The 70399-nt window shown below is 43.8% G+C and overlaps 4 protein-coding genes across 13 annotated transcripts in view; 3 read left to right on the forward strand and 1 right to left on the reverse strand.

Annotated features, from left to right (window-relative positions):
- Positions 1–1697: 1697 nt before the first annotated feature.
- CCNE1 (cyclin E1) lies at positions 1698–19236 on the reverse strand. Its single transcript, XM_083451933.1, has 12 exons — positions 19094–19236; positions 18229–18271; positions 17646–17736; positions 14941–15009; positions 9647–9792; positions 9417–9552; positions 7524–7670; positions 6221–6316; positions 4313–4447; positions 4115–4226; positions 3863–4020; positions 1698–2292 (listed from the first exon to the last, which is right to left on the reverse strand). Exons 2-12 carry the CDS (start codon positions 18240–18242, stop codon positions 2170–2172), a joined length of 1227 nt encoding a protein of 408 aa, XP_083308059.1. The 5' UTR covers positions 18243–18271; positions 19094–19236; the 3' UTR covers positions 1698–2169.
- Positions 19237–19355: 119 nt separating this feature from the next.
- Positions 19356–44694, forward strand: LOC310682759 (uncharacterized protein F13E9.13, mitochondrial-like). Of its 8 annotated transcripts, XM_083451972.1 has the most exons (8): positions 19871–20565; positions 21308–21383; positions 21831–21892; positions 22506–22588; positions 29037–29217; positions 36671–36821; positions 37521–37648; positions 43038–44694. In XM_083451972.1, exons 1-8 carry the CDS (start codon positions 20532–20534, stop codon positions 43226–43228), a joined length of 906 nt encoding a protein of 301 aa, XP_083308098.1. In that variant the 5' UTR covers positions 19871–20531; the 3' UTR covers positions 43229–44694. The 8 variants fall into 8 exon arrangements, with proteins under 8 accessions (XP_083308094.1, XP_083308093.1, XP_083308096.1 ...); XM_083451968.1 differs by lacking the exons at positions 19871–20565; positions 21831–21892 and adding an exon at positions 19356–19456; XM_083451967.1 differs by lacking the exons at positions 19871–20565; positions 21831–21892 and adding an exon at positions 19552–19654.
- Positions 44695–60684: 15990 nt separating this feature from the next.
- LOC310682773 (protein C19orf12 homolog) lies at positions 60685–65114 on the forward strand. The gene is made up of 3 exons (XM_083451991.1): positions 60685–61151; positions 61983–62158; positions 62845–65114. The coding sequence occupies exons 2-3, from the start codon at positions 61999–62001 to the stop codon at positions 63108–63110; spliced, it is 426 nt and encodes a 141-aa protein (XP_083308117.1). The 5' UTR covers positions 60685–61151; positions 61983–61998; the 3' UTR covers positions 63111–65114.
- Positions 65115–65839: 725 nt separating this feature from the next.
- LOC310682771 (protein C19orf12 homolog) overlaps positions 65840–70399 on the forward strand; it is a 5811-nt gene continuing 1251 nt past the window's right edge. Inside the window, exons 1-3 of one of the 3 annotated variants that reach the window (XM_083451988.1) lie at positions 65840–66141; positions 66585–66662; positions 67695–67870. In XM_083451988.1, coding sequence (XP_083308114.1) covers positions 67708–67870 — 163 coding nt within the window. In that variant the 5' untranslated portion in view covers positions 65840–66141; positions 66585–66662; positions 67695–67707. Of the gene's footprint in view, positions 67871–70399 lie in introns of all 3 variants that reach the window. The other 2 variants (XM_083451987.1, XM_083451989.1) reach the window with 2 other exon arrangements.

The following is a 70399-nucleotide window of genomic DNA, read 5'->3' on the forward strand; positions in this document are numbered from 1 at the left end:
TGGCGATGGAAACTGGCCAAAATAGGCATAGCGGGACCCACTTCTCTCTCGCTTATTTTTATTTGCCATCTCAAAATTATTTGTAAATCAAAAACCAGTTAATTTGTTGGCTTACTAAAGTTTGGTTGGAGGACTTCTTCATTCACACCATGCCTAAGTGGCATCCTGTCCTACCCAGTGTAGGATATTAGGCCAGGCTTGTTAAAAGTCCAAAAGGTTTAAGGGCTGTTTAGTGGAGATTGGAGGGGAGGGGATCCACTTGGTGGCGAGAAGGAAAAAGCAAGAGTTGGTGTGGCTCGTTTGCTTTCATCTCTCTCTCATGGTGCAAGCTACAGCCCCTGCTTTCACAACTGCCTGCCACCAGCATCTTTCCTACTCTGCCAAATCAAGCCAGGCTGTATAAGTTATTTTGTGGGGAGAGGTGGCTAGAGATGCTTTTCTCACATTTATCCAGTGGGAAGCATGGGTTTAGCCAGGGGGGTGCAGCTGGCCCCCATAAAGTAAAAAATAATAATTGTAACCAACTGACCCACCCCAACATAAAGCCAGCCCCCTCCAATAAATCCTGGCCATGCCCATGGTGGGAATTCTACTCTTGCATATTAAGTGAAGAATAGTAGGAACTATGCTCAGACCAGGGTGCTGGTTGGGGCTATGAGGCTGCCTTCTTTGGAGAGGAAGATACCAAATCAACTATTAAATCAGTTTTCCATAGGATCATAGAGTTGGAAGGGACCCCATGGGTTATCTAGTCCAAGGCCTTGCCTACAGCCGTCCCTGGGTGGGCTCAAACCACCAACCTTCGGGTTAACGGCCAGACACAACCCATTGTTTTAAATAGTTGTTTTAAACGACAACATTATGATATTATTCTTTTTGTCAACCACTTTCGTTTTGTCTTTTTCACACTCAATCGGTATACATTTTATGACATAAATAAATATTACTGTCCAATAAAATTTGAAGGGCGAGTGGCCTGTTTCTGGAGCACCAAGAAGTAATTCAATGCCTTGGAGTCATTTGAGTTAAATTAGGGATGTGTAAACACCTCCCCCTGCCCTTCCCAAAAAGAAGCCACTGTCAATTATGGCAGCATCTTCTGCACTACAGCCTAATAGATTTGAATCTAATCAGATATGAATCCAAGGATAATGCAAGACCAGTCTTTCGAATGCATAGCTGCTACTAATCTATAACAAAACAATCAAGCTGTCAGCTTTACACCATCAAAGTTGATATTTACACTCATTCTGTTACTGTCCAATTTACAGCCGACTTCTGAAAGTCTGATATTCGTAAGACACAAACAGGATAGACCTTCTACTGTTTCAAAAAGCTGTCTGAATTAGGAAAACGCATGTTTTCTTCATCATAACCTCCAGGGCATCACCAAAACACAGATTGCCAAAAGATATCTGAGATTAAAAAAAATAGGCCAGGCCCCCAACCAATATGGATGGGGGCAGTGTGTTGCAGGGAGAGTCTAATTCTCCATCACAGCCCTGATCCAAACATTCCCCTCCCCTAGAGCTGCTATTTAGCTGTGAATGGGAGAAACCTACAACCTTCTTGAATTCTGTACGGAAGTACGTACAATGACAGCACCCAGTATTTTCCTTAACTGTAATTGGAAATAAAAGTTTTAGCTGTCTTTCACCTTCCAGAGTTATGACATATAAAACCACGACTGCATAGGACGCAGCTGATAGCATTTTATTTAAAAATTAAGACACATAAGACCATTTATACAAAGTGTTTAGTTAAAAAAGGATCAAGTTGTAAACTAGGAAGGTCTGAGAAGGAGCTTGCCATCCACAGCTAGCAAAATCCAGAGTATGGTTAATGCCCCAGAAGTGCAGAAGGCAGAACCCCTTTTTCTCTTCCCACCCCCTTTTCGAGTCAGCACAACGAGTATCGCCCTCCTTAGCAGCAATCCAAGCAAATGCTTGTTGTTTTTGGGTGGCTGGCGTACCCCATCAGTTCATTTAAAAATCAAAGTGTCCAATAAAAATAATGCAGGTTTCCTCCATCATAAAAAAGTGAAGACTTTCCTCTTTAGAATACATAAGACATTTGGGTAAGTCATTGGCAGCATCTCACAGTAAAGAATCAAGAATTATAAAGGCATTTTGGCCAAGAGGTCTTCAGGTTGAGTAGCTTGTGAAAAGGTTACAGCTGTTTGGGTGTCAGAGACAATTTCTTACTGCTCTGAGGTGGGGTGAGGACACCCAGGGGTAGAGGAGAACTCCTCCTCTTCTTGGCCAACGCAGCTTGTTTTTCTTGAACTTTGTCCTAGAAAAGAAGAACGCTGAGAGTGAATGATCGACTGCTCATTCATGTGTCCAGAATCCTTGTGTTGTTTTTAGGTTTCAAGAGCAAACTCATGACACATACTCAGAGAGGAAAATATACAGAAAGCTGCATCTGGACACAGAGACCTAGTCTATGTGTTTGTGTACTTACAACTTTAAAATACATGAGAAGGACCCCAAACATACATATATATGTGGTGGGCATTCCAGCACAAAACTGAGAATTAGTTATGAAAAGTCAAATCTGTATGTGAGCAGGCTTAAGAATTCAACATTACAATGAGGGAATATTACTCCCTGTTGCTACAGCTCAAACATTATTTCCAGAAATCACTAACATTTGCTGCATCGGGAATGCGATTTAAGTTGCAAAACTGGCAAGCGTGCTTTACAACCCTTTCCCGTTAACCGGAAAGGCAAGTCATTAGGTTCTAAGTTACATAGGCTAATGGGACAGGATTGCAAAGCTTCCTGCATCTGCACAGGCTCTGAATGGTTTTTATATATTAAATTGTTTTTATTGTTGATGTTACTGCTTATCGCTTTGAGACGATTCAGAGAGATTCAAAAATGGAATTAAATTTTAAATATGCTCTCCTGATCTAATCACTAAATCACACAGATCAAGTCTGTTTTCAAAGTCAGTCTCTCAGGTTTAAGTCCAACACTTCAGACCAGGAGTGGGGGACCTTTGGCCCTCCAGATATTGCTGAACAACAGCTCCCATATGCCCTAGCAAGCATGGCCAATGGCCAGGAATGTTGGCAGCTGTAGTTCACCAAGAGGGGCTAAAGGTTCCTCACACCTGATGTAGACAAACAGGGAGAGATGAAGTGATGAGACTTTCCAGGCCTCACTTCATCACAGCCCAGCTGTATATGCTTGAGGGCTAGGGGTTGGGAAGGTACCCACCATGCCACACTGCTGTCCTCTTGCATTTAACACTTTTGAGGGAGTTTCTGAACATTCAGTGTTGCATTCAACTAACTTTTACTCATGAGTTACACCCAGTGAAATTAATCGCCGGGACTAATTTGGGTCTATTAATTTCACTGGGCCGACTCAAAAATTAGTTGAATTAGTTGAATACAACCTTCTCTCTCTCACACACACAAATTTCACCTTTTATTCTCATGGTCTACGAAAGCAAAGTGTGCCGCTGTGGTCTAAACCACTGAGCCTAGGACTTGCCGATCAGAAGGTCAGCAGTTTGAATCCCCGCGACGGGGTGAGCTCCCGTTGCTCGGTCCCAGCTCCTGCCAACATAGCAGTTCGAAAGCACGTCAAAGTGCAAGTAGATAAATAGGTTCCGCTCCAGTGGGAAGGTAAACGGCATTTCCGTGCACTGCTCTGGTTCACCAGAAGTGGCTTAGTCGTGGTGGCCACATGACCCGGAAGCTGTACGCCGGCTCCCTCGGCCAGTAAAGCGAGATGAACGCCGCAACCCGAGTCATCTGCGACTGGACTTAACAGTCAGGGGTCCCTTTACCATTACCTTACAAAAGCAAGGAGGCCTTTGGCCACTAAGATGTATCTATGAGAACACTTACCAGCAAGTTAAAGGTGTTAATGTGCATCTGTATATTGTGCAAATCTTCCAAAGGAACGCCTCTGAAGTGTTTGAGCGGCGAGCTCCCCACTTCCTTGATGGCCACAGCAAAGGGAACCATCCACTTCACACAGTCCTGTATTTCCCATAATTGATAACCTAGAAAATCAAGAAGACACCCGCCTTTGTAAGTCATGCCTCTGCTTGACTTAGAACCGCTGGATTTCTCCTCTTTCGTTAAAACGCAGCTTACCCGAAACCTTCTGCATCAGCTCACAAGAGGAGAAGTGATATAATGCAGAAGCAGCTAAAGCGCCATAGGAGTAGTCCAAACAGCCAACATCCAGCACGCAGAGATCCAAAAGCTGGAGAGAGGGGACAGAGAGCTTGAAAGGAAACGTTTCTAACGAATGTGGCGGGTGAAATGTTTAAGGGCAGAATTCGTCCTTACCTCAGCTATCTGCACAAATATCTCCTGGGGGTATTGCGGTAGCAGCATCTCACAGATTTCATTTAGATAAGCGACCTGCATGTATATGTTTAGCCAGGACACAACCGTGAGGGGACTCAGATTCCAATTGAGCGCCTAGAAGAGAGCATGCATGTCAGGAGGCAAAGTCAGTTTCCTTAGCACCCACAGGGTGTTTGCCTGCTCTTCTTTGCAAATACAACTGAATGTGGTCACGGACTGACAACAGTCGTCAACTTTTGTAACAGCTTTGATACAAAACCGCAATGGGGCTCATCACAGCAAGCCTAGAAAGCTCTCTCCTTCGTGGGTACCGACATGGAGACTAAATAAATAACCTATGGGGCAAGAGTCTATGCCAAACATGTAACAGAGGAGCAGATCAGGCCTTGATTCCACATACTAATGGTAGTACGCACAAGAGACACATATGCATTCATTCCAATGCACTGATGCTACAATTATGCTTAGCATAGAATCACAGTCAGAAGGGATTCCCAAGTCCAACCCCCTGCAATGTAGAGAGCCAGTGCGGTGTAGTGGTTAAGAGTGGTAGACTCGTAATCTGGTGAACCGGGTTCACGTCTCTGCTCCTCCACATGCAGCTGCTGGGTGACCTTGGGCTAGTCACACTTCTCTGAAGTCTCTCAGCCCCACTCACCTCACAGAGTGTTTGTTGTGGGGGAGGAAGGGAAAGGAGAATGTGAGCCGCTTTGAGACTCCTTCGGGTAGTGATAAAGCGGGATATCAAATCCAAACTCTTCTATCCGACATTCACTTTTACATCAGAGTGCAGAGGCAGAGCATCTCTGGAGTACTTCTTCACACAACATATAGTTAAACCCACTTGGGCAGATATGAATTAAGAGTCTTGTTGCACTTGAGTCCTGCTTGCGGGCTTCCTTTGGGAACCTGATGACCAGTGTGAGAATACTGGACCTTTGGCCTAATCCAGAATGTACACGTGGCAAGTGCAATCCTGCTGCCACGCTGCACATTCATATACAGTGGTACCTCAGTTAAAGATAGTCCTGTTTACGAACAATTCGATTTACGAACTCTGCAAAACCGGAAGTAGTGTCCTGGTTTGCGAACTTTACTTCGGTCTAAGAATGGAATCCAAACGGTGGAAGGGCACCAGCGGCGGGAGGCCTCATTAGGGAAAGCGCGCCTCGGTTTAAGAACGGTTTTGATTTAAGAACAGACTTCCGGAACGGATTAAGTTTGTAAACCGAGGTACCACTGTACACACTTATAAAAAAATAAATACGAGAGCCAGTGTGCTGTAGGATAGGGTCTTTGCCCAAGGCGACTGGAGTTAAAATCCCTACTCAACTATGAACTTTCCCAGGTGACTTTGTGCCAGGCACTCTTGGATTAACCTTACACTGGGCTGTTACAATGATTAGAGAGAGGGCTGGGTTAGAAAGAGAAAGAAATCCCATGCATTATTACCCTGAGGTTGCACTTACATCTACTTGTAAGTACTACTACTACTAACAAGAACATATTGCAAGTTACTTAGTACACAGATGGAATTTGGGTCACTTTCACCATGGACTTACAAAATGTACTACTCTATGTCAAAATGCACCAGCAGTCTTTCATGCTGAGCCAAGCTGTTTCAGATGTCTCAAAATGGACAGGAGATTTCTATCTACACAGCTATAAAAGAATCACTGATAATGGAAGATAAAGAACTGAAAGACAGACATGCCACTGATTAACATGCTTTCAGCAACAAAAAATGCTGCCTTTCACCATGGCTGATTGCACTGAGTGACTTGGGAAAGGCTTTGCTCAAGGTACCGAGGCTGCGACTTTAAAAAAAGCAGAATGCAATTTTCCCTACAATCCATTCCAAACACACACAGAGAGAATCACATTTACCTTCATAATGATGAGTTCCATACTAAGAATTTCTTCTTCAGTACAAGCCCCATCTGTAACATATGCAAACTGCTGCAACTTTGGAGGATAGATTTCCTGAAACATGGAAGACATTGTCAATGCATTGTCAACAGTGGTAAATGGCAAAGCCAGATGGTTCCATACACTGACAGCTATCAATGCCTAATTTTGGGGGGTAACAGCACTATTCTGATGTACAGGGATACTTCCTGAGCTCAGATCAATTAGGCCCAGCAGCAAATGTAATAGCAACTTTATAGCTGCTGTTAAGAGCACAAGATCTATCAAGGATCATAGCCTCTTCAATCAAAATGGCCAAGGCGGCAGGTGACAGAGCCTTTTACTTTGAAATGTGTGTGAAAACACAGCCGTGCTCTCTTCCTGCAGTTTGCAGCCCCATATCTGTTCATTTCTATGATATTACAAGCTACAGCGGGGAAGGAAATACAAAGAAGGACTTTGAGGAACCAGGATTTGTACACAAGAGTTGGTGTTCTTATCAAATTTACAAAGATGTCTTCTACAAAAAAAGTGCTTAAGGCTTATCACACATCTGCCAGTATGTCAATGTCACTGGTGTGTGTCTGATTCATCTTAAAACAGTGAGGCAAGTGAAAGGTAACTTCAATTTGGTTTTATTGAACTTTAATGATGAACACGCGCACACACACACACACCCATTTTAGTTATTAATGTTAAATAGTAGCTTGGGTGCTTTCAGGCAGAGAGGCAACCTACAAGTACCATAAAACGTAAATAATTCTTGGAAGAGTAAAAATGTTTAAATGTGGCATTTCACTATAGGATTTAGACCAGAGATCAGGACTGGACTGGAAGGAGGCAGAATGTACTACTGATAACATGGATTGTTACTAAAGTAACCCATGCTTTAAAACAGATGTGTTAACCTCTTAAGGCAGCTTTCCCCAGCTGTTTCAATCAGAAGGTTTTGTGCTCCAACTTCCATCAGCCCCAGCCAACATCACCAAGGATGATGGGAATAGTACTCCAACATCTGCAGACTACCAATGATTCCTCCAAGCTTAAAGATTATGTTTGATATAAAAATAGTATTGTAGGAGCAGAACAACAAAGCCCAAACCATTTCCAATCCCAGATTGCATTCCATCAAAAGATGGCTCACAAAAGAATAGACATCCAGCTTCTCTTACTTTAAGAGTGTGATCCTATGCGTATTTACTTGAAAGCAAGTCTCACCATGTTAAGCGAAGATTGCACCACAGAAATTGCATTTAGGTTTGCAGGGCAAGACTCGTTTTACCTCAAGCTTTGCGGCTATGAATAAGGATGAAATTCCAATGAGCTGCAGAAGTGTCTTTACAATGTTCTGTTGCGTGGCCATGAACCGATCGAAAAAATCCTGTGCCAAATAAAATGTCTCCCTATGAAGCTTGTAGACTTCGCAAACCTGCGGGAGACAGAAGGCTGTCATTCTGCTTCTCAGCTGCATAACTCCATGATGAACCAGGGACCTTCTTAATGTGAAGCTCAGTGGAACTACAGTTGTACCTTGGTTTTCGAACAACTCGAACATTTTGGCTCCTGAGCGTTTTGTGAACTATTTTTTGAAGCCGAACGTCCAACGTGGCTTCCAATTGGCTGCAGAAGCTTCCTGCAGTCAACTGGAAGCCATGCCTTGGTTTCTGAACATTTTGGAAGTTGAACAGACTTCCGGAATAGATTCCGATCGAGAACAAAGGTACAACTGTATAGTGTTTCCTAAAGATGAGCTGATTTAGTATATGACATAGCTATGCTTTGCTGCCCCAAAATATTTTTACTATAAGCAGAGCTGATTCAAGACATTTTGCTGCCCCAAGCAAAGGACCACATGCTGCTCCCCACCCTGCAAAAGAAGTAGAAAACCCAACCTAACTGGAAATTGAATCTTACTTCAGCAGCCACCTCACTTTGTACTGGGCCAGATGTAACTGCAAATGGAATGAACTACTTGCTACCAGAACATCACAAAGTTTTCCTAGGATCTGGAGCACCCTGGGGCCTTTGTTTTGGAGGCGTTGGTCTGACAGTATGAATACATGCTGAATGCCCATGACACGAAAACTGAAGGGAAGCCCCTGTGGCACCAGCAAAAATAAATAAGAAGTCTCCCTGCACTGATAAATGCAAAAAATGGACTGGAGTGCAGAAAAACGCCTGTTAGAGGGAAGAAAGGATACAGCAATGTTTGCCACAATAAAAAGATGGGATAGGGCCTGGAAATATTTCCCCTCGTTGCCCCTCTCTAACATTTTGGCAGAGAAACATAGAAGTGAACCAAAGTGCAGTAAACATTTGTTTCTTCACCGAAGCATAAAGCCTACAATGAAGAAAAATTTGCTGAAACTAGAAGAATGTTTTCCTTAAGTTTTACTGTCTTTGCAGAGAGAGTATTTGTTTTCCTGTAAAGAAAACTGCCTGACTTCCAGGCTATGACAAGGAGAGTCAATTCATGATTTGTGAAGGGGACTCCTTTTTGCCTTGCCTATGGCTGTTGTACAAGGCAAAACAGCTCTAAAAAACTGAGGCCTGATTGTAGGGGCCAGGACCTACCCTCAGGATCCGTCCATTGAAATGGAAATGGGCATCCTAGAACTTGTATGGGCATGAAAATGGCTTATCCTGCTTGGGAGATCCAATCCCTACCACGCCCAAATGCACACACTGACTGACAATACTGAGAGCCCTGGGCACTGTTCTGGCTACCCAACTGCTGTCTGCTTTGCTATGAAGTGTCCCAACCCCTGTGTCCCCTTTCATCTCCCATGGCAACCTAGTGCTTTAGTTTTCTAAAAATCCCAATGCTTCTGAGAACAACCTTCTGAGCAGCCACTTTTACCAGAGTGCCTTTTTGAAGCTGTTGTGTGCATGTCCATCTCTGAACTCTCCCTGCCACCTTCCTTCCCTATTAACAACTCTTGATATTCCTCACCTGGATCTCTTGTCCATTCTGAACCAGCTCTATCAGACGGGCAGCAATCTATCCTATGCTGGGAATAGAACTAGGAGCGACTGAAGGAAGAAGTTCCCCTACTACCAGGGTAGTAGTTCCAAAACACCCTTTGCTCCCAAGGAAACTCCAGACAGACTATGATAACAATCTCACATCAATGTGTTCATTGTTTCAAATGTTAGCATAAGAAGACAGTCTCACCTCCATTAGCCAGTCTAGAAGAATCACCCGCATTTTAGGTTGCAAGAGTGGATGCCTTTGCAGATATAGTTTATCCCTTACATATGCCTGTTCTTTTATTATCATGTTTTTCCACACTTCATCCCTATTTGCCCAGCTGCAGGAGAGAGAGAAAGAACAAGAGTAAATGTGGGGGAAAAAGTGTAACAGGCGATAATGGAACAGGAGGCCATGAAATTAGGAAAAATTACCCCAAAACAGGCAACGGCGAATCTCTAGATGAAGCAAGGCTTTGGTGCATGAAAGGAGAGAAGTTTGGGCTTCCCAGCTCATCATCTTTCTCTGGTGTTGGGATCAGCATATGGGGATGTGCGCACACATCATAGTTTGAAAAAGGCTATTGAAGAAAAAATAAAAAGGGGGAGCCATTAAATCTCACAGTTATAAAGTTCATTGAACAGTTGATTAGTCCTCCCCACAACAAATTCAGAAAGAGTTAAAAGGCAAGTGTTTTTAGTCACCGCGCTCGAATATATGGCAATTTACCTTTCATACGTTCGCCTCTGAAAAAAGCTATTGTTGCTTCAAGAGAAGAGACAAATGGTCACCAACTCAGCAAGCGGTCTTTTTAAAAGAGCACTTGTGACACTGCACTTGCTCTGCCAGGCACAAAAATATTCTGCATGAAGGAAAACAGGCTTTCAGTTTCAGAATCCCATCTGTTTATTTTCCACCTGATGGCAATATCCTTGATAGTAGAAATCAAGAAACAGAGGGATTAGGACTTCAGGTGGGGAGGAAACAGATGGAAGTCCCAAACAGTTACCCTGTTTTCTCTGAGTTCCTGTGGTAATGAACACAAAAAGAAAAACAATGCTGGCTGCTTTTTAAAAAACAAAAAAGGTTGTTGCCCCCGCAATGCATGCACAAGAATAACTAAAAGTGTATGAATTTAGCTGTTTTGGGATTGCAATACAACTAATTTTAACAGAAAACTTTGGATGCCAAACGCAAATTGGCACACGCAGCATTCCTCCCATTCTGGAATTGTATGCTTTGGAAAATTATACTCATGTGAAACTAGCGCATCAAGGAGAAACTGAAGTATGTTAGCTATGTACAAGGGAAGGAATACAAACTCCCAGCAGTATATGGAATCTTCAAGCTGATAACTGATGTTGCAGATATTTTGCAGAAAGGGTTGCATTAGCAGCGCACCGGAACACTTTACTCCAAACCCCCAAAGTGATTTCTAGGCTTCAAAATTCTTTTACACACACACACAACTCAACTTTTCTGAACAGTTGCCTCTTCTTTAACACCTTTAAAAACCACAGCTCTCTGTTTAATCATAGCGAAAATTGCATGTGCAAGGGCTTACATGAAAAACAGCTCAAAACTGCTGGTCTGTTATAACTAGATCACTGAAAGTCACCACTGGGATGAACGTAAATGGTGACTCAACATGAAACCAACATCTTTACCAGACCGTGTTTCTGGACTCTATATGTATCAATTAGGTTTCGAGCAAAAACCCAAAGGATGTCAGATGAAGCAGAATGGTACTATATCCAGCAAAAGTTCCATCTGTATTCTGACCTGGGCCCACAAGAAATTCCTTCAGAAAGTTGTGCTGCTTTCCTCCTCTTGCTCCTTGCTTTGCTTTCTCCTCCTCAACATGTTTGTTTGACATTTATGCCCCTAAATCATCTATACTGAAGTTACAGTGGACATATGGCTGGCAGGAAGCAACAAACCCAGAAGGCAGCTTGGAACAAGGCTAGATGCCTAATGCTTAGAAGTCATTTAGCAACCTAGAATCTGCATTCACATCCAAAACCTACACTACAACAGTACAGCATAAGCAAAACCTTGTGGGTACAGCTCTCACTGTCTCAAAGCCTTTTGAGAAGAAAGCCACAAGTAAGTGTATGTTACTTCTTAGGGGCAAGGGATCCCCATACCTGTTTTAAACATTGTCCATTTTCGCAAATCAGCTCTAAATTATTCTTTGTCCTACTTAGGTTGGGAGATGAACACATTCCTTCCTTATTCTGAAAGTACCAGGTCTCACAACACAGCAAGTGCCAAAGAAACAAAATGGCTAGTTCTGCAGCAATCACAGCACACAAAGCACTGCTCTTTGATTTTTTCCCATCTTTGGAAAGCAAGAAGAGTTTCTTTATCATCTCCTGCTCAAATGAAGGTGCAAAGTAATATATCACTTCTACAAAAAGCACCATCACCAGGTAAGAGTATGGGGACAAAACAAGATAACTGGTATTCAGCAGGTGAAAAACCATGTTGAAGGGAACAAAATTACAGCTCTTTTTCTATCTCAGCTTACCTGCATAGGCCCATAAAAACTATGTTGATTTCAGCTAACATACCACAATTTATCACAAGCTGCTTCTTAGTCAAGCTACCTGCGCATGAGTTAAAAGAAAGAGGGCTAGTTTGAGAAATAGCGAGCATTTTTAGCTATGGCACAATCGTCTTGAGAACCACATGCTGAAAAAATCTGCTTTTGCCAACTGGGCAATATAACCACGCTTTCTTAATGTAAAAAGGGAGCTGTGTTGCAATTAAAAGCTCTAGCTTTATGTTAGGCTGATAGTACCAATGAACTCTGCACACTTTAAGTGGGACTGACCATCCAGTCAATGGAACAGTCAAGCATATTTCAAGTCATAATTCACTGGATTTCTTTTTTTTTTTAAGCTTCTCTTGTTTTTCCAATAGCTGGGTATATGGTGTTGATAAAAGATCCATTCTCATTAGTGACAGAAACCAATTCATACCAAGAAGTAACTTATGCAGCTGTGTCTAGGGCTATTAAACACACTGTGATGAAGGGCTGGGAGAGATCTGGTTTTCAAAATCACGATATCTCACCAGTTAAGTATTACAATATCTCTATATATATCTGCAGTAGCAGAGGGCTTAGTTGCGCCTCCCTGCAGCGGCAGAGGGTCCTGCCGTATCTCTCCATGGTAGCGGAGACTGCACTTCCCCACAGCAGCAGATGGCCTTGCCATGCCTCCCTGCAGCGGCAGAGGGCCCCGCCATATCTCCCTGCGGTGGCAGAGGATGTGCCACGGTTCCCTGCAGCACCAGAGGGCCTTCCGCCTCCCCGCAGTGGCGGAAATTCCTGCCATACCTCTCCATGGCAGCGGAGGGTGTACTGCACTTCCCTGCAGCAGCAAAGGGCTTTGCTACACCTCCCCATGGTGGCAGAGAGTCCTGCCATACCTCCCTGCTGCGTTCCTCGCAGCATAGGGCCTTGCCATGCCTCCTCATGGGGGTGGAGGGTGCACCGTGCTTCCCTGCAGCAGCCGAAGGCTTTGACACGGCTCCGTATGACGGTGGAGGGCCATTGAATTCAGTAGGGCTTGCTTGTGAGTAGACACGCGTTTGCTTGCCCTGCTTACCGAAAAACACCCTCCCCATCAATCTCACATAGTATCCAACCTCCCATTTCAGCATAAGGCAACCAGCTAAATCTTCTTCTCTCCATTACCCACCCCGAAGGGTCCTCATCCCACCAGTCTCATTTAAATAAATAAATAAATAACTTTCCTTTTTTATATAGCGGAAAGTTACTTAGGGCGAACCAACAACATAAACACCACCAGAAAATAATAACTCTTCCCCCTCTGTTTTTCCACCGGTTGGGGTGAGTGTGAGAGAAGAAGCGCTTTCCAGTTCTTTGTTTATGTTCAACAATATGGCGATTTATCACACAGCCCTACTGTGATGTGGCATAATTGGGTTAGCAACCACAAAAGCACTCATGAAGGAGCCATGATCTAGTTATGAGTAGTGGACCTAATTAGACATCATGTTTTCTCAACCATCTTCTTTTAGAAATATGCATGGTTTGATTTGTAAACTTAAATTTAGTATTTAAGGAATCTTAAGAAACAAGTTGGTCACTTATTTCCATCAAAACTTTGCCAGGTCAGTTGATGGATCTCACCTCTGCAAAATGGGAAAAAAGACCAGACAGTGTGGTGAAAGCCAGTTAACCCTCCCTGGTCAAACCTGATTGGTTAATATTGTATCTTCCCTATGATGACAAAAGGGAAAGAAACTCCCTGCTCATAGGGAAAGGTCCAGAAAGTGAATGCTAAACAGGCTGACCAACAACTGGAATAGGGAGTTGTAGGAAGCAGAGTCCACAGCAAACAAAGCCCATCTGCTATGGTAGCATTAGCCTCTAGATCTCCAGCTGCCTTAACTGGGAAGGTGTACCACATTTTGGATTAGCCTGTGGACAAAAAAAAAAGCAAAAAAAAAAAAAAAAAAGCAGCAACATTTCCTGATCGCTCTTTCCGCAGTTTAACTACCACCCTGAAAACTGTCACAATAGACAAAGGAAGCTGATGCATTCTTTTCAGCTCCAGCCAATTTCATCTCTGTACACAAAGATTATGCAGGCTCATTTCAACAAAAATGGAGCTCTTCATAGTCCTATGTATCTGTGCATAGCAAAGAGATGGAAATGAAAAGTGGGACTTTTTCTAAAAAAGATGCAAAGCCTAAATATTTTTGGTTTCCTTTTCAAGGGACCCTACTGCTCACTGACAAATCTGGGAGTCCAGGGCATCTAGTGATACGAGAATTCACAAATTTTGTCTCGAACCTTCTAATTAAGACTGTGGCTTGAATAAGAGCAATTAGTACATTCATAGGTAAAGCTGAGCTAAGACATCAATACCAGAACTCAAAACACTTGCAATTTATTGCACCCTTCCAACATTTCACAGCTTAAAGATAGGGACATGCCACCTACTGGGTTCTACGGGGTTACATTTACTTGGCAACAGCCTGTCCTCTTCCAATGGAAAAGCCTGGACAATGGGTGATATTCAACATTAGTCCTACTCTGAGTGGACCCATTGAAGTTAATGGGCATTACACACTTAGGTTCATTAATTTCAAGGGTTTCCTCTGATTAGGATTTAGTTGAATGTAACCCATTGTGTTTATTTCAGTTTGGTTAAACGTATTACTGGGGAAAACATAGTCTAAAAATACTGTATTTGAAGCGTATGAAAAGGCACCCTATTCATGGCATGATGCCTTAGTGTTCGAGTGAATATGCATCGGATGTAGGCAGCATCTCCCACCTCTCACTGCTCAGAAATGAAGATCTACAGGCTCTGGGCAGAAGCTGAAACCCTGAAAAGTGAGAATTTCCAACAACTTCACAGTCCCTATTTTATCCTACCACAGGTACATGGGACAAATAACAGCAAATATGCCTCTGTGCCTGGGAACTTGAGAGAGTTGGAACTGATCATATCCTCTAAGACTTATAGATGTGATGCAAGGATGGGGAACCTGTGACCATCCAGATGTTGCTGGACTCAAACTCCCATCATGCCTCAACCAGCATGGCCAGTGATCAGTTTTGATGGAAGCCCAGCAAGAACTGGAGGTCCATAGGTTCTCCACACCTGGCTTAATGCTTTAGGACCCAACAGAGCTATACAAATTAAAACAGTATCACTGAATACCAGTCCAACGCCCAAGGAATTACCTGGCTCTCATTCTGTTTCTTCTTGGTCATTTCTGTTTTGGCAACTTCTTCATCTGGATCCTGTAAAAACTACATGGAAAAGAATGAAGTGAGGTTTACCAGTCTGCAGTAAACAGGGGGCGGGGTGAATAGAGAGAAGTGGCTCTGGGATTATATGACTCTGGCCCTGCTTGTGAGCTTTCCATAGGCATCTGGTTGGCCACTGCAAGAACAGTGACTAGATGGGCTTTTGGCCCGATTCAGCCGAGGTCTCCCTATGCCAGCGGTCTGCAACCTTTAAGACAAAAAGAGCCACTGGGACCCGTTTCCGAAGAAAAAAAACTGGGAGCCACAAAACCATTGTGACATTTAAAACAAATATATCTCTGGAGCCGCGATCTGACAGCGGGCGGGAAGGTGACGTCAGGACGGTGCGTGACTAACGCACGCACCGCCCCCATGCGATGTCACAGCCAGTACAGTGCCCACCACAGTGGGGAGTGTCGGGGCGCACAATGCACCTCCTCCCCTCGCTAGTATCCGCCCCGGAGCCGCGGCAAAGGTGTAAAAGAGCCACATGTGGCTCCGGAGCCGCGGGTTGCAGACCCCTGCCCTATGCTATAGTCTTAAGGCAGTTCATGAACATTAGCTATCATAACAAGGAAGTTAAAATGCAGGCTTTACATATGCGATGGCTGTTCACATGGGTTTCACTACTCATTTTGGATATGGTTACATGAGCACAAATGTACAGTGGTACCTCGGGTTACAGACGTTTCAGGTTACAGACTCCGCTAACCCAGAAATAGTACCTCAGGTTAAGAACTTTGTTCAGGATCAGAACAGAAATCATGCTCCGGCAGTGCAGCAGCAGCAGGAGGCCCCATTATCTAAAGTGGTACTTCAGGTTAAGAACAGTTTCAGGTTAAGAATGGACCTCCAGAACAAATTAAGTTCTTAAACCGAGGTACCACTGTACTACCATCTATTCTGCGAATATAGAATCCACCAAGATCTACCAGCTAGCACATATCTACATAATTATGTTTTGCCTTTTGCCTTTAGTCAAGGTTAAACCTAAGTGTAAATGGAAAAACCTTAAGGAATTCGTAGTTTCCACCATGCACATTGCAACCCTTTTACTTATGTGGAAGTGGCGTGGGGGGGGGGGCAGTGTGCTTGCTAAAAGTCAGCAATTCAATTTTCTACTGAAAGTTAGGCAAGGGATTTATTTAGATGGGATTGAGCATAGAATCACTCAAATGAGAATTGAGCAGCTAATCAGTCGAGTAACAGTCAAGTATTTTGAATGCATTAAGAATGAAAATAGATACTTTTATCACTGTGCTTGATACTTTTGCTAGCTACAATGAAATAAAATAAAAATAACCACCATTATGAAACAAGGAAGTTTTTAGAAGTTACTAAGTTTCCAAACTAGTGTTCAACTCTTCTCAGAGCAAATGACTTGATGTGGAGAGGGTACTTCCTGGTTCTTGCAGCCAGAAAGATGGAGCCGTAGGTGGTGCTGGGCAGCGGCCCTTGCCCCAAACAACTGTTTGTGTACCTGTTCAGAGATACCTGCTGTTATTAGGAGATGGCCCATAGGAGAATATATGTTCTGTAGTAGAGTACATGCATTTCATGCAGGTTCAATCCTGACATCTCCAGGTAGACCTGGGGGCATGTTCTGTCTAAACCACTGAAAGCCACTGAGCTAAATGGACCAGTAGTCTGACACAGACCTGGTTCGTGTAACATGGTCAATGAAGTTATGGCTTAGTAAGACTCTACAATCAATCTTTAGCTACATTGTGTGGTTAGTGAAAAGAGAGTACGGCTGCAAGTCCCCAGTCAGGAAAACATGCTAAACGAAACCTTGGCTTAGCACAGTGTGGTGCAGCAGTAAAAAGGACTCTTTGAGAACACGCCTGTTTGTGTGGGCTTTGTAAGCCACAGCTTGGCTTACTATGGTGAGCAAATCAGCCTCAGGATAAGGCAGCAAGAATATTATTGGCCCAAAAACGGAAGCAAGAAGAACTACCAACATTAGAAGAATGGAGGATGAAATTGATGGACTACACAGCATTAGATAAGCTAACAGGAAGGATCCAAGACCGGCAGGACCAAAGGTTTACCGAAGCCTGGACTAAATTTACTGAGTATCTGAAAAGTATTTGTGATGATCAGATTACGTTTGCAGGACTACAAGAAGTTCTGTGAGGAGTAATTTAAGAAATATTGTAAAAATGGAAAGGGAGAAATGATTTGCTAGAAAATGTAAAGGCAATATTAAGTTAAGAATAGCAGGAGAAATAATCAAGACGGAAGGCTATCAGAGATGCTGAAGGAAGTCCAAACAAGGGCATATGTATAATAATTTGTGTGGTATGTCTTTAAACTTTTTGTATGCTAAAAATTAATAAAAAATATTTTTTTAAAAAGGATAAGGCAGCTTCCTTTGCTCCTAACCTGCCTGGGACTTACCATGCAGAGTGACATTCTTTGCTTTACAGACTATTTAACCAAACTGAAATAGGCAATCAACTGACTGGTATGCTAATCCTATCTTCAGGAGTAGATAATGTCATGAAAAAGGTTTTGGGTGAGTGTGAGTCATAACACTGTTTTTCCTTTCAAACGGATACAGTTGCTAGTTACATGATCTGATTTGGGCAGTGCTCTTCGATGACTGGAGTTGTTCCCCCACAAATACAGGCACTTACTGTGGCGACATCAGCTTTTCTCTTGCGGGTTCGAACAGTGAAGTCGGTGGGAGCTTCATCTTCAGTGGGAGTGTTCTTGTCCTTGCGATCACTGCAGAGAGTGGAAGATTCAGTCCTATCATGCCATGCATTATAAAAACATGTTTTCACTGAAGAAAACATTTATGAAGTGCACATGAGTGCACCCTTTCACCCACTTGTTCATACATGGTGTTATGCTTGTTCATACATGGTGTTGAGAGTTTCTTTTGTATTTGCTATACAGGGAGTTCCAGGCTTACAAGTTCCTCCTGAAACAGGATTTGCAAGGGGGCATTCCAGGTCTACAAGCTGCCTTTAAAACAGGCCTTGCTAAAGGTTAGAGCAGTGGTTCCCAAACTCTTTTCATTCCCCAGACCACTTGGAAATTGCTGGTGGCCTAGACCCGAATTTTTCTGCCTGTTACAGCAACTGTAAAGCAGTGAGCTAGGTGCTACGTGATTTTAAATTGCATTTTAACAGACATGCCAAGGACCACCTAAACGAAGCGCTCCATGGCCTGCAGTTTGGGAACCCCTAGACTACAGAGGGGAATACAACTCACCTGGATTTGGACATAGTGGTCTGGAGAGATCAAGACTTCAACCCTGGGGGGTTGAAAAGAGAGAACTGCAGTGATGAATCTGCAAACACTTTCAGTTCATATAAATATCTCAGTTAGTGTGGCTTACTTTTAAAGAAAAAAGGTAAGATGGAGGAATATGTATAGGAAAAAAGGATGAAAATTTAGGATTGATAAAGGCTTAGAAAGGCAAGAGAGAAAAAGCATTGATATGCATCTCAAACACAAAAAAGGAACAGAAAAGCCTCCAAAAAATGTTGCAGGCCCAAATAAGCTTTCTGCAGCAACAGCATGGAGATGAAACAGTTGCACATCTGGGGGATTAAGAAACTACATGCAAACCCACATTTTGGTAAGTTTCATTGGGGAGTGTGCATGTGTCTTTTCACCCAGAAAGAGAGGCACCGGGTAGGGAAAAAGGGGCTGTCCCTCTTAACACCCTATTAGCTGCACCCACCCAAGTTACTCCATGTGAAAGCAATTAAGGGAAAACTTGACCCAGCCACCTCTCAATACCCCCCCCCAAAAAAACCAATAAATACAAAATAATATAAACAAAATAACCACCTACATACAAGGCAACACGCTAACTCCCCCCACCCCATATTTATAACGGGGGTTAATCCCCCCCCAAAAAAAGCACACCCCAAGACAAAGAAAATGCAAGAATGGAGAGAAAATGCACCCCTCTCGCCTCATTTCAAGGTGCACGAGAGTAGAAGGAGAGGCTGTCATTTCAACCCCCCCCCCCAGTGTCCCTGGAGAAATGCCTGGGAAACCCCTCTGAATCCGGATCCCCCAACTGTGGGCAAGGGTGAGGGGCTCCTCTTTCCTCCCCCCACTTTACCAGGAGCAGAGGTCGGCCAGCCGGCCGGCGTTGGCAGTGTGGCTGGCGGCTTCGTGGGCGGGCCGGCGGGATACAGGAAGGCGGGCTCCTCCTCGCTGCTGCTGCTGCTGCTGCTGCTGCCGCCGTCCTCTCGCCTCCTCACGGCGCGCCGGCCCCCGTGTCAGGCCAGCGCGGCCTTTTCTCTGCGCGCACAGGGCGGGCCCAGGCCGCGAGCGCGGGCATTTCTGCTGCCTCAGGGCCGCCGCCGCCGCCGCCTCCGGCTTGCCCCATTCCCCTCCGCCCTGCAGCCAGGCTAAGGCTAAGGCCAGGCTCGGGCAGGTAGAGGCGCCTCCGCGGGGGGGGGGGCAGAGGGGGGCCCTCCAGGTGAGCGCGAGGCCCCGGCCCAGGTTGGCTTGGGGGGTCCCGGGGGCGGGGCTTGCGGGTGGGCGGGGCAGGGGCGGGGCTTCTGCGAGGAGAGGCGGTGCTGCTGCTGCTGCAGCTGCTGAGCGGGAAGGAGAAAGGGCGGTCGCTTCCTTCCTCTGCTGGGGGCGGGAAGAGGGCGAGGAAGCGCTTCTCTATACGGTCGGCTACTCCCCCCCCCCTTCTCCACTCCAACTTCCCTAGGTCTCGGTGCCTCTGAGCATATAAAGAATGCGGCTGATTCATTGAGTGGGGATATTTCGGGGAAAGACCAGCAGGATTTTTGATGGGGGAGATGGCGCAATAAGTTATTGAGCTTTCTTTGGGAGATGGTGCAATGAGTTGCTTTTAATATGTAAACAAACAAACATACATACATACAAACCTGGGGGCCAGGCTTTTGCAAGTTTAAGTGTTTCTATTGCTTTCTAATACTTTGTTGAGTATGGGAAAGACTGGGAGGAGTCTCCTCAGGGAAAACGCACCAGAGCATGTGCAGAGTGCCTTTTGCTGCTAGCAGTGATTACACCACAACATGTCTTGAGTTCAATGAATAAGGTTTCTCTAGAGCAGAGGTTTTCAACCTTTTTAGTCCATGGTTCCCTTGACCAATTGCATTCTTTCTGCCTCACCCCTGTAGGGCTCAGGAGCCCAGTTATGTCTCCCCTTGCCTGCAGAGCTGGCAGCCCCTCACCATCCCTTGTGGAGTGTTCCCTCAGCCTCCTCTCCTCTCCCCTCTCATTGGGAATCCTCTGGGCAGCCACTGATGATGGCCCCGGTCTCTGAGCTGCCTGTCCCAAAGAGAGGTGCCTCCTCACACTGCCCCACAGGGCCCAGGGACTTGTCTGTCCATTCTGGACAGCAAGGGCTGGTGGACTAGTTGGCTGGGCTCCCTCACCCACTTGCTTGTTTGTTTACTTCAAGGCCGCCTCAGCTCCTGGCAAACAGGAACACCTGACCAGCCCCAGAGGCAATATTCACCTGCAGAGCTTGTGGCCAGGGCTGCTGTAACAGTTGTGCAAGCCTTTGGGAGGCCGAAATGGCAGAGGGCATCAGAGGAAGGAGGGACAGAGGTCAGTGTTGCCCACAGCACCCCTGACCATCATTCATGGCACCCCAGGGATGCCACTGCACGCTGGTTGAAAACCACTGTTCTAGAGGACACAAGAGCCTTGGCGTAAGTTTGTATTTTCTGTTTACATCATTTGTACTCCGCTCTGCTGCTAAAAAGGCTCCCAGAGTGGCTTACATACAGTCCATTAAAGGAAAGCAGTTCCTGCCAACACTAACAGTTTACAAAAGCAGGACACACATGGGGAAAGGGACAGGGAGGGAAGTGGAGGGTGGGGAGTCAAACTTCGGAACAAATTCTTAAAACTGTTGTTCTTGTAATGACCAGCTTGCATTGTTCAGGAGTAGGAGGTGTCTGATGGAGCTGGGCCTCCAGCAAAGCTGATGAAATGAGCCCTGCTTCCCATCTCTCCCACTGGCGGAGGACATTATAAAGAAATTATCCATCATTACAACTTACTTTTTCTGTTAAGTAGTTTTAAATATGTGTAAATTGACTGATGCTGCTGTTAGAAAACGGGACTGCCCAAGTGATGGGAAACCTGGTAAGATATTCTATAGGTAAAATTCCTATTCTGTATAAAATGAGGGCCCACAGAGTTAAGAAGGTTGTGAATATCTTGAAAGAAAGTAAAGAAACAAAAGCAGACTGTTCTCATTTGCAAGATGTTGCTTTTGGGGCCTTTTACTTGATTAAAGAAACCAATTAGTCATATGCTTATGAGGATCTTTCTATCTCTCTAGATGATGAAGTTTTTGCAGCTTTTCGGGCGATTACGATCAGTCATCATTGGGATGGTCCATGTGAAAGCGCTGCCAGGTGAATGCCTCATTTTTTAATTGTTATTTGAAACAACAGGATAGGAGAAAATATTAACAGGTGCTAGGGGAAAATTTATTATGGCAAAGATGTTCTGCGCTTCAAAAAAAGCCAGGCACTGCCAGGTACCTTGGAATATGTAAAAGGGATGCATGGCTAACTGATGCTTAGTTAGTTCAGTTATCCAAATGAAATGTGTTTATGGATTTCATACGTCCTAAAATATTGCTGTCAGAAAATCATATACTGTATATTAATGTGATTTTATGAATGAATAGTTGTATCGACAATGTTCTTTTTAACCTGCATTTTACTGGGTTAGTCCAAGACTATGTAGGACTTGTTCCCAAGACAGTATCTTGTTAAATTATCCAGACACTAATATAAAGGAATATACAAAACTAGGATACTTTGCCTGACTTTTAAATTTAGTGAACCTTTCTATAGCTTCATTAGAAGAACAGGCTTTGGACCTTCCCTTCATAGGCATGATGGTGGTGAGATCAGAGGTATTTGCTTCCATTTTTAATTAAACACAGTTTAGTAACCCTAAACTGTGGTACATCTTAACTGTGGTCTGTTGAAATAAGCCAGCTTCCTAAAGCAAGGTCTGAAGTTGGCTTTTTTCAATAAACCATAGGTAAGATCAACCACAATTCTTCTGAGTTTGGATGTAATATGAGCTGTAGTTAATAAAAAAATGGAAGCTAAAACTTATGATCTTTTCAAAAGAGGAAGGCAGCATCACTGTGGCCTGTTCCTGTAACCGTATTTTATCATTGCATCTGAATAAATCCTATACATGTATTATTATTATTATTAATTTTTAATATTACCTATTACAGTCCATATGAAGTCCTGCCATTTATATAAGTGCCTTGTTGTTCACTTTTTCAGTTATGGTACTTAAATGGTATTAATTTGTAAGAAAGCATTACAAGGGGATTCTGGAAGGGCTGATAGCCAATATGTGAAATTTGTTCTTGTCACTGGTTGATCATATGACAAGGGAAGTTAATTTGTCACTCACCACAGTACAGAATAGCCATAACCTTGACGGCATTAAAAGCTAGAGTGTGTGTATGTATTTGTGTAAGTGTGGTGACAACTTTATATTTGCAGGAACCCCAAGGAATACCTTGCCATTGCCTCAGATCATTGAAGAAGCCTGTCAGGAAGCTGAGATTTACAAGGCTGCAGGAGTTGTAAGAGCTATCTCTTCCTTTCCCTTTTGTTTATTGAAACTTCCTAGTTAATGCTTTACATGGTTGAATGTTGTGCAAAATTCTGGATCGAAATAAAAAGTGGTGGTGGTGCATTTGAAATTCAAACAAAAATTAATGTTTTGTAAATAGTCTGAAATAGCAACTTAACTGGAGTGCACATTTTTAAATATATATTTAGGTTCCAATTTCATTCTTTTGATGCTTATTTATTTATTTTGAGTACTTATAATGCACTCTTCAATATTTCCCAGAGTGGAGAACAATGACACTAGACAATAATAAAAACATACAGAAAAAATGTAGCATTATACAAAAATTACACAGCACTCTGTTTTCAAGTTGGTTACAGTCTGCCAATCCCCTTTTCTCATGGTATCAAGGAGTTTAAGATGAAGCAGGAACAAAAGGAGGGCCCATATTTCAGTGGCAGAGCTCTGCTTTTGCATATATAATGCTCCAGGTTTGTCTAGTTAAAGAACCTTGAGCAATGGGAGGAAAATTCCTCTGTCTGGGACCTTGGAGATCTACTTTTGGTCAAGAGCCAACAAATTGAGCTCCATGGACCAATGGCCATGCACTCTCTACAGCACTGCATGTGTTTATTCAATACATATCATATATGTTCAAGCCGTCGTCTTTTTATCATTCTGGTGCTCACTTCCTGGCTGTTGTAGTTAAGGTTTTTGCAGAGCAGCATAGCCTAACTTATTAAAAGGCAATACAGCAAATGCAGCTTGCACTTGTCTGTACTGTTGCCCACCCACAACGTCACTCTGATACATCTGTCGATGGAAAGCAGTCTTTGCTGTGTGTATTTAGAAGGCAAGACCTGAAAGGCCACTTTGAGCCAGAGGCAACAACAGTCAGGTACCAATGAATTTCCATTGGTCCTCAGGTGTTGCAGTAATTTCCATAGGTCAGCAGATTTTTAACGGGGTGCATGTCCTTTGAAAAGGTCAGGGTATGCTTTACACATTCCATTGCACCCTGTATTCCTGTGCTGCTTCACACTTCTCCATCAACCTGCCTGCAGTGAATATATAAATTCCTGGCATGGTGGTGATGTGATGCCCTGGTAACCAGCCTTCAAGCAGAACTTAAATGAACCATAGTTTTGGGTCTGGTGTTATTTCTCGACTGATTTCTTTTTTTTAATTAGAAAAGATTGGGGTTTGTGTTTTTTTACAGTAAGCATTCTGTATGGCTTCATAAAGTCGCACCTCTGTACAGCCAGAGTCAAGCGAGGGGTCTAAATTTAGTCCGTCAAAAGACAAAAGGACCGAAGGCCAAAAAAAATGGAAGAAAGTTCAATGGGTGTATTGATGGGTGTATTGATAAGAGTTGATGAAGATATGTAACAGGAAAGATTTTTGGGACAGGTGGGTGACAGAAATGGCGTATAAGGAAGGATGGGGGAAATGCAGGGTAAGTCAAAGATGGGAATGCCGTAGATTTACATGTGGCCTTGAATTACAGGTGGAGAAAGGGTTATATGCATAGGTAATACAGTAGTGGCTTACCTCGAGCACTGTGCACAGTGCTGGTGGCAACACCTCAGAAACACTATTGTTAGAGCAGGAACAGATTCCAAAGAGGCTGACCCAGTTGATCATGATACTGAACAACCTCCCTATTTGGGGGCCTTTTTAGTTTAGTAAAAGAGGTGAGTAAGTGTGGGACATGAGAGAGGTGTATAAAAGTATGCATGATACGGGGGAAGGAATCCTAGAGAAGTTTTTCTCCCTCTTGATACTACAGGCTGAGGTCATCCAGTGAAGCTGAATGTTTGGAAGTCTCAGAACAGACAAAGGGAGTTACTTCTTCACATAGTGCATAGTTTAAAAAGGATTCTCCCGGCCCCAATCCAAGATGTTTTAATGGCCAACAACTTGGATGACCTAATTTTTCTCAATAGCCTGGGTGCAACAATTTCTTGCACCTTGAGATATGAATCCAATTAGGTCTGCAAACGTCTGCCTTCCGTCAGGTTATTATTATAAGTTGTAGATTTGGGGAGAGAGCAAAACCACAGTCTCCTCTCCTTGCTCCTTTGTTTTGTTTAACAGCCTTTATGATGAAAAGTTCTGGAGAATTCAAAAGCTGGCTTGCCATTACAATTTTTGACTTACTGTGCATTTTGGATTTCACCAAACCATTATAGACTGTAGCATTTTAACGCTCATGCATTACCACTGATTTGAGGGGATCTATGCTAATGTGATTGTTCTATCCATTGCTGCCTTTCTTGTAGCTATAACTCTTCCCTAGCCCCTTAAAAAAATTTTTTTTGCTGAAACAGTGGAGTAGAATAGAGAGGATTACAAGTACATCTTCCTGTCTCAAAGTGGTATGCAGACATGACTGATGAAAGCAGATCCGCAGGGTTTTTTCCTATATAGAAGGTGGCTTGTTTGATGCATTAGTGCTTTTTTAAAAGAACATAATAAATATGGAAGATTTATAATGTTGGAGCATATTAATGAAAACAAGTGAATGCTCAGACATGATGCCATCTGTGCTGAAAAATTGTAGCTGCGATATGCTTGTTTTGCCAAACACAATCAAAATTGCCATGACAAGATTATATGCAGTGACAGATTCCAAGGAGTTTAGAACCCTCTCAATTTTGCCATGTTCGGCTTTCATTTTTACAGAGGTCGGGAAATATACCAACATTATTGCTTTTACTAGATCACTGAACTTCTTGCCTCATGCGTAGCCTTTTGTAAAACGTCAGTGTCACTGGAGAGGCTGCACCCTCTAGATTTTGATGATGCCTTTTCTCCTACGTATCTTCTATTGTCTTCTAAATTTTTCAAACAAAAATTATGAATGGTACAGAGAGAAGTAAATCTTCCCCCACCCCATACTAGAATTCTGGCTGCTGAACATGCTCAGTACTTATTTGGCTGTTTTCAGGGAAGTGTGATTCTCTTAGGGCCAGGTTCTATTAAGTAGTTGCACTAATGGAAGCCAGAACAAGTCCTGCTAGTCCAGTATCACCTCCCTCCTGCCATGCTCCTCAATTGATTCTGGAGGTCTGGAAAACCAGCAGAACAACACACAAGGGGAGGAGGGGAGAGATATTTCCATGTGGCAAACTGAAATGTGGAAAGATCAGAAGAGTGTGGTGTTGACTTCCTCCTATTTTTTTTAAAAAAAAACTTTTGCAAACCTTTGCACACTTATTCAGGGTTATGATCATTCCATGTCTATTTATGTGGGGAAATGAAAATAGTTTTCCTGGACATTAGAGTACAAGTCCTTGCTCAGCCATGAAGCTCAGGATGGGTGACCTTGGGCCCATCATAGCCTCTCAGTCTAACCTAATTCACAGGAGCTGCATATACGCTACACATTTAAGGTGCATGACTATCCACAAAGAATCCTGAGATCCGCAGGACCCCCTTAGAGCTACAATTCCTGCATTGCAGGGGGTTGGAATGGATGACCCTCGTGGTCCCTTCTAACTCTACAATTCTATTATTCCAAGCACCCTTCAATAAATCCTATTTGGGGAGCTCCCAGATGTGATAGTTTGCTGATGTGGTTCTTTGGGCTGATGTGGTTTCTTGCCACACTGTGTGGTGTGTGTGTGTGTGCTTGTGCAGGCATTCAACTTGAAAGCTTTGCCATTTTTGCTAAGAGTGGAAGCATTCAGCTTAAAAGATTTTATTGTTTTTGCTGGGCTTTGCACTAATACAGCATGAACAAAGCACATTGATGAAATCAATGGCAGAATATAGTCACTTGAGGGAAGTAAAAATATGAGCCATCTTCAGATTCCACAGGAAAGGGCTTCAAGAACTCTTTTTTTAACTTGTATATGTGCTGCCGAAGTGAGCAAGTCATTAATTTGTGCTGTGAAATGTGTTTAAACCTGCAAATCGCCTGTTTTCTTTCTACTTCTTTAGTAAATTCTGTGATATAATAGAGAGGTGTTGTATCATAACATAAGACATCCATGCTAATTTAGTAAAAACACAAAAAAATAGTAGAAAGTGAGGGGGTATGTACATACTTTTTATTTCTGTAAAAATATAAAGACATATGAGTAGGCAGCTATGTAAGTTCTGGAAAATGTGGTATTTGTTCTTTAAATTAACATATCCTGCAGTTGGAATTAATCACCAATTTTATAGCAGAATTGAGTTGTGAGTGGTGGTATGTGCTAAAATATTGAAAACAAACAAATATCTGAGAAAAGAAAAATACGTAGGCTTGATTACTGTGGGTGAATTTTGTTTTCATTTTTTATTAGCGCCTGACCCACCCACAAGTGAAGAAAATACTAGAGCAATAAAATGTAAAACCATATTGATTTTTCTAATGGGTCTAGAGCTAGTATACACAACTGGCTGTACTCAAAGGAATCGTGTTCGAGTCTTTTAATATTTATTTATTATTTTAATACAAGAATTTTTTTATTTTTACCTAAGTGCCATCAGAAGACCTTAAAGTCATTTAAAAAATAATAATGGTCTGCTGTTTAGAATTTGAGCTGTACTCGGAGGGTGGAGCTACGTGCTCCAAAACACAGAGGATGCAGGGCTTTGTTTACAGAATGTAGTCAAAACATCTCCATCTAGCAATTTTGAATCCAAAATTTGAGTGACGTTGGTTCCTTGCGGAAGTTACCACTTTGTCGAGGTGGAGCAACAGTGGGCAGTTCAGTGGACAGTGTTGAACATGGATTTGGAATGAAACGTGTGCTCAGCCACGGATTGCTTGAATGGGAAAGAAGGGACGGTACCCAAAATGAAAGAGGAGAGGCAAAACTGCAATTAGTATTATTATTAATAATAATTATTTATACCCTGCCCATCTGGCTGGACTTCCCCAGCCACTCTGGGCGACTTCCAACAAAATACTAAAATACAGTAATGCATCCAACATTAAAAGCTTCCCTAAACAGGGCTGACTTCAGATGTCTTCTAAAAGTCTGGTAGTTGTTGTTCTCTTTGACATCTGGTGGGAGGGCGTTCCACAGGGCGGGCGCCACTACCGAGAAGACCCTCTGCCTGGTTCCCTGTAACTTGGCTTCTCACAGTGAGGGAACCACCAGAAGGCCCTCGGCTTCATAATTTAAATATGGTCCAAGTGGGCAGCTACAGCCTGTAAAAAAACTAGGAACCCCTTCTGCAGCATGTTCTTGACACAATCAGAGTGAATTTGTGGTAGGTTTCTTCTGAGTTATTGGTTGTTCTGTGATGCTTCCGCAATGCTACCAAGTTTTTGCTGTTTGGAGGGGTGACAGCACAACAAAAGTGGAACAATGTCCCCACTCCACCCCACCCCGTATGATTTGAATTTTGAATTTGTGGTATGAAAAGTTACGGGAGTTAATCAGGAAAGTTACAGGGTAGGTACTGGTTGGAAGTGAAGCAATAAGACTGCCTCAAAGCTTCCACATGCACAAATAATAATGAAAGAGCACCCTGATAATGTCATGTCCTTGGGGTGGATCACATGGTATTTCCACCCCTAACCCCATTAATCCTCACAAGAGGCCTGTGAGTTTGGTTTGGCTGAGAAAATAGTGACTTGCTTCTTTTCTTAATCTCTCAGTAGAAAAACAGGTCAAAAAACAGAACCACCAGCTCTTCTCAACAAGCATCTCCTCTACTGTCTTCATTTAATTCCTTTTGGTTATCAGATCCCTCGATTATTGCAGCTGAGCCAAGGCCCCCTGTTCTCTTGGGGAAATTAAGGCTTGACTTGGTGAAAATGAAAGTCACAATTTAATGGCTTTTGCACTTCAGATTCATTTGAAAGGGATATACTGTAATTGAGCACAACGTTAATTTTTTATGATTGTTTTACAAAAATCATGCTGTTGGGTCAGCATTTAGCAAGCGGGGGTTTCTACAAGCGGAGTCATTCTCACTTAAAATTATCTTCTGCAGAAGTATTTGAAGGTGGGCAGGTTTTTTTACACCTTTGTTTGCTGCTATTATCTGCAGGGTCCCCCCAAAACTCTTTAATGAGCTTGGCTACATATACTGGGAATTTTTATTGGCATTGTTAAAGTAGTATTCCTTCTTACTCCTGCATGAATTACTGGGGGCAGGGCATAGGAGGGGTCCCAGGTACCTTACCTCTTGTGATGGCTCCCTTAGCTAATTTTTTTTAGAAGGATATGACAAAGATGGGATTTGGCTCAAGCAAAGTTTGTGCCTTGCAGATTTAATAAAAGCTCACCAGTCTTTTCTCCTGTAACTTAAGCACTTTTCTGGCAGTGAAAACTGAGAAGTCTTAGAATACTGTATAAGGCTCCAGATTCTGTGCTAGGAAGGCAGATTCTGCGCTGTTGTGCATGACCGCAATGAAAATTCCTTGAGCGTTATCTATCCACTGTATGCAGAGCCCTCTGTTTATTTCTGAGCAGCCCTTCTGATTTTTAATAGCTCTATATTAATTCCAACAGGATGGCTTGATTGTAGAAAATATGCATGACCGGCCGTACACAGTTGGTGTGGGTGCAGAAATTACTGCAGCCATGGCAGTCATTTGTGCCACTGTGAAACAGACGTGCCCCCATCTCCCAGTGGGTGTTCAGATCCTAAGTGCTGCAAACCAAGATGCTATAGCAGTCGCTCTTGCTGCTGGTAAGTGAACTGACTTGGGATTGCTTTTTGTATTGGCATTCTGAGACCTAAACACAGGCTGCTTACCAGATTTTATGTACGGTATATTATCATTTCTAATTGCATTTATATCCCACCTTTTTTCTGACGAACTGAAGGTGGTGTATGTCTTTTCTGCCCTCTCCTCATTAAACCCCAGCAACAGTGAGGTAGGGCAGGCTGAGACACATTGACTAGCCCAGGGTCACCCAGTGAGCTTCAAAGCTGAGTGGGGATTTGAACCTGGTCTCCCAGGTCCTAGCCCGACACCCTGACCACTACACCACACGGGCTCTCACGTGCTTGCTCCAGCTCACCACACTTTTCTGCAAAGCCAATGTCAGGGAACTGCCATTGGAGCAGGAGGAGGTGAGAGGGCTCTCGGACGATGGTGGAGAGGGCACCAGCAGGGGGAGGGATAGCCCATACGCTGGGGAAGGAAATCAGCGTAACACCAGTGGAGAAGGGGAGGAGATAGAGGAAGCGGAGAGCTGGCTCCAAGACTCTTCGCAGGAGACAAGCGGAGAGGGGACAAGCGCTCCGTTACCCACACCCACAGCACGTAAAAAGGCAACGGGGGAGGAGACTGGGCGTGAAGCAGCTTTTATGTTGGAAGCGGTTTAAGAAACGCCCATTGACGGATTCTGCCAGCGACTGAGGCAGCCATGAGATAGAGGCTGCTCTGTCAGAAAGGGTTCAACCATGCAAGACAGCCACGAGTGAAGGCAATTTACGCACAAGCAATCCCTAGAACCATAACAGCCAACATGACTGTTTTATTCCCTCAGCAGCGTGGTATTTCCACAGTCAGGAGGTGGGGGGAGTTGACATTAGTATACCTGCGGAGTGAAGGAAAAGGTGGACCTCAAGCTGATGGCAAAGGATACTAGTAGTAGCGCTTCATTTTATACAGGATGTCTAAAACGGCATTCCTAACCCATTTACCTGGAACTATGCCCCATTGAATTCGGTAGTACTTCTGAGTCTTCCGCTGCATAAAAGGATTTCATGTGCCTTCCTATAGCGCATCCAAGTATTCTTACCCTTTGCCCATGAGGAAGACCAATGGTTGAACACGCTGGATATTCTTCATAAAATAAATCACTTGAGGCGTACCTCTTTTTAGTGGTTTACCTTCTCCAATTCTCAACTGGCATAAGCTTACCTACCAACTTTTTCAAATCCAAGAGAGTTAGGTTTAGGCTGTACACCCCTCAAGTATGTGTGTCCTATTCACAAGCCCTAAGGAGGCATAATGTTCTCATTTCCCCAAACCTCCTTCCTTCTCGCACATAAATTGCTCTTTCTCTCACACACACTTTTTCAGAGCTAACAAAGGTATGGCGTTATGCATGCACCAGTGCTGATGCTAAGCTTGGTTAGCTTTGGCCGGGGTGTGCAAATTGGCTTCTACCCTCTTTGTAAACTGCAGCTAACCATGGTTAGGCAACGGTAGGAAACTGTGTTGTTCGGGTGGGTATTTTCTGTGCTGTAGAGTAAAGCACATTATAAGTTCTTGTTCCCCATAACCGTATTAACACCTGCTTTATGCCTCTTCGTGATAAATATCCATTGATGGCTTCCTTCCATTTAGTTCTATAAAATGGTATAAGGGATTAATTTAAATCATTATCATTGCTCATCAAATTCCAGTTACACCTCAGGATATCACGGTAATCTGCTGTAATGAACTATTATACCTCTGTTGAATTAATGAAATTCACTTAAGAATAAATTAAATTAACCTGAATTTAAGGAGAATAACTGTAGGCCAATGGCTAGTGCCCATCCTAGGTTTTGGATTCAAATTTTAGCTCATCTATGCAACCATTAGGTGTTCTTATAGTTCACCTTTGGTCACCTTCCTCTGAAATGGGAACAGTAGTGGCCGCCTCCAGTATTAGAAACTGAGAGATGAAAGCTAGGAGCTAAATGGCACCTTAAACCTAGGTTGTGGGCACAGCAATGGAATGTCTAGGCATGCTTTTTGTATAACTAGAATACAAACCTGAAAATGAATGAACTTCAGCTAAAATATTATGTTCATTTTCCACATGGTCTAGTCCTTCCCCTGCCCATCGCCCTAATATTCTTAAGAGGGTTTCTTATCCGGTCTTCAGAGAGTAGCTGGAAGAGGCAGAAAAAGGTCCTCCTTTCCTTCCACTCTGCAATTTTGATCTGAAATATTAGGTGCAGAGCTCAGGAACTGCTAGCGCTAATGAAATTCCCTGTCGTGCAACACACCTAGAACAATGGGAGTTTCGAACGCTGGCCACCTCCATTCACAGGCTTGTTGAAGAGATGATGGAAACCTGCACAGTTACGCACTTAGCAGATGTCGTGCTTAAGCTGTGTGTACAGTAAGAATCATTGTGGGCATACTGTAACTTGGTTTATGAGTAAGTTTCAGAAAAAAGCACAGAAATTATATTTAAGCAAAAAGTCAATTTTGTTTATGGCATGAGCATTAATAATACAAATTGCTCTAATGCAGCCTTGTTTTTGCCTGCTGGAATGCTCATATAAAAGTTTTAGCATTTCATTTATGATATGTCTGATTCAAGAATGATAGGTGATTAATGCTAAAAACATACATTACTTTTACACAATCCCTTTAATGTATCTTGATGCAAACTGTGACAGATGAATAGTCTATTATATCTAACATCTGTTTCCTAGATTGGCACTACTTTTACATACTGCATTTTATTTTCAAAAAAATGATAATGCCATTTTTTTCTACTTCACTGTTGCAGATGAATGCTTTAGTTTACTTAAACTACTAGGATCTTCAGTCAATATGCAGAATTGATTAGACAGCAGATATGTCTTCATATTCAGGTGCACTCAATAATTTTAACTATTTATTCTCCTCTCTCTTTCACATTCTTCCTATGATTTTAGAAAAGGCTACTTAGAACAATTTTGCCCCTTTTCTGCTTAGGCATAACACTCTAATCTTCATTTATATTGAATTAAATTGGCCGCTGAATTATCTTTTCAACTTCATTCAGAACAGTTTCCTAGAACTTAGAATTATATACAGATTTCTAGCAATTCACATCACCCTTGGATCCTGACTCTATGCATATTTAGCTAGAAGTAAATACAACTGAACCCAAGGGACTTACCTCTGAGTAAGCGTGGATAGGCTCTGGCAGCTGTTAGGCATGCATAAGCTGACAAACATAATTATCAGTTCTCTTCACACAGCTTACCACAAACTCAATTTAGCACAGTCACTAAGGCCCAGTGCAAATGCTGTTCCCTGAAAGCCATGGTTTGCTAATCAGGGGCCAGCTTGGGGGCTATACTGGCAAAAAGACTTATCCCCTTTCCTTATTTTCATTATATCTGCATTGATGTTAGCCATGGATAATACTTTAAAAGGCACCCTTCTTAACCAGGGTTTGTAAGCAACTAAGGCTTACAAGTCAGCTGGTTCGTGTTGACTGGCTAGCATCGGTTGTGGATGTAACTCGAAACCATGGTTAAAGATGACAAGAAAGAAAGAGTGGAATTTGCGTTGAAGTTGAGAGGAGTGTGCATTCTGAAGGCTGGCTTCTCCGCAGGAGCCCAACACTACATTTGCAAGCAGACCTAAGCAGAGGTTGAGGCCATGACAAATATACAGAAATCAGTCAGTAACGCTGGTTTGGATTATTTACCCAAATAGTGGGATAACGCACATCTGTGAGTTACAGCCTTTCCTGCCAACCCACAGGAGACGTACCCACTGTGGTGTCACCTGTGGTGGCATGTCCCCTGTGGGTTGGCAGGAAGAGCCACAGCTCAGTGCTTTGCATGTAGAAGGTCCTGGGTTCTATTTCCAGCACCTCCAAACAGGGCTTAGGAAGGAGAAGTCTTGGAGAGCCGCTGCCAGTCAGTTTTGACAATTCTAACGAGCCAGTGGTCAGACTCAGCGTAAGCAGCTTCATATGTTTCTGCTTCTGCCTTTAGACTGAAATGCAGTGAATAAACACTTCGTTTATTCTAAACCACTGAGCCTCTTGGATTTGCCAATCGGAAGGTTGGCAGTTCAAATCCCCACGACGGGGTGAGCTCCCATTGCTCTGTCCCAGCTCCTGCCAACTTAGCAGTTCGAAAGCATGCCAATTCAAGTAGATAAACAGGTACCGCTGCGGCAGGAAGCTAAACGGCATTTCCGTGCACTCTGGTTTCCGTCACAGTGTCCCGTTGCACCAGAAGTGGTTTAGTCATGCTGGCCACATGACCTGGAAAGCTGTCTGTGGACAAACGCCGGCTCCCTCGGTCTGAAAGCGAGATGAGCACTGCAGCCCCATAGTCGCCTTTGACTGGAATTAACCATCCAGAGGTCCTTTACTTCTCAGGGTGGCATCTCAAATGGTACTTCAGTCATCTTTGCCCAAGGTTTTTATATTTTTTAAGACAACAGGTTTTTTTGTAAGTAGATCTTTACTGAACTGTAATTTGTTCCTATATGCAAAACTGCCAGTTTAAAGGCTGTTTTAAGTGGAGAGCAAAGCCCATCTTCATTGCTGTACTGAAGGTTCAATGTAAAACCACTAGTGTAGTTTGGTGCTTTTGTTTGGTGCGAAACAGACTCCCAGTGCCTTTCCATAGTTGCATCTAGTCTTCATGTGCTTTTATTTTTTTATTTTTAAGATTATTCATATGCAGCCCTCTTAAAAGGTCAGAGCTATGTAAAAACACCATGAACATTTTAAAGCAATACAGAGTGTTTCTAGATTACACACATTCTGTTTCTCAACTATTGGATTCTTCTAGGGCTGTTGATGGTGACCCTAGACCTACAAATACATTGTACCCCTGCACCTAAAAAAATAAAATAAAATCTGTGCAAAAGCTGATCTGAAGGAGGTTGATGAAAGAAAAATAAGGGTGTAAGGATGCTGTGAAGAAATAAGAATGGATACTTAACACAAAATTAACATCTAAGAGCCAGCATCCACTTTGAGGGATCAATGTTTATTTTATTCATTTATACAGTTACTTAAAGGCTGCCTTTTGGGACTTAGGCCACTCAAGGCAGTTTTCATAGTGTAGAAACACAACACAACACACACACACACACACACACAAACAAAACAAAACAAACAACAGCAGCATTAGCAATCATTTTTTAAAAGGCCAATTAAATAAAACAATATAAAAATCCTGCTATCATGAAGCTATCTATCATCGTATAGACCTCCAAGAACAAAAGCCCCAAATATATGGGGTTTTTTTAGTTTTAATGGCCTCAGGTTTGCAGTGGTGGGCCAAATGCACCCCTAGGGGGAGCGAGTTCCACAGTTTGGGGGCCGGCACAGAAAAGGCCCCTACTCTTACTTATCCTCACCTACTGACTCTACAAAGTTAACCTTACATCTCTGCTGAAGAGTTCAGCATTATTGTCTGGGGTTTTTTTATTTGAGGCATTGCTTTACGGCAGAACATCTTTCTTTCTTTTTAACATCAAAAAGCAATTTATGTCATTGTCTTGGCAAAAGCTGCATGCCATCTTGAGTATTCCTTCTTTCTGAGGGGGAATGGCAAGAGTTCTCCCATGTCTGAAACGGCTCACCAAGCTTTGTTCACAACTGCTTCATTATTAACAGGTGTACCATGTGTTCTTCAGTAGTGCCTAATTTCCTGTGCGTAGATCCTGATTTAATTAACTACATCTGTTTGAGGCTGCACAGAATGATGCATATTATTGGGTCTCTGGAACATTTATGGCGGCGATAAAGATACAGGCGCTGCCTACACTGCAGCTATCATTTTCCCATCCTCTTGATAACATTTGGGAACACTCAGTCCACAAGTCTGGGTTAGATTGACCCCACCTGAGACCTCATTGTATGTTTTTAGTATCTGATGTAATAATTAGCATTCATTACATGAAAGTTAAACCCTGGTCCTTTGCTTTCTGTGCCCTCCTAGCTTCCCTGCTACAATTCTGCACACCTGACTGGAGCGTGGTGCTAATAATACCCCAAAAAATCACGGATTTGATCCTCGTAAGCCAGGATTTCTATTTCTTTAGTGGTATTGTAAGAGTTCTGTCTATATATTGCAGTGGAGTGCAGAAATCTATATGGGCTGAACGAATTGAGGAAGCCTAAGGCAAGTAAAGCCATTTTCATTTACAAGCTTACATGTGGCCATCACAGAGACATGAGGTTAATGACAACAACAAAATGTCTAACACTGAAGAAGAAGCAGGAAGGAAGTAGCAAGTTTTTACTCAAGAAGGAAACCAGTAAGGGAACAACAAGTTGCCTTCATCGACCCCTTCTGGTTCTTGTAACTTATTGCAAGCATTATTGCTTTACTCTGGACAGGTAAAGCAGTGTGTGTGTGTGTGTGTGTGTGTATGTGTGTGTGTGTAGAAAGTCCCAGATTTTATGTTCAGTTAAAGATCTGGTAACAAGACTGGGAAAAGTCATTTGTCTGAAACCTTGGAGGGGCACTGCCAATCGGATTGGATGATACTGGGCAAAGGAACCAATAGTTTCGATTCTTGTATAAAATAGTTCCTTAGATTTCAGGGCAAAATCCATGACTTTAAGGGAGAACCTGGCATCATAGTGACTGATGGTGGAATTATCTTTTCTAGAGGCAGAAACAGAGCTGCAGAACTAGAACCCATATTATCCTTAGTACACACTATTAGAGGAGTGCATCAGCTAAATGGTTGGATTAATTTAATCGCATCTAGTTCCGGGAGGCAGAATTGACTAGGTGGCCTCGTAAGGCAAGAGCGGGAAACCCTTTCCAGCCCAAGGGCCACATTTCCTTCTAGATCACCTTTCAAGGACCACATAGCACTGTCGCATATTTGATAGGGCCAAAGGCAAAAGTTGGTAGAGCAAGAGATTTAAATTTTTCCCTTTACACCCCTCTCTGCCCTCCATTCAGGCAAGAAAGGGGGCATGATCAGAACTCAGTGACACATTCCTGCCACACAAAGAAGGACTACTGAGGGGTGTGGACTGGAGAGAGTTCCGAGAGCCAAAAAAGGGGTCCTAGAAGGCTGCATTTTAGCCCTAGACCTGATGTTGAGCACCCTGCTCTTAAGGGAACTGGGGTCCATCCCAGAAGACCCAAAGTACACAGCCCCTTGATGAAGAGACCTTTGATTAAGGTTCTTGCTTTTTCCAAGGAACTGTACTTGACGACTTACGAATCAATGAATTGTAATGGGGGATCAAATCAGGGCATCAATGTTCCAAGACACAGCGACTTGCAAACAGTCACCTAGCAAACATCACAGCCGAGCGGTGATTTAATTTTGGATCTCCTGTGTACACACTCTGTGTGCTAATGGACCACTGACCTTTCATAATGTATCCCATTTCGTGCTGGGATACATCTGGTAAGTGACCGTGATTTACAGTTCCTGCCTGGCCCTCAGTCAGCTTTATCACAGTATTCTTGTCATTTGCAGGTCTTGACTTCATTCGAGCGGAAGGCTTTGTTTTTTCTCACGTGGCCGATGAAGGGATTCTGAATGCCTGTGCTGGCAACTTGCTCAGATACCGGAAGCAAATTGGAGCAGAACACATTCAGGTTTTTGCTGACGTTAAAAAGAAACACAGGTAATTAGGGTGCACGCCAAAATGTGTTAGAAACCTATACTTGCCAAACATGTGCTGTCAGGGCTTTTGCTTGCATTGAATTTGTATGGTTACCACTCACAAGTGACAGAAGCCCTAAGTTTTACAACAGAGTCTTCCACCAATAGACCAATGGCTCTGTTACTTCAGCTACAAATATTCTCACTCCCAACTTAGCCTTTTAAAGTAGTGAGAATTTGGGGGATTTTACCGCTTGGAGGAATGCACAGTGCTCAGGTTGTGCTTTCAGGCTTTCCACGATGCTGGACTAGATGGGCCACTATTATGATTAACAATAGTAATTGCATTTGTTACTTGTTGAATAATTGTATTTCTCACAGAGTGGCCCTGATGCAACTTGCATTAAAAATTAATGCTTGATCCAGCAGGCTCTTCTTAAGTCCTTAAGCATTCTGGGATATAATCTGGGAATGTGTGGACTACAAATATTTGCTATATAATTACAACTGGAGAGACTGAATGTCTGAACACCAGCTACACTGATGTGAGCGTGGAATGTCACTTGTGAGTGATTTGCTCACTTCCTTGATTTATTACATTATGAGGATGCTGGAAAGCTGGCCCTCCACTTCATGGTGGTGGTGGTTGGGGGGGGGGGGAAGCTTCAATAACTTGGTATGGCTGCCAAAAGTAAACAGGTTGGGTTTCTGTTGTTGGCAGTTCTCACGCTCTGACAGCTGATGTCAGTGTAGCAGAGACGGCTAAGGCTGCTGAATTCTTTCTGGCTGACGGGGTCATATTGACTGGAGCTGCCACTGGATTGGAGGCAGATCCCAAAGAACTGGAAGGTGGTATGATTATGACGATTATATTTCTTGTATTTACTTATGTCCTGCCTTTCCCCCAAACTCAAGGCAACTTACAGATAAAACAGAGCGCACAAAATGCAAAAAGCCGAAAAAGCACAAGAAAGAGCATCATTAAAAAGTAATTAAGCTACAATGGAATGAAAACATTGTACGTTTCCGAGCACAATTCAAAGTGTTGGTGCTGACCTTTAAAGCCCTAAACGGCCTTGGTCCAGTATACCTGAAGGAGCGTCTCCACCCCCATCGTTCTACCCGGACACTGAGGTCCAGCACCGAGGGCCTTCTGGCAGTTCCCTCACTGCGAGAAGCCAAGTTACAGGGAACCAGGCAGAGGGCCTTCTTGGTAGTGGCGCCGTCCCTGTGGAACGCCCTCCCACCAGATGTCAAAGAGAACAACAACTACCAGACTTTTAGAAGACATCTGAAGGCAGCCCTGTTTAGGGAAGCTTTGAATGTTTGATGTATCACAGTATATTAATATTCTTTTGGAAGCCGCCCAGAGTGCCTGGGGAAACCCAGCCAGATGGGCGGGGTATAAATAAATTATTATTATTATTATTATTATTATTATTATTATTATTATTATTAAAACAAATTATTAAAATATAGATAGTGAAAAGAATGAAAACATCACAGTGCTATTAAAAGCCCTTTCCTGGAAGAAGAGGAAGAAAAGTTAGTTTTGAAAGGCCTGTTGGAATAAAACAATCTTTAGCTGCCAGTGGAAGAACGAGATGAAGGGAGCCCAGTCTAGCTTCTCTGGAATGGGAGTCCCAAAATCTGGGATCAGCCGCCAAGAAGCCTGCAAAAGCACATGAAGTATACAGATTCACTATTGCTAGAGAGATAGTGTTCCCCTTGCTAGTTTATGAACTCGGATGAACCCTGGAAAACCAAACATGACTCAAAATTCTGTTGAGATATTGCTTGCTTGCTTACATACATTGTATTGCTATTTTTTTTTAATCAGTGCGTGCAGATTTGTTTGTTTCAAACATGACGTGTGTCCATTGTTTTAGCTCTTACACAGTATAATGCAATTGGACATCATTTTCTCCAATGTAAAGGGTGTGTGTTACCAGTAGCATCCTTTCTCTAGCCAGTTGTGGCAAATGTTTCAGTTCCCGTCAGGTATAAGTAGCTGTTGTATTAAGCAGCTAGCCAGGAAAGTGGATATGTTACATATTTCTCATTTCTCTTAATTAAAAAAAAGAAAAGACGGAAAGTCTTGCTTTTTGATAGCTGTTGCTCATGAATGATGACATTCTTCATAACCTTTCTTAAAAGGTTATTTCTAATGAAGGTAAATTAAAAACATAACTCTTAACATGGCAAGAAATAGGAGATTGCACTTGGGTCTGACATTCCAGCAGGAAGAACAACATCTGACAGAGTGGAGTATAAATAATAGTGACTGGACACCAGTGGGAGTTTGATTTTGCTAGCTGGTTCCAAATGCTTGATGTATGTCCTAGGAGAAAGTAGCTGGAGCAATTAAGTGCCTGATAGGTTTGGGGGCAAAGATGCTATCCCTGATGTCCTTACTTCAAATAGGCAAAATAGTCTGTTTTGATCTCTGATTAGTTCATTGATTCACGAGTCAGCAATGACAACCTCTTGAAATAAGGAAAAGTCCTATATATCATTCTTTGTCAAAGCTCTCCGGTCTTCTGAAATGGGCACTTGTTCCTTTAAGAAGGCTGTCTAGCCAACTCTGCCACCAAGGACAAGATCCAGCCAAACTAATCCAGCCATTTACCCAATCTGCTCTTCAAGACTCCCACTGATTTAAAAACAACAACATCAGAAGAGCCTTCTGGATCAGGCTAATGGCCCATCTGGTCCAGCATCCTGTTCTCACAGTGGCCAACCAGATGCCCTATTGAGAAGCCTGCAAGCTGCGCATGAGGATGATAGCGTTGTGCTCACCAGTGGTTGAGTCCCAGCAGCTGGTGTTCAGAGTCATACTGCCACCACTTTAGGCAATATGTTCTAGTGCTCCAGTGCTCTGCCGCATTCTTCCTTCTATATAGCTCAAATCTTCTCAGCTTCAGTTTAAGCCACTTTCCGCTTTAATAAGTTTATATCTACACCATACATTTAAGTAACTCTTATGCCACTTTAACCACCACAGAGAATCCTGGGGACTGAAGCTTTGTGTGGTCAGCACCCTTTACAACAGGCACCCCCAAACTCGGCCCTTCAGATGTTTTGGGACTACAACTCCCATCATCCCTAGCTAACAGGACCAGTGGTCAGGGATGATGGGAGTTGTAGTCCCAAAACGTCTGGAGGGCTGAGTTTGGGGATGCCTGCTTTACAAGCTACAGTCACCAGGATCCTTTGGTGGAAGCCATATCTGTTAAAAGTGGTGCAAAATAGCCTGATGTCTCCAAAACCAAAGTTTTTTTGGACTCGCAATAGCTACAGAAATGTAGTCTTGGCCATCTTACTGTCTACTTTCTTAACCTAGTTGCCTTTTACCATCTAAAGTGTTAGAAATGCTGTGAAATGCTACAGGGTGGCATTCAAGGAATGTCATCTGTAATATGTCTAACAGGCACGATTTCTTCAAATTGGGGATTATTGTTGTTGTTGTTGTTGTTGTTGTTATTTCCTTGGCGTAGAGTTCAGATGTTTCAAGCACAGAATATAATCAATGCCGACAGTTTTTTTACTTCTCTTTTGAAGGGGGGTAATGGAAGGGATGACCCATGTGGCGCAATGGATCAATGTGTCTGGCTGTTAGCCAGAAGGCTGGTATTTTGAGCCCGCCCAAGAACAGCTGTGGACAGGATTCATGCGTTGCAGGGGGTTGGACTAGATGACCCTTGAGGTACCTTCCAACTCTACATTCTGTGATTCCAAGAAAACAATACATCAGAGGTTTCTGCGACACACCTACACGGGGTGTGGATTCTTTGCTGTAATTGCTCCTGAGTGTTTACTCAGTGGCACGTGTGGCCTCACAGGTAGCTAGCATAGCTCATTCTAGTGCAGCAATTCTGAATGGTGAAAACGAAGCAAACAAGCTTTGTTTTTGTGTGTGTGAGAGAGACAGACAGACAGACAGATAGAGGGAGAGAGTGCTTGTCTATCTTCTAATGGAGATCTATGACAGCAAATTGAGCCTGTCTCTGCCACTGGAACCCTGCTGCTGCTTAAGTGTAGACACAATTGGATTCCTTTCATCATATTACAAAATAAACCCATTGACAGCTTAAGCCAATTTGTGTTTTGATCTGATCACTTGTCTCTTTGAAAGCTGAACTGAAAAGGGAGGAGAGTGAGATTATATCACATTTGCTTCCAGCATTGCTATGCTTCTCTTTTTTTGATGTTGGTCATAGGAAGTGGGAGTTGTATGCCTTGTTGCTGTGTTTGCTGGCTCTTTCGAATTAATGGAGCAATTAAAAAAAAAAAAAGACAGTGTGCTACACGGCAGTTTAATGACAGCATTTCGTATGGTGCAGTGGTTACTGAATACATCTTGATATAAAGAGGAATGTTAACACTTAACAAGTCAGCCCAGGAATAAAGAAAGGCGGAAGTAGTGGAGCAGACCAGCAAGAGCAGGCATAGGCAAACACAGCCCTCCAGATGTTTTGGTACTATAACTCCCATCATCCCTAGCTAACAGGACCAGTGGTCAGGGATGGTGGGAATTGTAGTCTCAAAACGTCTGGAAGGCCAAGTTTGCTATGCCTGAGCAAGAGGCAGAGTGCAGAGGGACTCAGCTCTGCTAAAGACTGCTCATAGGAGTGAGGAGTAATCTTCAGCCCATGGGCTTAATTAGGTCCGCCAGGCCTTGTAGGTTGGTCTCCCTGGCTGTTTTGAGTGAACTACAGCCATCTTTCACATGATTGACATCATGTAACATTGGGTGCTGGCAAGTTCACCTTGAGGCTGCACAGAAAGACTCGTATGTATGCTCCCAATTTGATGTTTTTGTTTTTATTTGGCACGCTTTTCTGCCGTCCTGCACGGCAACAGAAAAAGGTGCCTTAAAAAAACAACCACCTGGCTGCAAAGGAATAAATTGTAGCACACTTTAGAGTGTAGTCCAGATTCTTTCTTTGCAGCCATAGCTTGAATTCAATCAGAGTATGCCGAGGAAGAAGCTTGAGCTTTGCATCCCTTGACATGGCAGGTGGACAGCCTTGCCATCCAGTCAATGGAGCCTATGGAGGGTTGGCCACTTCTGAGTCTGGCCCTTGGACTGGATCCCTTTCTCCAGCACTGGGCTACTTGAGACCAACTTCAGCAAAGTTTTTGCTGTTGATGAAGCAAGGTCAAAAGCCCTAGCGCCTCCTGGTATTTATGCCTAGAGAAACCAAATGTTGTTTGCTATCAGAGCAGCTGAAGTGAGGACACTGTGAGTCATGGGTGGTGGATAGGTGTTGTTCATTCAAAAGCTCCCCCTAGTGCTTTATTCCTTGTGTTCTGAGTTCATAATAGAGAAGGACTTTCCTTAGAACGCTCTTCTATGTCCTGGTTTGAATGTACACATTCCGCTTAATTGACTGTGCCTGCCACAAACACTGTCCTTGTGCTTCCCAATAATAATAATAATAATAAATTTTATTTATACCCTGCCCTCCCCAGCCGAAGCTGGGCTCAGGGCGGCTAACAACAATCAAAATAATCCAACATTCTAAAAAGCTTTCATTATAAAAATTAATTAAAATCAAATTGATGGCAACCATTAAGCAAAATTCTGTGCAAATTGCCAGAGGAGGGGGTCAGGCTGCGCCCTGACCAAAGGCCTGGTGGAACAGCTCTGTCTTGCAGGCCCTGCGGAAAGATGTCAGGTCCCGCAGGGCCCTAGTCTCTTGTGACAGAGTGTTCCACCAGATTGGAGCCGCGGCCGAGAAAGCCCTGGCTCTAGTTGAGGCCAGCCTAACCTCTCTGTGGCCTGGGATCTTCAGGATGTTTTTATTTGCAGACCGTAAGTTCTTCTGTGGGACATCCCCGATTTGGATGTTACAGGAAACCATGGCCATATGAAGATTTTCTGGGTTAATCACAACATAGTGGTCAAGAAACCCAACAAGTCAGAATCTTAAACCACAGAGTGAAGTTGGTTTAAGATTCTGTTTGATTGCTCCAAAGGTCCAAGGAAGGATGGAATGGCAGCAGGATGTAGCGTGTGGGCAAAAGCCTCATGCATTTCTTAAGAAGATGTATGATAAATACATTTGAACTGGACCTTTGTCTCTTAAACCTTAGAAGTATGTGAAGCTGTGAATTGAAATACACACTTTAAATAAGTATGTAATACCCAGCCTCCACCGTATGTGGCCATTGCCACAGCTTGCCTTCATTTATAGGGATTTTTAAATCAGTTTCCCTACTTAATTTTCTCCAGAAGTTGGATGTGCTGTGAAGATACCAGTGTTGGTTGGATCTGGAGTGACTCTGGAAAACTTGAAGAACTACTTGGGTGCAAATGCTTTGATCGTTGGTTCATATTTCAAGAAAGAAAGCTATTGGGCAAATAACATTGACCCAGATCGTGTGAAGCGGTTTATGGATTACGCTGCTGAACTGAGAGTGTGACATTGTTGGATCCTACGGTAATCATACACAGCCCTTATGCCACTGTGTATCTTTTAGTCTCAGCACCTTATCTTGTAACTTGAAGCCTTTGGTAACTGCTCCATCTTGTAACTGCTCCATCTTCCATGTGACAGAATGTTGCAGAATTTTTTGAAGCACCAGTTACCTTGTTCTAAGGGGATCCTGTGTTGGACTCCAAATCCCATCATTCCTGACCATTGACTGTGCTGGCTTAGGGCGGGTGGGAGAGTCTTAACAATATCTTGAGGGCCGCAAGTTAGCCACCTTTGCTGTAAGAGCAGAAAGAAGTTCTAAGTCTGAAGTCTCTCCCCATCTTCCACTCACCCCTGCTGCCCCAAAGCAGTCCAAATGTTTCCTTTGTCATGCTACATTTTCCCCCTAATGAAATCAACACTAGCTTCAAAGGCACACTTTTAGATTTCCCTGCCATTAGAACCCAAGACATCAGCTAATAAAACAGCATAATGTTTTTCAAGTGTTATAAACACAATTCTAGGAAGCCATTTAGAAACTGCATTAAGAGACACCGATAATGACTGTTTAGGAATGGTGATAGTTGTGAGGTGGGTTTTGTGTGTGTGTGTTTCTTTTTACAAATACTGACTTGCTAGAAGTCACATTCATTCATTACTGGGAAGGTGAAGCTATAATGTGTTACTTCAGTGATGCACGTTAACAAGGGGGGAATAAGATTACTCGATTCACTCCTTTATACTCATCTAATTCAAAGTGTAATCATTGCTGGTGCTGTTGGAGCTATGTCCAAACAAAACTGCTCGTGTGGAAGCCCAGCATCTTAACCATTGCTGGTTATTTGCAGTAATTACTGCCAACTGTGCCAGGGTCCCAGCGTTGTGCCCATACTGCAGCTGCAACATACGAAGTGCAGCTAAATTGTTCATCGCTTGATGACTCTCTGCTGAATGTGCAGCACTGAGGTGGGCTTTATCACCGATAGCACCAACCTTGTAGAATGAGCTCCCTATTGAAATGTGAAGAGGCCCCATCATTATTGGCATTCTGCCGGCTCTTGAAGAGCACACCTGTTTAGGCAGGTATTCCCCTGAACTTGAGATCTAATTATGTGTTTTTTAACTGTTCTAATTATTAGAAATTTTAACTGGCTTGTTTTCTTGCTGTTTTAAATCATGGAAGCTTTTGTTGCCTTGATTGAATTGGTTTATTGTGAATTTTAATTGCTTACGGATTTTATAATTGAGTTTATACTTGTAAACTGCTTGGATGGCATATAGGCAGTATATACTTAAATAAATAAATAAATAAATAAGATGATAAATAATCATTTGTGAACTGCTTTTGGTGAAAAGTGTGCTTGAGATGTTGTCTCATATATATATTTTTCCTCCCTGTATAGTTGCTGTTTCATATTCACAGCTCAACATGAGATATGGCAGGCCTTGTGTAATAAATGCATGCATGTCTAAGCTCAGTCTTTCAGAGTGTTTTCAAGATGGGCCATTCTACAATCTGGTATGTTCCTTGAGGCTCTGTGATAAGTGACAGTGGTCACTTATCCCGGCACAGGATCAACCTGACACAGATTTACTTACTCAGTTGTTTTGCTTATGTATTAATGTATTGAATTTATATGCTGCCTTGAGCTCAATGGGCATTTCAGGGTCTGAAGCACAAACTCCTTGGAATCCCAGGGCACAAGTCTGAAGGTATATGGCCCGTTTTGCCACTTAAGAGGAAACGGAAATTGCCACTCAGCTCTGCCATGCCGCCTGCCACTGCACTGCCTGCTACCTCCGCCACTGGCAGACAATAGCACCAGCACCAATTTATGGTGAGAGGTCTCGTGAGGTCTCGCATTCCATGAGATCTCATGAGATTTCAGCAAGATCTCGCCATAAATCAGCACCAATGCCGGCACCGCTTCTCCACCGGTGGAGCACTGCCTTGAGGACAACATGGGGGGGGGGGGGAAGTAGCAAAGAACCACATCCAAAGCAATATTTCTTATATACTTCCAGATTATGCACATGACTTCTGTGCAACCATCAAAGGATCGCATCAGCCTTTGCACTTGCAACCCAGGTGGAATCTACACACACATTTTTAAAAATGCTGTGAAAAACCTTTTTAAAAAACGTTTTGAAAAATACATTGAATTTTGCATAGCTCACGGTCGCCATCTAGTGTCATGTTTGTATATTGCTCTTTATAAAATGTTTATTTGCAGCTGTGTAGATGGGTCCCCTCCCTTCATGGATCACTGCCTTGTTGTAGTGAAGGGGCTTGAATAACTCCAAGAAGCTATGAGTTATGCTGTGTAGGGCCACCCAAGATGGACAGGTCATAGCTGAGAGTTTCGACTACATGTGATCCACCTGGAGAAGGAACTGGAAATCTACTCCAGTATTTTGCCAAGAAAACTCCGTGGACATAAAAAATGAGAAGCTTTGAGAAGAAAGAGTTTCCAAGGCATGCTCTGGTTCATTGGGTCACGGAGAGTCAAATACGACTAAGACGACTAAACAACAACAAAGATGAGTCCCCAATGTCACCATCCTGAACCAGTCAAAACCATTTAGCTCTCCAGATCAGCCTTCATCATAATATCATGTGATTCCATATAACCATTTATCAGTGTCTTTCTTTCTTAAGACTTTGACTAATTTTCCTATTCATTAAATGTCTCCCAATATCCTATTTCACCTACCTGCGAAACAGTTTAAGATTAATCACAGTTGCCATGCCTAGCCGATTCTCTTTTCATGCGTACAATGACCACCATAGATTTCAGGGTTTTGGAGTGAACATTTACTACATACAGTTCTGTACTATGAAAGTTTTGGCACAGGCCTTTTCAGTTTAGCTAGGCCATAGGCTCAAAAAATATATATATGGAACTATCAAAACAATACAGTTTTATGAAATTATTATTTTCTTCAACATCATTTGTTTTAGTCCTTTAAAATAATAAAATCACCTTGGCAGAAAGGTGGTATATAAATAAATGAATGTCTGGATGAATAAATATGCAAATTTAAGAGTATGGTTTTTTTACACAGATCTGTAGAAAAAGCAAGCATTCGCATGCTGCAACTATGCCCAATGAGCTGCAAAAGAGGAAGAATGCAATGCACCTGGGGGGAAAACATCCATTTCCTGAATGTGCACAGTATTTAGAACATGCATCAAAAGCTTCATGGCGTCTCTGTTTAATTACTGCAGCTCCACGTACCAAGTCCAAGCACTTTAGAAGCTGCAGAAAAGCCCATAATTTGGCCTTAAATTATGAGGCACCAAAAAAAAGGCAACTAACTCTGGGATTTAGTGGGCTAGCATCAAAGTAAATCTGATTTTAAAATCCACAGGGGAAGATTGATTGCCTCCCCTTTATCATGTTCACCGCTGCAAGTATTTGTGTAGTAGCGTTAAGCATCTGCTTGTCTGTTGCAAGCAGATGCTGTAAGTAGGATTTGACCTTTCTGTTTTGGAAAATTGCTTGAATGTTTAATGTTAAAATATTAAGTTATCAGAGCAGCTCATCTCTTTGGGAGAAAGGAATGCTCAATTTTACACCATGCGGGTTCTCAAAGTAACCATAAGAAGCATGAATAACTTCGGAGGAGAACAAAGCAAGCCATGTTAATGTGGAGGAAACTCTGGAAGTAAATAACAGCTGTTCAAGGAGACATCTCTTAAATATGTATTAATTAATTTGAAGTGCATCGCTTAAATATGCAAAGAGATTATCTTGCGTTAATTTACATTAAAACACTACAGCACTTGCCAGGTTCGTTATAGTATCCTAAGCTATCACTCCAGCCTACGCAACAGCATTTTGTTGGGTGTTGATTGCTTTCGATTTGCCCTTTTAAAAATGTCAGATAGCTGCCTCTTGTCTGGTAGGATCTGTCCTTATGCACACATTTCAGGCTTCCAAAGTTACTGCAGTTTCTATCAAGAGCAACATGGGCTTAGACTGTAAAGAGAAAGGACCAGGTAAAGGAGGGGTTAGACTCCACAGAAAAGGGTCAGAACCACAGGTTTTGTTGACTGAGGAGTCACCAGTCCTGAACATGTGGTTAAAGGGACCCCCAGATTCCTTATTCTGAATTGATTGTAGCCAGTGTATGAAATCTTGTTCTTTTTTATCCAGGGTGGGGCTTCCATAGCTAGACTCAAGACTACATTTCATTGCCCAGTCTCTGAAAATGGTAGCAGGATAGTCTGTGTTCAGGGAAGTCTTTAGTGTTTGATGTTGTATTGTGTTTTTACTATTTTTTGTTGAAAGCTAGTTGTTGTTTGTTGTTGTCATCGTCATCCCTGTCATCACTTATGAGTGGAAACCTGTTGCAGCAGGATCTTTAAAGTTCTCCCTCTGCTTTGCAATGCAGACTTTACAGCCCAATCCTTTATGTGTCAACTCTGTTGAGCTTAATGGAATTTGTGCCCCAGTAACTGTGTATTCCTATACAGTGTATCTGAAGAAGTGTGCATGCACACGAAAGCTTATACAGTACCCAGAACAAACTTATTTGGTCTCTAAGGTGCTACTGGACAATTTTTATTTATTTATTTAGATTCCTTCCTTCCTTCCTTCCTTCCTTCCTTCCTTCCTTCCTTCCTATACAGCCTTAGGCATATCTGCACCTGAAGGCAAAGCAGTAGTAGAAATGAGGAATCTTCTTGTTTCAATCATTAATGGTCCACAATTGGACATTTCCATGTATCAGAATTTACTTATGCGCCCACAATAATTGCATTATTCTATTTTAGTCCTCTCATTCTGAAATTGCTTTTCTATTGAGCTGCTCGGGATCTCTAACGGCACAGCTCACTTGAATCTGGGGGACTCAGGTTAGGGATTATGGTGGTGATGTCACCCTTTGCATTAGGCAGAGGCTAGATCCTTGTACAGTGGTACCTCGAGTTACATATGCTTCAGGTTACAGACTCCGCTAACCCAGAAATATTACCTCGGGTTAAGAACTTTGCTTCAGGATGAGAACAGAAATCGTGCAGCAGCGGCAGCAGGAGGCCCCATTAGCTAAAGTGGTGCTTCAGGTTAAGAACAGTTTCAGGTTAAGAACAGACCTCCGGAACCAATTAAGTACTTAACCCGAGGTACCACTGTATTCAACATGACCCCTGCTCTCCTGGACTAAGACAACAGCACTGAGATGTGGGGTTCTTAATATTTACTGCTTCGTTATCTTGGCCTTTTCAAGCATACTGTCCTCGGTTTCTTAACCTTATTGCCACATTAATCATGAGGACTAGAAACCTAAGAGATGAAAGTTTCAGGACTGCAGGTTTCTGAGCTGCAATAAAATGACAGAAGGGGCAGCCTTCATTTTTCCTGTAGTTGGTGTATTGCCACTTAGAATTTGCAGATGCAGAATGCAGTTTTTTTGCCCGTATATTGCTGGTTACTTCTTTTAATTGGAAGATAACTATTTCTAGTAAGACCTGACTTTAAAGATAATGCAGTATGTAAAAGATTTGTATGTTGCTAGAGATTGGTGGTGCTGGAGAGAGAAACTACGACATTTTCTAGCACTTTGCATTTTCAACAGTTTATCAAGGTTTGAGAGCGCAGATTTCCTTTGGGGGAAATTAGTTCTTAAGTTTACAAAGTGCCCCTGCCATAAATACTTGTAAAAAGGACAATTTGGTAGGTCATGTTTATTTTTAAGCAGGTCAAAGGACATTAATATGTTCAACTACATAAATCTGTCTGGTACAGTACAGAAATCCGCATTCCTCCATATCTCAAAGGGTTTTGCTTCTAGATCTGTAGAACTGCAAAAATATTGCTACACAAAGACAAATAGAAGGTGTGTTTTCCTCCCATCCAACACTGATACTTGTGTTTATTGATTTAAACCATTTATATACTGATTAACTAGAGTAGTCTTGCCTCTAAGCAGTTTACAGAGTCACCGTAAAGTCACCACCAGGTGTGCACCCAGAAAATTACAGTGGTACCTCGGGTTACATACGCTTCAGGTTACATATGCTTCAGGTTACAGACTCCGCTAACCCAGAAATAGTGCTTCAGGTTAAGAACTTTGCTTCAGGATGAGAACAGAAATCGTGCTCCGGCGGCGCGGCAGCATCAGGAGGCCCCATTAGCTAAAGTGGTGCTTCAGGTTAGAACAGTTTCAGGTTAAGAACGGACCTCCGGAACGAATTAAGTGCTTAACCCTATGTACCACTGTATTTTGAATGCATGAGCCTTCTTGTTGGTGGCTGATATTTGCACTGAAAACTAGAGCTTTCAACGTGGTACATTGCATTATAATTAATATGGTGGTGGTGGTGATGATGATGACAACTATAGTGGATGCAACAGTCAAGGGTCTGCCTCCCACTTTGCTGCTGCTCTCCCTTCATTCACATTCGTGTCTGTTGTCTAGGAAGCAGCCAGGAAGCAAGAGAAGCAGTAACACACAGGCCTCTCCACCCCACATGCAAAATAATACTCATTTGCCTTGCCATCTATCTGCTTTGATCTAAAATACAGAACCTGATGGATGCCCTAGGTAAATCAAACGTTTTCCGTCTGCCAAAAGGGTTTTGCAAAAGCTTATTTCATGCCATTACCATTTTTCTGTTTCTAGCAGTAAATCAAAAAAGTATCAGCCCATTCATCCACTTTAAAAAGTAACGCCTTGCCTTTGTGTAATTACCCAGGCCCAGTGGAGACCTCCATACACAGTAAATCTGTTCATTTAAAAGGTTTCACTTTTAAGTACAGCGGTGACATAAATTGGTGGAGAGCAAATTTATTTATTTAATAGGTTTATTCTGTTAACTGGCCTGATAACTGTTAAGACTTCTGCTGCTGCTTCATATGGCAGGGCTCTTGCTAATGTCTCTGATTTATTTCTGCAGCGGATATTTATGTACGAAGGTCTAACTCCATCTAAGAGTGGTGGAAATTGGTATGTGGTTATGATTTATTCTCATTACTCGCCTGTACTTAACTGGTGTTCAGGGGACCTTCATTGTCTCTACAGCAGATTTCTGAGAAATTAAGTAGCTTAACAAGTAGCAAGAAGGGAAGCTGAAGAGAATATGGCTGAATTCAGAGATCATTTTGTTCCATTTCCCCAACTTTTCCTTGCCTTATAATTTCCATGTTTTATGTGATCTTTCACATGACGTAAAAGCCACTTGTGGAAATCTAGTGGAATCCAGCAGATGTTTTAGTGCTCATTTCCATGTTAATTGCTTCCAGGGAAAAATCCTACTGCAACCCCATTAACCTAGAATAGGAGTAGGCAACCTAAGGCCCATGGGCTGGATGTGGCCCAATTGCCTTCTCAATCCGGCCCACGGACGGTCCAGGAATCTGTGTGTTTTTACATGAGTAGAATGTGTCCTTTTATTTAAAATGCATCTCTGGGTTATTTGTGGGGCATAGGAATTCGTTCATATTCCCCCCCCCCACCCAATTTAGTCCAGCCCACTACTTGGTCTGAGGGATGGTGGACCAGCCCACGGCTGAAAAAGCTTGCTGACGCCTGACCTAGAAAATCGGGGGAGCTTTCCCTTGTTTTATTTATTTTTTGCTGGTTTTGTGGATCACGTCGTGAGATGAAAGCTGGGGCTGCATTCCGGCGTACAGTGGTACCTCGGGTTACATACGCCTCAGGTTACATATGCTTCAGGTTACAGACTCCGCTAACCCAGAAATAGTGCTTCAGGTTAAGAACTTTGCTTCAGGAGGAGAACAGAAATTGTGCTCCGGCAGCGCGGCAGCAGTGGGAGGCCCAATTAGTTAAAGTGGTGCTTCAGGTTAAGAACAGTTTCAGGTTAGGTACGGACCTCCAAAACGAATTAAGTACTTAACCCGAGGTACCACTGTACAGTTCTTTCCTGACATTTTCATGGGTGAATTGTCTGGGGAACAAAATAACACTTGTGAGAAAAGGGTGGTGACACGTCCAATGTTATCCGGTTTTGCATGACACCAAGAACACTGGTTTGAATGAAACTCAGTGCAACATGGTATGTTGATCAGAAACCCACAGTTCCATGACGCGACAGAAATGTTAAAAACTGGGACGGAAGTGCTAGTTTTATATCCGGGAACACAAATGCACCATGAGGTGTAAGGCTGTTCCCTCCAAGGGCTGACTCATACAGTGGTACCTCAGGTTACATATGCTTCAGGTTACATACGCTTCAGGTTACAGACTCTGCTAACCCAGAAATAGTGCTTCAGGTTAAGAACTTTGCTTCAGGATGAGAACAGAAATCATGCTCCAGCGGCACCAGGAGGTCCCATTAGCTAAAGTGGTGCTTCAGGTTAAGAACAGTTTCAGGTTAAAAACTGACCTCCAGAACGAATTAAGTACTTAACCTGAGGTACCACTGTACTTGAACCATTTCCCAGTAATCAGAGGTGGCTGGAGGGAGATAACCAATTTTTTCATGGTTGCTGCATCACTGCTAGATTTATTGGACGGCTTTCTTCCTCTTCCGCTTCCTTTATGTTGCTGCGAGTAGCACTGTACTCAGCATTGCTCTGGAAATCTTAAGAAACCAAAACGTACCAGTGCAGGTTTGAAAACAGTGGCCGGATTCAGGCTAAGGAGAAGGCCTTGAAGCTTTGCACTTGGCTGCAAAAGATCTCCAATCCAGTCTTTCATATTTCCATGTAGGGCTGAGACTCCTGCCTGAATCCCTGGAGAGAAGTTGTCAGTGTTACACCCAGGATGGGGAACCTGTGGGCCTCTGGACAATGTTGGACCCCCAGCTTCCATCAGCCCCAGGCAATGCAGCTGGCGGTCAGGGATGATGGGAACCGTAGTCCAGTAAACATCTTTGGAGGTCCACAGGTCAACTGCCACCACTGCAGACAATCTTTGGCTTAAAGAAACCAATGACCTGGTTTGGGATCAGGAAGTTTTTCTGTGCTACTGTGCCTGCAGAATTAAGCCTGGGCTCAAATTAAGCCCTGCTTCTTCATTTGTATACAGTGGGACCTTGGTTTTTGAATGTAATCCATTCTGGAAGACCGTTCGACTCCCAAAACATTCGAAAACTGAAGCATGCATTTCCGGAAGCATTTACTTAGGGAAAACTCGATACAGAAGCCATGTGGCACCTTCGACTTCCGAAAAGCATTCGAAAACTGAAGCAGTTACTTCTGGGTTTTCAGCGTTCGAAAACCAAAACGTTTGACTTCCGAGACACTCGAAAACCGAGGTTCCACTGTAACAGAACAAGGAAAAGGCCTGCTGAATACGCAAAACCATATTAATGTAAAGCCTAATATGGGTAGTCTAAAATCGGCTATAATTCTGTGACATGCCTCTCCCTGCCCCCGCCCCGCCGCCCTTTCCCTTTACCCAGTCAAAGAAAATGTTAGGGAAATATAATCAGCAGTGAAACAATTAAAATAATTGTCTTTCGCAAAGAGGGTTCTGCACAATATTTTTATAAATTGAAGTCGGATGTGTGGTGGTTGTTTTTTTTAGGGATATATATGTATGTTTGTCATGCTCACAAGCCATCTCATTCCTCCCCCCGCCCTTTCTTCTTAAATCCTATTTGTAAATCTCAAGGGTGTCAGTTCTAAAGCAAGACAGGCCCAGCTGGCAGAAACTTGCAAGTGAAAGGCTGAATTTTTTAGCAGCTCCGAAGTTATTTTTAGAAAACATCTTTAGCTTTCCAATAAATTAAGATTGAAAGGCAGCGTCTTAATAAAAACAGTACAAGGAGGAACAATACCAGAGCAATCAAGCGGCGAGCTAAAAATATTGTGCTCAGGGACGGTGTGGAGCCGTTCTCCTCCTTTCCCATAATCCCTTGACACTTTTACTCTTTGGTTTTAGCATCACTGTCCGCAGGTTTCTGCACTTTCTCCCATGAATATTAAGTCCAGAAATTTGTTCTTTGTGAGAAGAGAACTTGGGTATCTGTAGAATAGGGCTGCCACCCAAATGAAGAAAAGTTTATAATTGATGAATCGTTTAAATGGGCATAAAGAATACTATAAAGAGATGGGAAAATCTGTGGAAGTGCATATGGGTCCCCACCTACAGTTGAAAGCTGCAGTAGTCCAGCTGGAGTGCTGGACTAGAACCTGGGAAACCAGGGTTCGAATACCCACTCAGCCACAAAGCTCAATAGCCACTGTCTCTCAGCCTATCCTACCTCACAGGGTTGTTGAGAGGATAAAAGAAGCATATGTGTTTGAGCTGCTTGGAGTGGGACATACATATCATAGTAAATAAGAATCATAATCTTATACCCCTCAGTCAGAACTAGGCCTTAGGTAAGCTACTGTTCTTTCAAAGTCAAAGGCCTTTGAGAGGAAGAATCAGTGTTTTTTTATGGGGGGACCCGTACCCCTAAACATTTTGTGAATCTAAGTTTGGCCTCATTGAAGGGCAGTATTTCAATATGAGTAGGAAAATGAGAGTACCTCAAAACATTTTTTTTAGGGGGGGGAGCACTGGGAAGAATAATGTATGTAAAGTGCTTTGAACGCTTAAACATGCTATAGCTATATATAATTGCTTTAATTTTTAGAAAACTCCAAAACAAATGCTGTGTAGACTAATAAATACAGATCTCCTTTTCCAGATAACACACGCCGTGTCAGATGTGGGTATTTGTTCACTGAAGTTGATTTCCCCTAATTTAAAGCACAGGGTAACGTGGCAAAAATGGCTTATTAAGAACGCTACCTCTGTGAGATTTCATGAGCTATAGCACACCCTAGTGATATCAAGAAATTAGAAAACAGAACCAGGTGGTTTAGGTGCCTCACAGAAGCTGACACACTAAAGAGTTACTGCGAGCTGGCAAAATTCCTTTGAGCACCTTGGGGAAATGTGTTTGATTTCCATTTTTAAAAAGGGGGTGGGCATTGTAAGAGCTGTAAAATTGTTGCAGCACAGCTGCATTCATCTCATCATCGGATACTGCAAGGAAAGGGGAACCCAAAATGCCAATTTGTGGGCCCACTCTACCACAAACAGGATCGCAAAACAGGCCTGAAAGGTCACATAATAATAGTCACAGTTGTCATATCTATATTAACTCATGTTGTTGTTTTTTAAAAAGTATGGAATATTTAGGTACATTTTCAAAGTGGTTGTTTGCCACTTCCCAAAGTGGCATCCTTACCACTTCATTGGTTCAGTGCTTGCAGCCTAAATGTCATGGACTGGCTGGATGCTGGGGGGGGGGGGAGGGAGGTGAGGCAACAGCAGGGGAACCCCCAAGGGATAAAGGCTAAGAGCCCGGGTGGGGATTGGTGCTGAGACAGTGTTGAGTGGTCCCGTAGGATATCCCCAATGCATTCTCCCTTCCTATTCCAATGACTGACTGCAATATTTTGTATTGGGACAGAGACAAAAATCTTTCCTGCAATCATAATGGAAGGACCTGTTTTGTGTGTTTATGCAAATAAAGTTTGCCATCGTGTCGGGTATTTATTTAAATGCCATGCAATTCTTCCCCTCCACATAGGCAGACAACCCTAAGGGGGGCAGCGGCGGGGGAAGGAACTTCACCCCAAACAAAACAAACAGAATTGTTCCTAAGAACAATTTCGTTTCAAATCCACAGAACAATATTTCATTCATCCTTAATTATCTCCCCACTGGTAAGAGAAGCATCGCAGACTCCTTTTGTTCTCCTGATTTTGCATGCAGTGTGATTAGGTAGCAGATTTATTTATTTATTGTTTTAGTTATATATATATATGCCAGCGTACTACCAGCCCTTACACATGTGGGGTTTGGCCTCATTGTTTGACTGGTAGAGCAACAAGCAAAAGGAACACGCGTCCTGCCAAATTTTGCAGCCCCCCAAGGTGCACAAGTTCCAGGCTCCCTTTTCACTGCAATCCCCTCCCGTGCACTGCTTTGCTACCGGAACGGCGACCCCATTGTCTTCCGCCGCATTATTGTGAATCGGCTTTTCTCTCCTGCTGTTTGTCCGCTGTAATCCGTTCGGTTGCTACTGCCGTCCTGAGAATCTCCGCTTGAAAGGAATCACTTAGTGCTCACAGATGCTTCTCTTGAACCTGCTGGCAAGGATGCAGGCGTTGACTAAAGTACCAGGCCTGTGATCCTACTGATGGGGAAGAAGGGGCAGAGTGAGACAGCAGAAAAAAATAAAATAAACGCCGCGAATCTCTCTTTGGTGGAGTTTATAATTTGTTGCTTTCATGGTGCTCTGTTCTCTGTGCTTGTACTCAACGTTATCTGCTCTCCCCTGTGGATTTCTCTACAAAGCATGATGGGAATGTTAGCATGGGAAAGGAAAATTAATACTGGCTGGCAATGTTTGCCTAGCGCACATGCAAGGCAGATCACACAGCCACAAGCAAAGGGAGACATCTACCGTTTGAGAGATAGTAAAGGAGGCACATGGCAGCACTGCAGGCTTGGTAGGCAATTTGTCCAATGCCGAATACCACGTTTGGGAATTCTGTCGTAACGCAGGCTTGGTATAAAAGTGAGAAAGTTTGCAGAGGTGATCGTGGTTGGGAAAGCAAAATCTCTGAGAAAAAGCTGAAGTAACTGGGGTGGAGTGGGGGTTGTTGATGGATGGCTTAACCATAGCAAAGGATCTGAGACAAGCTGCTCTCTGAAGTTCTGCATGCAGGGAGCTTTTCATGGGGGAAATCATGCAAAATGTGATATCCTACCTACACCCTGGGATTGGTAGGGCAGAAAGCAGGGAGACTGACAGTAGAGGGCACCAGAGCCAATGACCAGCGGAGCCAACTCATTCCGACTTTGTCCCATCTGCCTTCTCCCTGCTGAGCTCCACAAGGGGAATACTGAGATGAGGAAGGTGATGGGCAGTGCCATCCCCCACTGGACTGAGTGGAAGTAGGCAGGCAGGCTGGGTGGGGGCTGGCTGAAGACAGAGTGTGGTTGGGTTGGTGGGGCATTGCCCCATTTGCCCTAATGAACCAGTCTCTGATGGCTGTATCCCATCATTCTACTGCACTTGGCTGGCCTAACATTTTGCTGCCTGTTCCATGTAAAAAAAGGGGGGGGGGGACTGAATCTCACATCAGCACAAGAAATGGGGCAGGTTCTTCAACTGCACTTGAGGGCTGCTACCATTTGCTTTGGCGCCAGTGTGCTCCCACTGCTGGTGATTGAAGCCTAGTGCACATGCCACTAGCCACAGTCCATATCTATCCTGCAGTTTCTTGAGAAACCAGTCTTCCTCCAGTTGAAAAACGTAAGCCATACTCACTGTGCAGTTAAGCTGAGCAGGGCACATGTGAGACAGTCATTGCACATGTTGCAGGGGGAAGCTGCAGTCACACATAAACCAAACAGGTAATGCACATCCGATGAAGATATCCCCACCCCTCCAGTGATGTGCAAATATGACTTGAAATGCAGCTGGGAAGGTCAGACAACCTTGCTAGGGTTTAAGTCGCTAATGTGTACGTAGCCAATTTATTTTAATTTTTTTGTTTATTTGAATATTTATGAGCCACACATTCATAAAATATATGCAGGTGGCTTACAATGTAAAATACAATAAAGTTAAAAGCAATCAATAAATATTTATACAAATATAATTTAAAACTTCAGTATCCTGGTAGGTTAGAAAGGGGGGGGGGGGATAAAAATCCTGAAATTCATATATAGGATGGGATACTTATGCCATCAAATGTCCCAATCAAGCATAAACCAGGATAGGCAGGCAGTGGATGCAATCCTAAAGCACAAAAGAGGTTCACAGGCACATACTTTTCTCACCTGCCATCTATGCCTCCACCACTCTTCCTTCTTCCCTCCATCACTCTCCCAGAGCTCATCCATAATGCCACTTAATATGGCTAGCGAGTTTCCTGTACCTCCATTCATTCTCTGTGGTTCATACGATGCTCTCCTCCTTGCTACACTCCCCCCTCCCGCAACCCAGGTTTTCTTATATCAGGGGTAGCCCGAAAATCTTGACGGAGGAGGTAGAAAGTGTGGGAAGGCAGCTTTTTGGAGGAGAGCATCATATGGACAATGAAGGCACGGGAAGTTTCCTATGCTCACTGTGGGTGATGCCCTAGGGATGCTCTGATGCAGCATCAGAGAGCCAGTGTGGTGTAGTGGTTAAGAGCGGTAGACTCGTAATCTGGTGAACCGGATTTGATTCCCCGCTCCTCCACCTGCAGCTGCTGGGTGACCTTGGGCTAGTCACACTTCTCTGAAGTCTCTCAGCCCCACTCACCTCACAGAGTCTTTGTTGTGGGGAAGGAAGGGAAAGGAGAATGTTAGCCGCTTTGAGACTCCTTCGGGTAGTGATAAAGCGGGATATCAAATCCAAACTCTTCTTCTCTTCAAAGGGAACCTGGCTCTGGGACAGTGAAGTGTAAGAGCACCAAGAGGAAGGAAGACTCCTATCCATTGCCTGTACTTTCCATCACATCCTTGTCGTTCCTGGAGGACAGCTGCATTTGGAGATACAAGTTTCCCATGACAACATGAAGATTGATCTTCAAGTCTCCTTAAGAGAGTTTCTACTAGCCAAACACTGCTGGGCATGTTACAGGGCGAAATTTTAATGCAGCCGCCAGATGGGGCTGTTTATGTAATAAAAGCAATTTCAGAGGCAACCTCTCACCTCCTGCTGTTCTGACCCCCCCCCAACAAAATCCATCAACATCCTTGGTTTCCTGGTGTGCTCCCCGCCCTCCATTTTTTTGTATGCGAAGTGACCCAACTACATCTGCGGGGGCGGCGGGGCGGGGCGCATCAGGCCAGCAAAGACTCCAGGTCACATCCTGCATAATGGAGCCTGCATTTAAGCAGCAGGATTTGGACTTGATGACTCCTCAAGGTCCCTTCCAACAACTCTCCGGTTCTATTGAAGGAATGAAGGTGAGGACAGGTGACCTCACCTAGGCCCGAAGTCACTCCCCCCCCCCCAAGCAGGCTCAAAGCTTCTCAAAATCATTTTCTCAGCAGCTAAGCATCAGAAACATTCCGCTCTGCTGTAACAAAGGTAGAGAACAGTACATTGTTTCTCAGGTCTTTCTCATGCCTTCTGGCCTTGCTAAAGAACCACATTGCAACTTGCTTTCTGTCCGGGAACCATGCCAGAACAAGAGATTGAAACATATCTGAACACTCTGAAACTCCCCCGCCCCTTTCCCCAGACAGCTTTCTGTACATGCTCCCCCCCCCTTTCCCAAGACAGCTTTCTGTACATGCTCAGGAACCTCAACATGGGGCAGGACTCCTGAGGGAGGAGAAAGGGGGAGGGAACTAGAAAGGGGTATATATGCTTGTGCACATGATTGTGAACTCGTGCATGCTTTTTGTGACTTATCACACTTGCTCCTTCTACCAGTTCATGGATGGTAGAAATAAAGCCTTTTCTCCGAAACTATTCCTTGAGGTTCTGTTGACTCCCACTTCCCTTTCCCGGGCGCAATATTTTTCCCACCCGAGGGCAAAGCCTCATAAGGCTACATTTCTTGGTCTGTTTGGCCGGGAAAAACAGATTCCCTGAGGATAAGGGATGTGGGTTCAAGGCGTCCCTGCGGTGAACAGCTCGGTTCGTGTCAGCAGTTCCAGTGCACATCCTGCCAAGTTCGTGGGAGGAATTGCCACCCGTTCCTGAGTGGACACACTGCAAGGACCGGAGAAAAAGCAACGGCCGTGCAGAAAGAAGGTACCTCGAGGAAAAAGGTAAGCTCCACAGGGATAGGTGGGAGCAAAGAGAGTTTGATCAGCTCCACCAGTAGGGCAGTAAAAGGTGCCACTGGTTTTGGTTTTGCCCAGAAAAGCAGCAAAAAGGGTGCTGCTGGGCCCCGGTCGAAGTCTAAGCGCTGCCGGTTGTGGTTGGTTGTTGGTTTTGTGCCCAGAAGAAGCAGTAAAAAAAAAAAAAAGTGCTCTTGGGCCCCGGTCGAAGTCGTGAAGCGCTGCCGGTTGGTTGTTTGGTTTTGGTAAAAAGGGGATTGGGGGAGGTGCATGGGTTTTTCTTAATGTGCATGTGGGGACACTCCAGTGAATGTTTTGAGTGTGTGAGACGTTGGAAGCAACGTGTGGTCTGTGACTGAGTGAGAGAAATAACGTTAGGAGGAGGAGGGAGTGTATCCGAGTATCAAAAACCTGAAGAAAAAAATAGACTTCAACACTTATGTGAAGTTCCTGACCGTCCCCCATGGCTTAGGAAAAGTAGAACTGTGATTACCCGTGCCATGCCAAACTGTGCCCAGTATGGCAGCAAGTACAAGTTAGGAAAAAAAACCAGCAGTCTTGCCAGACCCAGGAAAAGAAAAGGAGGGAGGAATACTTAGCCCCCCCCCCCACCCTATGCAGCAACTGCACCAGGGCTAAATGAGGTTCCCCCTACCCAACCCCCAAAGCAAAGAGACTGAGGAAGAAAAGACAGGAGAAAAGAGAAGAGGAAGGTGGTATGGAGAATGAAGAATTCAGAATCAGTTGAAGTGGACAAGCAGACAGTCTGAAAGAGTGTTCCAGTATGTAGAACCTTTTAAAAGCAGAGCTGGCTAGAAGCAGCACAACGCAAGAATGTGAACTGACAGAAAGAAACAGAAGGGAAGGCTTAAAGAGCCCTAGGATTACAATACTGACCATTGAGGAAATCCGCAAGATAAATGGCCTCAGGGCAGCGGACAATACTGATGTTGCAATTGAGGCAGCTAAAAGTTGCAATTGAGGCAGCTAAAAAACTCCACTTTGCTGGCCCCACCCCACCGAGTGTACGACCCCCTGGAGTCATCCGACGCCCAGGACCACAGACCTCCAAGCACCCTAAATCTTGTCTCTCAGCAGCTCCTGATCCTTGTGATATAATAATGATAATATGTGCGTACCTTGCAGGGCCGTTTTAAGGATCAATAAGATCATGTATGTGGAAGGTTGCTAGATACTACAGTATATATAAGCATAAGCAGAAAGAGTTTAGCATGAAATTCGAGTTGCTTGGGAAGGCAGGAGAGACAGCTTTAAAGGAAGAAAACAAATGGAAACACGTTTATTCATACTGGAATTTAAATTGTCGTAAACTTCCCCTGGGTTTGCTGATAAAGGGTGGGCAAGACATTAAAAACAACAACACTTATCATATGTGTGTGTTAATATACTTAACATATTTAAAGCTAATATATTTATTGAATAAATATGTATTGCCTATCTATAATAAAGTATTATTATTTTCCAAAGGGGAGGGGAGACGTCCACCCTAAGCATTTCCAAGGCAAAACGAGGAAGGAGGCGCGTGTGGAAAGCGGACAGATTTAATCCTTCTCTGCAAAAGCTTTCCGCTTCTTCCGGCGCCTCTGGCACACCGGGACTCAGGAGGCGCAGCCGCAAAGCTCTTCACCTGCAGAACGCCTGCCTGTTAAAAAGCAGCTGTTGCAAGCACAGGAGCCCTGACAGCGGCACAGGAGAAAGACACGCTAGCCCTATATATCCGTGCCCCAGACCCGCCGACATTTCGGAAACTTGAGCAAGCTCGGTGCAGTTGCAACCGTGGCTGTGCGTCGGGACGCAAAGCGAGGCCCAGATCCGCCCTCTCTGATCCCCCGGGGCTGGGCGGGAGCGACCTCGGAGACCCGGCTGGGTCGAGACGGAGTTGTGCGCGCAGACCCGGGCCGAGGGAGAAAGGCTTCCGGATCCGGGGGCGAATTGCATGGCCCCGGGGCGGAGAGTAGGAGTTTGCAAAGGGGGTTGGGGAGAGACTCGAGGAAAGCGCCCTGTTTGCCTGCCGGGGCTGGACGGAAGGGGCTCCCCATCCCCTCCGAGGCCGCTTTGCAAAGGCGCCGACTACATCTCCCATCACCCCTTGCTCACGGCTTTGCGTGCTGGGAATTGTAGTCCAAAAATTAAAGAAGCACATTCGCAAGGACTAACGGGTTTCCAGGGCAAGCCTTTCCAGGCTGGTTAAAAGGGCTTCCTCTCAGGTAAGTGAGAGTTTAGGCTTGCGGACTAGCAGCTTACGTGGACTAGGACCCTCCTTTTTGCATGAAGCGCGCAGCGATTCTGAGCGATCAGCAATGCTTCTCTGAAAATCACGGCTAAACACTACGGATTTCTCTTGCTTTGACCCCGCTGATGACAACAGAAAGACCTTAGCTAGCAATGCGTGGCCAGTTGTCTGTCCGCCGCTGGAGGCTGTGGACTGAAAAGCAGGGAGGGACTTGTTACAGCCGAGATTTCTCGTAGTGCAAAGATCCTTGCCTGGTACTTGGAAAGGGAGGGCGGGGGCTGAACGACAGACGCCCCGGACGTGGTTGTTTTGACAGGCAGCGTGGCTCATGCAAAATCTCTGGCGGGGCGAATAAGAAGGAAGCCAGAGCGGTTTCTATCAAACGAGGGGGGGGGACCCCCCAATATGCAGACAACCGGTGGGTTCTTAATCCCTGCAAAAATCAAAGGAATCTGAATCCGCTATGAAGGACCTCAGGTGTGGCTGGGTTTCAGAGCAGATGTTCGAATCGCAATAGTCTCCTGTGGTTTGGGGGTGAGATCACTTCTGTGATCATGCCCGTGAAGCAATCTTTTTGTGTAAGGGCATCAATCCCACGAAAGGTTTTTTGTTTTTTTTTTTGCAAAGCTGGGAGTTTCTGGATTGCACAAGCGGCTTAGTCATGCTGACCACATGACCCGTCTGTGGACAAACGCCGGCTCCCTCAGCCAGTAAAGGGAGATGAGCACTGCAACCCCAGAGTCACCCGCAACTGGACCTAACGGTCATGGGTCCCTTTACCTTTACCTTTCCATATGCTTTCAAGGTGTGAGCTACGCAAGATGCCTGTCAGCGTGAACGACGTCATGCAGCTCCTATGCCATGTGTCTGAAGAGCGGAAAATGAGGGCGGCCTTCAAGCATTCGGGGCGAGGAGCAATCGTGGCTGGGGCAACTGCTTTCTTGGGAGGCTTGGTGGGCGGCCCGCCTGGCATAGCCGTCGGTAAGTGAGGCTCTCTTTTTGCAGAGGGTCTGTAGAAACTACCTTGCCGTTTTGCTTTAGAGCTAGCGATTCCCAAACTTTTTCGGACCCCGCAACCCAACTTGACTCCATAGTGGCTTGCATGGCACTATCAAATTCAAAACGGCAACAACAAATTGCACATGTATTCAAAATCCAATTGAAACTATTTGTTTTTTGTTAATTCAGCAAAGTCCATGTCCTTGGTCCAGTGATACCAGCTTTTCAAAAGTCTGATAGTCTTTTACTCTTCCAGCGCTGCCCTGCACTTGCCTCTTAACAATTCCTGGGGGAGGAATTTTGCCCACTTTGGGGAACAAGCGAATTAGAATGTTAATAACCTGATTTTGCTCAAAAACAGGAAACGAAAAACCAGCCCTGCAAGATGGGGTGGCAGCAATAAATCCATAGCACAAGCCTAACCATGTCCACTCAAAAATAAGGCCTGTCAAGGTCAAGGGGGCTGACTCCAAAGTTAGGGTTGCAGCCTTAATAATCAGCAACCAATATGTGAAACAAAACACCCTAAAGCCAAATTCTGGTCATCATCCCCATCAGGAGGTTTGCACCCTGGATTCTGTGCATCTGCACATGATTTGCCACATGGGGGTGTTTGGCATTGGTGAGCGACGTGTGGCTTAAAATACATTTCTGTGCTGCTTTCCTAGGGGGCGCTGTTGGGGGCTTGCTTGGCGCCTGGATGACCTCTGGGCAGTTTCAGCCCATCCCTCAGATCATCCTGGAACTGCCTCCTGTGGAGCAGCAGCGGCTGTACGACAACGCCTACGCCATCATTGGGAATTTAGACTGGACTGATACAGCGCAGCTCATAGCCCTGGTCATGGGCAACAGAGCCATCCAAGAGCAGTTGCTTTGCATGCTGACGAGCTACATCACCAACGAGCTTAGAGCCGAAATCAAGTATGAAAACTAGGGTCTGATGTGAAATTGAGCGTGCTTAAGTAGACTTCTCTCCTCCCCCCCCCTTTTTTTTTTTGGTAACATGGAGAATATCTTAAATCTGTTTGGATCAATGATTTTCCCATTGCAACTGGAGATTGTGACACTCTTAACGTCTGTTCTTCAAACCAATCTCAGAATAGTGTTTCTAGTGGTTTGATGAGCCTCTGCCTTTCTATATCGTTATCATCGCTCTGGCTGCTGTGGATACCTCAGTTTCAGGCCTCGTGTCAACTCGCGAGAGGACATGTATACGCACATAGAGAATTATGTTCACTGGAAGTTGACCACTTGTGGCTACTAGGACCGGCAAGTGCCTGCGGCAGTCCTGCGGTAGCTGGTTGTGTGTGTGTGTGTGTGTGTGTGTGTGTGTGGCGGTGTAGTGCTTATCTATCTGGCGTCCTAACTGAATAATGCTGACAAAGGGATCATCCTGGTTTAGATGTCTCTGGTTAAATGGAGCTCACAACAGAATTCTGTTGGCATGAATGAAGCTTGCTGCTATTATGGGATAGGCCATTCACAATGTGCAATGAAACACTTTGCCGTGTAAGCTGGGTGCATCAGAGATATCCACAGAAGTCCAAATCCACGGACACACCCACACATGGGGGGAAAACTGGCAACCCTCCCATTTGTTCTATGGCACAGAGCACCTTCTTTGGTAATGCTTCTTTGGTAACTAGCTAGCCAAGGCCATTACCTTAATATAGGGGTTCGGCAAGCTTGCCCCCTTATACCTTCAACCCACACAGATACGGGATCCTAAGAACTGGAAGGGGCTCAGGGCATCATCCAGAGTGACCCCACCCCACCCTATACCCACAACAACATATATAGAGATGGACATCTCGCATTGATGCTGAAGGTGCTACTCTGCCACTATGAGTAGTAGCTATTGATATCCCTCCATTAATTTCTTTTTTTTTTTTTGATGGTCATTGTTACATCTCATGGAAGTGAGTTCCACAGATTAACTAGTTGCTATCTGGAAGGGGGGGGCATTTTCTTTTGTCTACCCTGAATCTTCCAATGTTCATGTATGTATTTCATAAAATTTATACACCGCTTGATTGTAAAACCTCAAAGTGGTTTACAAAAATATTTTGAAAAACCAAGTAAAAATTACAACAATAGTTTAAAACATAAAGTCAAAATAGCAAAATACTAATATTCACCTCTGCTTTCTAAGGATCTGGGTAGGGGTGTCTAAATAAATAATTATTTTTTAAGCAGGCACCAAACAGAGTACAGTGAAGGCGCCTGCTTGATATCAAGAGGCAGGGAGTTCCAAAGTATAGGTACTGCCACGCTAAATGATAAAGTTCTTGCAAATGCGGAATGGGTATTACGTGGCACCTATCGTGCCAGTTCCGCTGATTGAAGTTGACAATGGGGAACATGGGATAAGGTGATCCAGTAGGTATATGTTCAACTTTATTGGATGGTTCTCTGGTTCTAGTATATGAGAAACAGAAAAAACTTCTCGAAGAACATAAGAAGAGCCTGCTGGATCAGGCCAGTGGCCCATCTAGTCCTGCGTCCTGCTCTCACAGTTGCCAACCAGATGCCTCAAGGGGAAAACCCACAAGCAGGACCCGACCACTAGGGCCTTCTCCCCTCCTGTGGTTTCCAGCAACTGGTACCCAGATGCATTGTTGACTCTGTCAATGGAGGTGGAGCAATCATGGCTAATAGCCATTGACAGCCCTCTCCTCCTTTCTATCAATTTTCTCCAAGGTGGAGGTCTGAAATATTGCATGGCCCCTGGTGCAATCACTCAGGAATCCCAGGACTGTGCCATTAGGGACTTTTGCTACTTTAAAAATCAATCATGTTTCCTTTTGCTGTCGGAGAAAAATAAAACTTTGAAGCCTCAAGGTGCCTTTTTTGAAGATGCAACATACAGAGCCAATAATGTAGCATTATCTTAGTTTTGTGTGTGTGTGTTGGAAATAAATAAATTATCATACTGAAACTCAGAGGTAGATCTGTTTTTTTAAAAACTATTATATAGCGTGTGTTTGCATGACAGCTGATTCACCTGCCTTTGGAGACAAAAAACACACAATTAAAAGCCACGTGTGATACCGATCTGTTTGAGTTTGCCCTGGCTTGAAATTTGGGTAGAATGCGCACAGCCTCACTTTCAATTCTGATTGCATAGGAACATAGAAAGCTGACTTACTGAATCTTGTCATCATGGAGGGTGCCTTTTCCAAAGGCCCTCCTAAACCTGGAGCCAGATGCTCTGTCAACATAGATGGAAATAATGGAAAGAAATCAGATCCTATCAAGCTTAGTAATACAGTGGTGCCCCGCAAGACGAATGCCTCGCAAGACGGAAAACCCGCAAAATGAATTTCCTATGGGCTTGCTTCGCAAGACGAAAATGTCTTGCGAGTTCCTGCGGGGTTTTTTTCCTTTCCCCCCCTTTTCCCCAAGCTGCTAAGCAGCTTAACAGCTGATCCGCTAAGCCGCTTATCAGCTGATCCGCTAAGCCGCTTATCAGCTGATCCGCTAAGCCGCTTATCAGCTGATCCGCTAAGCCGCTTATCAGCTGATCCGCTAAGCCCGCTAAGCCGCTGATAGCGCTAATCCGCTAAGCCGCTAATGGGCTTGCTTCGCAAGACGAAAAAAACCGCAAGACGAAGAGACTCGCGGAACGGATTCTTTTCGTCTTGCGAGGCACCACTGTAAATTGATGTTTTATTATTAAAGATTTATTCTTATGAGTTATACAAACTTTGTTTCTTTCCCCTTTCTAATCTATATATGCAGAAAAACAGAATACACTGTGTAAGTTGTTTTGTTTATTGTTTTTATTTTGAATTGCATATAGAGAGCGGGGAGACGACATGATCTTTTCAGCGCTTAGGGCTTCTAAAGGCAGCTTCCGGTGTTACAGTTTTGATTAAACAAAAAACAAAACAAAACAATGGGTAAAATTAATCATACCAGAAGGATGGAGATTGGGCAGTTAAGCAAAAGGCTCCATAGGACAGGTGAGTCTGAGGAATTATTTGATTAGGCAGGTGGGAAAGGGGTGGCACCATCAAGGTCTTCTGCAAGATAATTCCAAATTGGCAAGACAGGGCTGGTGGGATTTCTTGAGGCTGGAAGAAACCTCTGGACTGAGGAACCTGGTGAAGTCTAAGGAGCAAAGGTAAGACTCTAGAGACCAGTGAAGATATTGGAAGTGGGGGAGCTAACAGCAGCATGGCTAAGGACTGAGTGGCTCCAAGGTAAGGCTGAAGACTGTGCTGGATACAGGTACAGGCAGGAAGCCAATGCAGGGTTTGATTTAAGGAGGCGGGGTTTTCTACAAAGCTGCTCAGGCACAACCTTGATTGGGTCAGCAAAGAGGAGCACCTGTTTTTGAAAAACTGAATGTGGGATTTTCTACAAAGCTGCTCAGGTTCATTTCCTCATTTGCATCCTGAATTAGAAGAACCATCTCCTGAAGTGATCCAGTTTGTGGAAATATTGTAGCCAAAGAAGTTTTCTTTAGGAGTCAGGCAATTGGGTAAGTGATATTGTAACTCTCTTAAGCTATTAATATTACTTATATGTTTCCTAAACACGTTTACTTGGAAGTGAGGACTTCTGACTTCAATGAGGTTTTCACCCCTGTAAATGTGCTGCTGTCTTAGCTATTGACCTTAACCTCTTTAATGGGCTTTCTGGTAAAGGAAACAAGATAGGATTTGCTATTTATTGAGACACAAAGGGGGAAGGGAGATTTGTTTGGCTTAGTTTCACCTTTTCAGATTATATTTCTTTTTGAGAGTTCTTGATTATAGCAAATAAAGACACGCCCATACCCTGACAACTAATTATCTTACTAAATTGCAAAGGTTGCAGTTTTACCTGCAGTTGGGCGTAAGCCCCCATGAACTGTGTTGTAAGACTGTAAATTAAATGGAGGCATGGGGTGTGAGAAGCCTCGAAAATATGAGAACCATAAGGCAATATACACCTTTTTTGGCACCAGTATAAATGGGTTATTGTCTGCAATGTTGGGTTTTGTATGCCAGTCTAAACAAGGGGTGGTATTCAGTGCTTGTCCTGCTTAGAGGAGAATCACTGAAGGTGATAGACATGCCTCATTTCATTCATGAATTTCAGTGGGCCTTCTCCAAGTAGGACTTAGTCGAGTACAATGCAAGAAGCGGATTTCTAGGTCTGTGGTTGTGACAGAGAAAAACATGGCAAATATGACCAACTATATTCATCCCAAGCAATGTGGTTCAATACCGAGGGAAGAGTCATGAGACTTGTTCAGCAGCAGATACTGTGGGGTGTCTAGAAGAAAAAGGCTCTCATTTTAGAGGGCTTGCTTTGCATGCAGAAGGTCCCAGATTCAGCTCCCAGCATCTCCAAGCAGGGCTGGGAGAGGCTCCCTGCCTGAAACTGTGCAGAGCTGCTTCCATTAGGAGCTCTATTCTACCATATACTATGTCAAGTCATTCCTAGATGCGCCAAATCGCCTGACTCTGTATATGGCAGCATCTTGTGGGCATGCTCATTGAAGTGGATCTTCCTTTCTGCTTTCAAGGTATAAGCCAGACATGTCGCCAATTGCCGTGAATGAGATGATGCAGCTTCTGGGCCGACTATCTGATATATGGGGAATGAAGGCTGCCACCAAGCAACCCAAACGAGTTGCCCTTGCGGCAGGTTTGGGGGCCCTGTTTGGGGGCTTGTTGACCGGACCAGTTGGCATTCCAGTAGGTAAGTATGTGCTTCCTTATGAACCGGAAATCTCAGCGCAAAATTGCCTTGCCTATTTAATTAAAGCGGTAGTGAATGGGTATGGAGGCATACATGTTATGGTTAGCGCTGGGGAAGGGCCGTGGCTCAGTGGTAGAGCATCTGCCTTGCAGGCAGAAGGTTCTTGGTTCAATCCCTGGAAACTCCAGTTAGGGCTGCCCGAAGCCCTGGAGAGCTGCTGCCAATCAATGCAGAAGATGATACTGAGCAAGATGGACTCATGGTTTGACTTAGTATAAGGCAGTTTCCTGTGTTCCTGTCCAGGAAGGAGTCTTAACTCCTTTCATGGACAATCACCCAGAATTAATGGCAGTCAAAGACCTGGTTCACACATCACAGTGAGCCCAAACGATTATCTACTCCGAGTGCTGCTTGGTTTCTCCCTGGTCCTTTTAGCTTGGCAGCTAAGCCCTGCTCAGTGTGTTGTCCTAACCCAGGATCATGGTTCATCTCTCTCTTCCTTACCCACAATCTGTAGCTGCCCGTGGTTCAGAAGGAGAGTGTGCCACCATGATTCTGGGTTTGGACAACATGCTTCGCTAGGGCCAGTGAACCTTTGGTGCAATGTCTTGTCCTTCTGAGGCTCTACAGAGCGAGAGCTGTAGCTCAGTGGTTGAGTACTTGCCAGACAGAGAGGCAGAGACGTCCCGTGTGCAATATCTAACATTGGTGGTTGAAGTCTGTTGGGACTGGTAGAGCAGAATGCAAGGCAATCAACAGCAGGTGGAGACAATGAAATGTAGAGCCATAGCAGGACTGGTTGAAAGAAAGGTGGATATTTGCTGGTGGGGCAGTGCCCCATTCTCCGTAACGGGCCAGCCTCCACTGATCCCCTTCTGTTAATAGCCTAATGGATTGGCTACAGTAGAGTCCTAGTCATGTAGACCACTTAGAGAATCTTTTCTTCTTCTAATTAAGCAGTATATATAAATCTTGCTAATTTCTTTTTTTAAATGAGGGGTTAACTCTTAAGAGTCAAGTTTGGGGTATATAGACCCTCAAGGAGATCAGTGTTAAATATGCTAATGTCTCCTTCACTTTTAAGGAACAAACTTTGCAAATGGATGGACTGCTGAGGACCTGAATTGCAGGGGGTTGGAGTAGATGACCCCCTGGGTCCCTTCCAACTCTGCAATTCTATGCTTCTATGACCTGGGCCAGTGGGATGTGTAGGTCCCTGCTGGAATTGGGGCAGCCTAAGAGTGAGGGATGCGGGTTAAGCCAAAGAGCTTAGGACTTGCGGATCAGAAGGTCGGCAGTTCGAATCCCCATGACGGGGTGAGCTCCCATTGTTCGGTCCCTGCTCCTGCCAGCCTAGCAGTTCAAAAGCACAAAGTGCAAGTAGATAAACAGGTACCACTCCGGTGGGAAGGTAAACGGTGTTTCCGTGCACTGCTCTGGTTTGCCAGAAGCTGCTTAGTGATGCTGGCCACATGACCCAGAAGCTGTACGCCGGCTCCCTCAGCCAATAAAGCGAGATGAGCGCCGCAACCCCAGAGTCGGTCACGACTGGACCTAATGGTCAGGGGTCCCTTTACCTTTTAAGAGTGAGGATCCTGGGGAGGGGAGAGATGCTTCTTCAACCTGCTCTCTTGCCCCACCTCCTTCCCTGTCACCACTTGCCTCTCTACAGCTGTCAGATCCTCTCTTTGACACTTGCACAATGCCAGTTGCGCCCCCAGCCCCAGTGCCATTGGACACTGGGAGGGGCCGGCCTCTCCAGAGAGGGGTGTTCAGTTGGTGTAGCCCACTTCTGTTTTATTTTTATAATATTTTTATTAGGTTTTTTACACAAAATATAAAACAAAACTAAACTAAAAATAGGAAAAAAACAAGAGATACACAATACAAAAACACATAGAACAACAACATAATACAAGACAAATCAGAAAAGAAAAAAACATTAATAAAAACAATTCCATCTTTATAATATTTCTTTCATTTACTTATTTCCCGACTTCCCCAAACCTCCCTTCACTGTATTCCAAAACACTTATTTGATCAGCAAATCCCTATCCTCTGTCTCAGTTAGTCCTTGTCATAGTTTTAACATTTTTGTATAACTTAGTCTCTTTAAAATATTAAATCCTTAAATCTTTATACTTTACAACTTTTATACTAATAACCTTTTAAATTCAATCTGATGTCATTTTAACATTCATTGGTCTTATTGGTGTAGCCCACTTCTGAGGGGGGCAGAGACACCTCCCTCATCACCTAGATCCAGAAGGCACCAAAAGAGGAAAGAATAGATCAGGCGTAGGCAAACTCCAGCCCTCCAAATGTTTGGGACTACAATTCCCACCATCCCTAGCTAACAGGACCAGTGGTCAGTGATGATGGGAATTGTAGTCTCAAAACATCTGGAGGGCCAGAGTTTGCCTATGCCTGGAATAGATGAATCCACCTAAGTGAGAGATTGCAGAAATGCTTGCTACGCTAAGCTGAGCCTGCCTTATTCCTATATATAGGATAGCAAGGGCGTGTGTC

This window comes from Podarcis tiliguerta (assembly GCF_965153285.1).
Source record: "Podarcis tiliguerta genome assembly, chromosome: 8".
NCBI classification, from domain to species: Eukaryota; Metazoa; Chordata; class Lepidosauria; order Squamata; family Lacertidae; genus Podarcis; species Podarcis tiliguerta.

Bases quoted from the DNA above. Each gene is read 5' to 3' on its own strand.
- CCNE1 (XM_083451933.1), bottom strand. The intron at 15,010-17,645 runs GTAAGTGCCTGT...TTTTCCATGTAG, and splicing joins GAAAAGCTGATGTCGCCACA to TTTTTACAGGATCCAGATGA. The intron at 7,671-9,416 runs GTGAGACTGTCT...TGTCTCCCGCAG, and splicing joins TTCTAGACTGGCTAATGGAG to GTTTGCGAAGTCTACAAGCT.
- LOC310682759 (XM_083451972.1), top strand. From the start codon at position 20,532: ATGGCAGAGGGCATCAGAGGAAGGAGGGACAGAG. The intron at 21,384-21,830 runs GTGAATGCCTCA...ACCTTTCTATAG, and splicing joins CCATGTGAAAGCGCTGCCAG to CTTCATTAGAAGAACAGGCT. The intron at 22,589-29,036 runs GTAAGAGCTATC...TAATTCCAACAG, and splicing joins TTTACAAGGCTGCAGGAGTT to GATGGCTTGATTGTAGAAAA.
- LOC310682773 (XM_083451991.1), top strand. From the start codon at position 61,999: ATGCCTGTCAGCGTGAACGACGTCATGCAGCTCCTATGCCATGTGTCT. The intron at 62,159-62,844 runs GTAAGTGAGGCT...CTGCTTTCCTAG, and splicing joins CCCGCCTGGCATAGCCGTCG to GGGGCGCTGTTGGGGGCTTG.